Source organism: Panthera onca, chromosome C1, assembly GCF_046562875.1.
Source record: "Panthera onca isolate mPanOnc1 chromosome C1, mPanOnc1 haplotype 2, whole genome shotgun sequence".
Taxonomy (NCBI): Eukaryota; Metazoa; Chordata; class Mammalia; order Carnivora; family Felidae; genus Panthera; species Panthera onca.
This window is the reverse complement of record NC_138346.1, coordinates 29,551,986-29,613,442: the sequence shown is the minus strand read 5'-3', so window position 1 is coordinate 29,613,442 and position 61,457 is coordinate 29,551,986. Positions and strand designations below refer to the sequence as shown.

The 61,457-nt window shown below is 41.6% G+C and overlaps 2 protein-coding genes across 3 annotated transcripts; one reads left to right on the top strand and one right to left on the bottom strand.

Moving 5' to 3' along the window:
• Positions 1-3,650: 3,650 nt before the first annotated feature.
• On the bottom strand, positions 3,651-28,809 carry MDH1B (malate dehydrogenase 1B). 2 transcript variants are annotated; one of them, XR_013557198.2, is made up of 12 exons: positions 28,655-28,809; positions 24,716-24,828; positions 21,322-21,456; positions 20,984-21,126; positions 18,914-19,410; positions 15,727-15,868; positions 14,244-14,407; positions 11,680-11,819; positions 11,100-11,151; positions 8,520-8,598; positions 4,497-4,686; positions 3,651-4,324 (listed from the first exon to the last, which is right to left on the bottom strand). XR_013557198.2 is itself a non-coding variant. In XM_060623196.3 (11 exons), coding segments are annotated over exons 1-11 (1,488 nt in total). In that variant the 5' UTR covers positions 28,677-28,809; the 3' UTR covers positions 4,370-4,685. The 2 variants fall into 2 exon arrangements, 1 of the variants encoding a protein (XP_060479179.1); XM_060623196.3 differs by lacking the exon at positions 3,651-4,324 and having other exon boundaries at positions 4,370-4,686.
• A 70-nt stretch (positions 28,810-28,879) lies between these two features.
• On the top strand, positions 28,880-46,500 carry FASTKD2 (FAST kinase domains 2). Its single transcript, XM_060623194.3, has 12 exons — positions 28,880-29,026; positions 29,837-30,657; positions 34,059-34,162; positions 34,854-34,962; positions 35,253-35,376; positions 35,648-35,787; positions 36,921-37,093; positions 41,033-41,196; positions 42,453-42,662; positions 43,062-43,146; positions 44,826-44,940; positions 46,305-46,500. Exons 2-12 carry the CDS (start codon positions 29,935-29,937, stop codon positions 46,422-46,424), a joined length of 2,067 nt encoding a protein of 688 aa, XP_060479177.3. The 5' UTR covers positions 28,880-29,026; positions 29,837-29,934; the 3' UTR covers positions 46,425-46,500.
• The last annotated feature ends 14,957 nt before the right edge of the window (positions 46,501-61,457 follow it).

Here is a 61,457-nt window from a genome sequence, read left to right as displayed (position 1 = left end):
TAACGAAGGTGTGATGCATGGGGACGCGGTCGCGGGTCCAACACGGGCACCAGGAACTTCAACTGTGACCGAGTTGGCTGGGCTCGGGTAAACGTGGAGGCGGACTGCCCCGACACTTGTGCCTGCAGAGGACGGGCCGGTCTTTGGGTTGGACCTCCGCCGGGGACACGTTCGGTGGCTTCCCCTTCCCTTTCTTGGACGGGGCCCACGCCACAGTGGAGAAAGGGCTCTGGAAGAGCGCAGAGCCCGGGGCCCCGCCCCAACATATTTGGGACTTGACAGTTTTTTGCCGATTAGCCGTTTGACTGGAAATATTAAGCAGCATAGATGAACCTGAGGTTTGGAAGCAATGACACCCTGCTGATACAGTCTTGGGAATTACTTACATATAGATGGCTTGTAAAGTCATGGGACTGGTTAGGATCACTAATAGATGAGTGTAGGTAGAGAAGACAACCGAGGGCAGGTCCTCAGAGTCTCTCCAACCTTGTGAAGGGATAAGAGGAAGAGTCAGCAAAGGATACTGAGGAAAAATGAGGCGCTTCATGGAGATTACATAGGAAGAAAGCCAAGAGAGAGTCATGCCCTGAAGGCAAGTGAAAGGTACCAGAGAGAGGTAAATTATCAACTATGTCAGATACCGCTGATAGGTCAGCATGGGGACTGAGAGCTCACAATGGGTAGTTGTTGGGCACCAAGGATGAAAACTTGCCTGGTAGCATTACTTGAGTGTGACCGTTGCATGTTGTTCTTGAGCAAGACACATTCCAGTTTTTGTGGCCACTGTCCCGGGGATAGGTAGCCCACCTGTGAGAAGGGAGGAGACTGCGTGCATTCTGCAAAAACCTTGCTTATGGACCCTTTGTATAGAAATCACTCTTCTTTGTACCAGTGAAGGGAGAAAGTGGTGGTCAGATATGTCCATGGGCTCATAGTTTCTGCCCGGAGGAAATTAATGTGAAGGATGCAGCAAGCACTTACTCTTGGGAGGGTTACTGGTTTAGCTTCCAGTAGCTCAGCCATAAGCCTGAATAACGTTTCTGTGTCCTCTGCAGAATGAGTGAACGTTCGGCTCTGGGCCAAGGCAATTTTAGAGTTAAAATTTTTGTGTTAAGGCCAGCAAAGGAGCAAATGACAGTTATGTGGGATGTTATCCCCCGCTTGTACCTGGTAGGGAGTACAGAGGGAGGAAAAAGGCTGTTTAACCTCTTTCTAGGCGTTGAAGTCCCACAATTTTTTTCTCTCTGAGATAAAAAGAAAGAAAGAAGGATTTGGTCAAGAGAGGGAAGGCCACCCACTGTGTGAGACCCAAAGAGGCTTCAATGAGGTCAGGTTTGGGGACACTCCAGGCAGGGCAAATGGTATAAGTAAAAGCAGGCAGGGCACAAACCTAAGGCTCACAGGATCGTGGCGGACCAGTTTGGATAGCATCAAGGAGACCTAAAACAATTTACTGGTGAGTATGGAGAGGAATCCTGTGGTCAGAAAATGAAATTCAGACTCAACTGTCTGGGGTGTGAGTGGAGGGAACTGGGGATATGGCTGACTTAGGATGTGACTGCCTGTAGGCTAGGCAGTGTCCGTCCAAGTGTGCTTCCCCAGATCAGCAGCCTCACCTGAGAATTTGCTAAAAATGCAAATTCTTAGGCTCTACCTGAGACCTACTGAATCAGAGACTCTGGAGGTAAAGCCCAGCAATCTGTTTAAAAAGATGATTATGATACATGCTAATGTTGGAAAACACAGGTCTAGGACCAAACGAGGCATTTACTAACTGGAATTAGGAAGAATATTACAAATATAGGAGTCAATAAAGGTTTTGAGCTTGGCTGAGTGAAAGAAGTCAGTTGTTGAAATTATATAAATCCATTTCTTATTCGTTCCTCTGAGACAAATAATAAATTGAAAGATATTTCTCTATCAGGTTACATAGCTGTTGGCCGTAAGTGTATATGGTCATATATATATATGTATATATTCATTGGCTAACAACTAACAGAGGCCTAAGCCATAAAGTTGTTCATTGTTCATTTGACAGAAATTCTGAAGTTGGCCCAGAGTTGGTTCAGAGGCTCTTTTAATTCATCAAGGTCTCAGTCCCAGGTGCCAGGCTTTTTCTCTTTCCACACAACCACCTTCCTGGTGGCACCATACTGGTGATGTGTCTCCTCATGGCCACAAAATGGCTGCCCAAGCTGCAAGCATTCTATCCTGGTAGAAGAGCAAATTTTTAAGCAGGAAGGAAGTAGGTGGAAGCCCAAGTGCTTTCTTTCCATATGCCATTTATTCATCTCAAACCCTGTCTGCCTCCCACACACCTCCAGAAGACTTCTTATGTGTCAATGCACAAAACTGGATCCCATGCCTGCCCGCGGACCAATCACCAGGACGTGAGAGTAGATGACATCTAGCAAGATGCATCCCTAGGGTTGGGCCTTTGTACATCCCAATTAAATTGGAGTTCTGTCAGTCAAGGTAATGGGGACAGGGCTGTACGGGGAGCAAGTAACAGTGCTTGCTGTAGTTATAAGAACATATACACTTAACCTATATTTCTGGGACCAATAATTACTTTATTCACATGATGCCTCTGTTCGAGTAATATTCTAAATTTTCTACTGAATATTTCTCCCGCATGACTTTATCATGACAGTTGTAATAACATAGAGAAATCATTTTTATAACCTCCTATTCAAGTTACTTCTAATGGGAAAACCAGACTTGAGATTTCCCAAGTTGGTCGACCATACCTATCAGGCTACTGTGACAGCTAGTGCCTTAGCTGAAACAAAACAAAACTCTCTGAGAGATGTTTTCGGAATGGTCCCGGCATTATTGTCAAACAAATAGCAAACGCTAATATTTTCCTTCCGGTGTAATTCCGTATCTTCTATCAATCTGGGACAAATGTGTGATACTATGTGTAATGATTAATATCACTTTGGTCTGTGCTCCAATGGGAGCCTATCCTAGAATATCCTGGTCATCCTATAGTGTTTCAAACATATAATAGCTTATGTTCATGCTAGAAAGAATAGCCTGCTGGGGATGGGACTGGATGTGTCCTACAGCATCTCTAAAAAGGGGAAACTCTGCCCTGCCTCTCTATAGCCCCTTGTAGATGTCCACCAATCTGAATGATGTTCACAATGATGTTCACCATATCTGAATGGTCAGGGCTTCACCCACTGGAAAGCCTATCACTAAGGGGCAGGACCACTGCCTTGAAAGGTGATGGATCTTCATGGTTATATTCTCTATTCCAGGTTTTCTGGCTGGTTCCTGTTGATAAGTGACTAGCATACCTGATTCAAGGAGAATGGAATAGGAAGCCTTACTTAGGTTTCTTGGTCTGAGCCACATTTTCCAATCTAGTGTGGTTTTCCCATAAAGAAGCCCTGTATATTGAGGAATAGCTGCCACATACTGGCCTCGTGATGCGTAGAGCACCACGTGACTTCCCATGCAGTTATTGTTCTTTGTGGTCACACTGCTTCGGTTGAGAATAGCACAAGGAGAAGCAGGGGAAATGGTAGGATCAGGGAACGACACCTCACCCAACGTCAACATTGACAGACATTAAGTTTTCTTTACAATAACATCAAATGAGGTGCTGACTTTGGAAACAAGCTGACGTTGGTCACAGCCTTGAATCATAAGGGTGTAGAAGCAATGAAGAAGTATCCAAAATTTCCCTGAATTTTCAGAAAGCAATTTGTACTGTAAGATCTATTGAAACTACACGGAAAGCACAGATATCAGCAGTTTCTAACATGACTCCTGGGCTTTCAAAAGCTCCTAATTGGCATTTGTAAAGGGTTCTATTAGCTTGAAAATATATGAGCATATTGGTTTGACTACTACTGCTTTAATAAAGACTGTAATTTTTACTTAAACCATGCAATTATATGGTAAAAATATTAGGCTTTCCTTTCAACATTCTATTTATTTTCAGTGTCAAGAAACAGAAACCCATTCAATCTAAGCTAAAGTAAAAGTGCGATTTATTGTAAATATAATTATCCCAAGCAAACCCAAGGAGAAAGGATACACAGCCAGACCTTATGAAGGTGGTGAACCTAACTAGCTCTGAAGACCTCACAGCAGAAATGTGTGGCCTTCTCTAGTTTCTTGTCATTACCATCATCCAGACACCAAGTTACTTATCCATTTTTCTCAGTGCAAATTTTTGGACACAGAGAGAAAAAATCTAGTTGGTTCTCTCTGAGTAAAGTATGTTTATTCTGGTACAATCAGATGAAGCCAAAGGTGGTGAGACCAGCTGAGCAAACATGGCTGCTTATGTCCATGCCGTAGGTATGGCCTGTGGGAGGAAGCAGATTCTCCTAGAAGGATATATGGGCAAGGATGCAATGACTGACAACTGTATTTTAATGTGGTTTACAAAATAGCAATTGACACCGAACTGTATGAGAAAATGGGACAGTAAGGAAACCTATGGGTGGATTCGGGTAACACAAAATGACCGGGCTCACTTTTTCGTGGGTGTGTGCTGTCACTATCGTTGTCTAGCATAACATCGTCTAAGATGAAAGCCAATCTTTTCAAATTATTCTTCCCTAAATACAGACATTCATGGGTCTTTCCGTGTTTATTACATTACTAAAGAACTTTATAGTTGGTCTAGTATGCTCTATTGCTCTTCCATAGTTTTGCCTTCAGAATCTGTAAAAGGAAGAGGATAAAAGGTATAACTATTTAAAAATCTATTAATAACCTATATTTGTATTAGCTTTTGTTGCTCTCCTCTTTCTTCTGTTCCCTGGATTCCTGTATCCCATCTGATTCAATTGAGGGAGCATGTGTGTGTGTGAGAGGGATTCTATCTATGAGGGACATTGAACCACGAGACCATTGCTAGGTATTTTTATACAGCAAAACTAAATTCTGGCCTCCCTCCTCACCTTAATCTATTTCTATGTGCAGTGTCCCTTGGCTCCTTTGCTTTCCATTCTCGAATTTGTTTGCAGCTGTGTTGTCAGTTCCATTTATTCTCTTGGCCCTGCTTCTCATCTATGCACCAATTCCAATTCCCTGTGGTGAGCCCCACTTCAAAGCCCATCATACTGTACATTTTCAGAATGGAAGGTACAATTGATTTGTTCATTTTGTTGGACATTTAAATAAAAGTGTGGAGGCGTGGGTGAATATCCTGACTGGTCAACCACAAAGAAGTCTGCATCAGCCTTGTTTTCATACAATACCGTGACAACTAGGTTATAGACTTTGAAAATCTGGACTCACAGATCTATCTGTGTCCATTTCCTTACATATTCATTCTAAGGGAATGATTCAGTTGTCATTGACACAGCCCTGGTTATAAATGTAGGAAGGTAGGTTCCAGAAGCATCAGTGAGCAAAGTTGAGGACCTGGGGATGTGGGATGGGGAAAGGGTCTGAAAAGAACTGTATCTGGGGGAAATTTGATCTCTTCTACCCAGTTCTACTTATAGAATAACAAACGGACTAGTTAATGTTTTGTTTCCCACCTACCACTTATGGGTGCTTGACTGTATGGGTTTTCAGAGATGGTTAGAGGAGTCACATCTGAAAAACCCACCATAGTAAATAGAGAATGAAAAGAACAGAGATTTTAGTATCTAAAACACATTGATTTTTGCAGATCTTCTCATTTTCTCCTATGTTGTTTCTTCCATTCCAAGTTTCTCTGAAAGCCTTGCTCTTTAGGAGCTGCCAGATGCCAGATCACTTTCATATGGCATCTCAAGAGCTGGACTATGTTCTTCTGACTGCAACGTCATTGTCTAAGACTGGACAATGTGAGTCATGACCATTAGCACTACAGAGATTGTTTCTTACTCGACTGACCTACTGTCTGGCATAACTAGATCTTTTTCCTCATCTTGGATTAGATCAGAATACATTCTATCTTTGTATTCTGAGACCAAAATTAAATAAAACATATTGGCTGTAGACTATAACAACCTCTGAAATGTTCTAGGTCAGTGTTTTTCCATCTTTGTTGACCAGGACTTACAGTTAAAAATGTATTTTACATTATAGTCCAGTACGTGCACTTGTGTGCATATAATAAAACAAAAAAGTTACAGGAAGCAGTACTTACCCTTTTCTAATCTTTACTACTCATCTTTGTTTTTCTATTCTATTCAAGTGCACCGGGAAGAAAATTCTGGTCTTCTCACTGTTCTTTCTTATCAATTTTATTCCAGTTCAGGGAAAAAATGCCAGTGGTTATACTGATTTTGTCACCCACAAAATTTTTTGACAACTCACCGAACTCACACTGGAAAGCTCTATCGAGTGATATTTGATTCTTGATGCTCATTCAACAGCTAGCCCCGAAACAACCTGAGATCAACCCCATTTTCTTTATGTTATCACCACTAACATTCTTCAGTCTACGTAAGATTATGATTTAGTAGAGGGTCTAAGAATCTACCATTAAGACATTTTTTTAGTTTGTTTATTTTTTGAGAGAGAGAGAGAGAGAGAGAGAGAGAGAGCAAGCGCAGGGGAGGGGCAGCAAGAGGAGAGAAAGAATCCCAAGCAGGCTCCTCACTGCCAGTGCAGACCCCAATTCAGGGCTCAAACTCATGAACTTGAGATCATGACCCGAGCTGAAATCAAGAGTTGGATGCTTGATTAACTGACTGAACCCCCCAGGTGCCCCCTAAGAATCTACCATTTTAATTAACCACTTAGATTGTTCTGATGTCGAAACTCAGGAGTAGATCCTCTACAATTTGGCTTTTCTCCGTCTGTTCTGGAAAGCTGCCAGTCACCTTCATCATGACAGGTCTTCCAGTTTTTCTCATTTCCCTCACAAGGGCCTTGGAGCCCTCACTCCTTTCCTGAGTACTGCTTAGCACCAGCAGGCTCATTGGAACAATAGTGCTGACACTCTGATCCCTGCAGATACTGTCTCCCTGGGCCTCTTAAAGTACCTATTCTGTCTGGGACTGAGCTCAGCACAGTCCTGCAGACACTGACTTGGGCTGCGTGATCATCCTCTAGGGGCCGATGATAAAGCCACATTAGTTCTCTAAGCCTGACCCACCCATTCCGTGATTTGTCTGGCCATCCACCGGCTGTTTTGCTGAGCTCTCAGCCAACCATTCAGCCAAACTGGAGATGTCCTCCATCCACCTTTTCCAGTTCCATTCATCCTCTTGGGACCCTCTGCTCTAGCCCAGCTACTCTATTTAATGTCTTCTGAATACAGTTCCACACTGCCTCAGGTTCACACTTCTGGTCATGCCTTGGTCACCTGACATGTCTCCTTGGCTCATGTGTCTCCTGGTGGTGCACCTCCCACAGCCTCTTCTACTCTTCCTCTTAGTATGCTTCTTTTTCACTACATGACGTGAGTAATTCCTACTCATCCTTCCAGACTCCACTCCCATTTTGTTTCTTCTTGAAAGCCTTTGCTAACACTCCCGTCTATGTCAGGAGACCCCCAATGTGGTTCCATTATGCCTGGGCCTCTCTCTGCATACCACTGCCTTCTCAGTTGGGTAGTTTTTTTTTTTAATTTTTAAAAAATTTTTATTTATTTTTGAGAGAGAGAGAGAGCGAGCAGGGGAGGGGCAGAGAGAGAGGGAGACACAGAATCCCAAGCAGGCTCCAGGCTCTGAGCTGTCAGCACAGAGCCCGACGTGGGGCTCGAACTCACGAGCTATATAGATCATGACCTGAGCAGAAGGTGGACGCTTAACCAACTGAGCCACCCAGGTGCCCCTCAATTGGGTAGTTTTAAGTCAGCTTTGCTGTTTCCCACGCTAGATGGTGAGCACTTTGAGAGCAAGAACAACATTTGATTTATGTTCATGTCTCTAGAACCTAGTATTTCTTTCTTTCTTTTTTTTTATTATGCTAAAAACATGTAACGTGAAATCTACCTTTTTAACATGTTTTTCAGTGTACACGAGCATATCAACCAGGTACACATTGTTGTACAATAATCTCTAGAATATTTTCATCATGTGTGACAGAACTAGCACAGTTTCTAACTAAATATATGACCATTTGGTTATTTTTAGCTACTGTAAGTCCCAACTAAATTTGAAGATATGACTAAACTTCCTCCATATATTACAAGGACCTTTCGTTTCCTTGTGAGTTTCCAGATTAGTTATTATGTACTCTCTTTACTTTTGACCTGTCTTGCTTTGCTTTATTGAGCTTTTTAATTCATTGTGCATCTTTGCATTTACTTTTTAATATTCTTATGGCTCCTTTCCCAAGACGTGTTTGCGTGGCCATAACTCTGTTATTGTGTCCCCCAGTGTCTCTCACAGTGGCCAGCATACAGAAGGTGCTCAATGAATCGCTGGTAATTTCCTTCACAGGTTTTAATAGATTTTAAATATGATCTGATTTTTGAATATAGGATAAGGGTGATGAAAGGCTTACCTCCCCTTCATGGTTAATTGATGATCAAATTCCTTTCTTCAAAATTTAGTGTTAAACCTTGGATAAAAAGGACATTTTTTTTTTTTTTCAATTGATATACCTACCATCTGAGACTTTGATTTTCCTGGTTGGTGTATGTGGTGGGTAAGGTGGTCTTTTCATCTCTTTCGTCTAAGTCAGTTTCTAAAAGTCAAGAAATTATGTATTAAATTAATGGAAAAGAATAAACAAACCTCATACACGAATCATCTCATTGATATGTTAATAAGCAGAGATCTTCAAACAGCAAAATTCTGATTATTTTTAATGCTCTGATCTTGGAATCTCTGGAACAGTGTTTTGGTCAAGGTCACCTTCAGGTGACAGAGTCAAGATCAGTCATATATATATATATATATATATATATATATATGTATGTATGCACACACACATATATGCTTTGACCTTTGTTAATGAAAATAGCATAAAATCAGGTTGTTCTTTTTTCATAAAACCCTCTATAATGCAAATATTATGGAAAATTTAGGACTAACTACCAGTCAAAGGAGTCAAATTTAGAATGATTGCTTTATACCCCATTCTCAGAAAAGGAATTTGTAGCTCTACCCTGCAAAAGCAGGAAACCTCACAGAGGGCCTCAAAAATCTGGGAATAAAAGAGTTCCAGTGAAAATCGACTGCTCTTTGGACTTCTGAGTCCATACCCTTGGATTCCATGCTGTCTTTGGGCTTCATTGACTTTGGCCCATTCCTGGTAACTTGACTACCAGGCAGAACCAGGTCTGAATTCCCAAAACCCACCTTTCTGCCCAGAATCTCTTTTCCTTGAGGTCTAGTCTCTCTGCCCTTCCCCTATGGCAATGCTTTGACCTCACTAAAACTTCTCTAGTCTGGACCAAGGAAGGCCTCTGTCCACTGCCCAGTTCTTTTTACCAGTTAATTCATTCTAAGAGGCAGATTGGGTGAAATCTGTGCCACACTGATTGTTAAATATTTTCAATATTTAGAGATTAAAGAAAGATGATAACATTTCCTTGTCAGTTTAGGATTCAAGAAACTGCCCAGGAGAAAAATAAGCTTACTAAAAAAAAAAAATTTTTAAGTGATCTAAAAGTGAATGGGATGTTGTGGGTTGGATTGTGTTCCCAAAAAGACATGCTGAAGTCCCAATCTCTGATACTTGTGAATGTGACCTTATTTGGAAATAAGGTTTAGCAGATCTAATCAAGTTCACAGGGGGTCATACTGGATTGCAATGACTGGTGTCCTTTTGAGAAGAAACACAGACACACGCACAGAGAAGACTGACATGTGAAGACAGAGCCAGAGTGATATGGCTATAGCCCAGACCGCCAAACACTGCCACCAGAAGCTCGAAGAGGCAGGAAAGGGTGCTTCCCTAGAGCCTTCAAAGGGGCCATGACCCTGTCAACACTTTGCTGTAGGTCTTCTAGTCTCATTTATTCACTAAGGAGTAAGTTTCCCTTGTATAAGCCCCCCAGTTTGTGGTAATTTGTTATGGCAGCCCTGGGAAATGAATACTTATGATATACGCATTTATAAGGTCATAGTGCTTTTTTTTTAAGCTTTTTAAAAATGTTTATTTTTGAGAGAGAGCCTGAGTGGAGGCAGGGAAGAGAGAGAGGGAGACAGAGAATCTGAAGCAGGCTCTGCGCTGTCAGCGCAAAGTCCCAATGTGGGGCTCAAACCCATGAACTGTGAGATCATGACCTGAGCTGATGTCAGATGCTCAACCAACTGAGCCACCCAGGTGCCCCAAGGTCATAGTGTTTTTAAGAGGTAATTTCTTTAGCATTCTTATGAGATATTTTATTTCAAAGGACACACTGAACTTGGTAGTTTATTTTGTCAATAATTTCATTTAAATGTGATAAAATGTAGATTATAGTTACCAATCTCAAATAGTGATTCAGTTTCAACAAATATTTTATTTTATTTTTTTCATGGATGATTATGGTGATCTTATTTTTTTTTTAATTTAAATTTTAGTTAGTTAACATACAGTGCAATATTGGTTTCAGAAGTAGAATTCAGTGATTCACCACTTACATACAACATCCAGTGCTCATCACAAGTGCCCTTCTTAATACTCATCGCCCATCTAGCCCGTGTCCCACCCACCTCCCTCCATCAACCCATAGTTTGTTGTCTGTCATTAAGAGTGTCTTGTGGAGCACCTGGGTGGCTCAGTCAGTTGAGCATCTGACTCTTGGTTTTGGCTCAGGTCATGATCTCATGGTTCATGGCTTCAAGACCCATGTCAGGCTCTGTGCTGACAGCAAGAAACCTGCTTGGGATGCTTTCTCTTTCTCTCTCTAAGCCCCTCCCCTGCTCGCATGTGCATGCTCTCTCTCTCTTAAGTAAATACACTTAAAATAAACAAAAAGATTCTCTGTGGTTTGTTTCTCTCTCTTCTCTTTTCTTTTTTTCCCCATCTTCCCATATGTTCATCTGTTTTGGTTCTTAAATTCCACATGAGTGAAATCATGTGGTATTTGTATTTCTCTGGTTGACTTGTTTAGCATAATACATTCTAGCTCCATCCACATCATTGCAAATGGTAAGATTCTATTCTTTTTGATGGCTGAGTAATATTTCATTTCTACAACTATTTTAGTAGTCTTTTAATAACAGCTCAATAAAATGTCACATCTAAAAGATTACCTGATTGATAGGACTGGAAGCTGATCAAATCTCCAAGTGCAACAAGTTTCTCCTGTTGAAAAATTTTATAATCAGAGAATTAAATGACCACAATTGCTAACTTAATCATTCCTCAATAGAAAAGCACTTTGAGTCTTGATTTTTAGGTAACCAACAAACATTTAAAAAAAATTTTTTTTTAACGTTTATTTTTGAGACAGAGAGAGACAGAGCATGAACAGGGGAGGGTCAGAAAGAGAGGGAGACACAGAATCTGAAACAGGCTCCAGGCTCTGAGCTGTCAGCACAGAGCCTGACGTGGGGCTTGAACTCACGGACTGCGAGATCATGACCTGAGCCGAAGTCGGCCGCTTAACCGACTGAGCCACCCAGGTGCCCCGGTAACCAACAAATATTTTTAACATGCCAGAAATTATATAACCTAATGAGTAGTGTTCTTCTGTTGATTTCTTCAAACTCTTATTGCCTTCTTATTGTTTTTAGGGATAAGATGCACAGAAGATCAGCATTTGCCTTGGCCCAGAGAAAATCAGTTTATAGTCAGTATCAGTCAGCGCTCCTGTATTTATTTGGACATTACCTGAATTAGATCACTTGTCATTCTGGTCATCATTTGATTACTGATTTCAATATCTTTGAGATCCGTAAGAACAACCCAAGTTCCATTCTCAAATTTTACAGGCATAGAAAAGACGATACCTTCAGGAATACCAAACTGGCCTGCAGTGAGCAAACACAAAGCAAAGCAAAACAAAGTGCTCAGAACAATAAACCCTTCACATTAAGCACCATAGAAAAGGACAGACATCGTATATGGTTTTTAATGATAATGGCGGAACTGTATTTCTGGCAATTCCTCTCCTGGGAAGATTGAAACATTTACTCCAGAAGTATTGCCTGAGCACCTCTCCAAGTTCTGACAACTCTCTCCTCTGTGTTTCTCTCCGAAAGAAGAACTACTGTTCCTCTTGTTGTGCCTTCTGTTGCCTCTGGCTTGGTTCAAACCCCCTGCCTCTGCTTCAGGGGCCAATGCAGTCTTTCTCCTCCATTTTTTCTGGATTCCTTTTGTCTGCTCCTTGTGGCCTTTCCTTGACACCTCAGTAGCCCAAGACTCCAAGGCATCTGTCCACCTGGCCTTTCTCTGCTAGCCTGAATGTGGCTGGTCCGTAGCTCTGGTGTGAGGGCCGGGGGGGGGGGGGGGGGGGAGGGGGGGCGGGGGGGGGATGGACGGGAAAGTGGATGACTTCCCCGCAGTTCCCAGGGCTCAGTTTGGATGTGTTCCAAATAAAAAGATCAACAATACTTACCACTAACTGAACAACATACAGATAAAACTTCCCCCTTTTTTTGTGAGTCAATCAAATGAGAAAGTTATTCTTGCCATCTGGTCATCAAAAATGTCAGTAGAACAAAAATGGGAGGATAGTCAAGAAACTGGGATCTAAAAGGCCTTTCCTTAGAGAGCATCCCAGGTTCTCTGTTCAGTCTCTTTTTTATCTGTAAAAAGCCAGCCTTACAGGTGGACAACATATGAGAGTTTACCTATATATTTCAGGGAGATAATGATTATGTGCTCCTCACCTCCAATATTGATCCCATTGCTTACTGGTGAATTCCTACACAGCTTAATCAAACTGTTTACAAATAAAGACAAGGTTTTAAATGCCTGTTACACTAAAAAGGTCACATGCTAGGGGCACCTGGGTGGCTCAGTTGGGCATCAGACTTCGGCTCAGATCATGATCTCGTGGTTTGTGAGTTTGAGCCCCACGTCGGACTCTGCGCTGACGGCTCGGAGCCTTGGAGCCTGCTTAGGATTCTGTGTCTCCCCCTCTCTCTGCCCCTCCCATGCTCATGCTCTGTCTCTCTCTGTGTCTCAAAAATAAACATTGAAAAAAAAAAGAACTATAAAAAAAAAAAGGTCACATGCTGATTTGAATTCACCTCATTCAGTAAAAGGGTGCTTCTCACCTTAACTGCAACCGAAACAAGATCCACTGAGTGTCTAACCGTGAAGCAGCAAGGAGGAGACCCAGCCACAGCCCTGCCCTCAGGGTATATGCCCCCTAATGGTGGGGACGTATGTAATCAACCATGCCACCAGTGAGGGCAGGCTGGAATATGCTGTCTGACAGAGGAACAACATGCTATGTGTGTACAGAGGACAGACAGATTGATTCTGACTTGGGGGGCTTGGGGGGATTACCTTGAGCTGCACTACAGCCACTGGAATAACAGGGAAGATGGTGGTTCTCCTGATAACATAAGGAATAGAAGAGGTAGATCACATGGGAGAGGAAGACAGTTCAGTTTGGTGTAGTTTGGTTTGAAGTGACATCTAGGTGGCAATGTTTTCATAGGCTGCAGCTCAGCAGAGAGTGAAGCCTGAAGCTTTAGGCGTGAATGAGTTTGCACAGGGAGAAAATAAAACACAAAGGAAAGAGGTGCTTTCGATAGAAGAACCCACAGAACACAGAACGCCAACTGTTCGCTCTTTCTACTTTGCAAAAATGGTAGCAGTCCTCTGAAATGGTTTTTAGCAGATGAAAGCAGTGAGGCTGTAAAAATGCATGTCTGGTATTTGTGGCTGGAGAGCAGGCTTTCCACATTTCCACTGGCACCTGAGATCTGTGTCCTGCTGTGCTCTCTGGATCCTGCCCCTGTGCCTTTGCTCCTGTGGCATCTGCAAGATGTTCTTCCCACACTTGTCTGCCACAGCAACACTACTCAAGCTTGAAGGCTTCCTGGAGTGTCACCTCCTTATTGAAGTCTGTCCTGATTCTTCCTGCCATCTGCCTAAAATCAACCTTTCTTTCCCTTCCTCAGCGGGGATGCAGTGAGAAAAACTTAATGGAATGGTTTAGTTGCTGTTAGCTGGCTCTTCTTACTCTGCTCGAGATCTCCTGAAGGCAGAGGCCAGGTCTGATCCCTGTGTGCTCCCTGTGCATTCGCACAAACACTCCTGGATCTCTGAATGGATAACTGAATGAATGCATGGTGAATAAATGGCAATAGAACTCTGGACGTCCGGACAGTTTATAGATCACGTCAGGCAGGAGGTGGGGAAACGGAAGTAGGAGCACAGAGCATACCTGGAAGTTTGAAAATAATACAAGGTTTAAAAACAAAACAAAACAGATTTACCTTCACTTAGTACTCCTAAAGATACGATCTCCCCAGGAGGTGAGCCCTGGTACCAGTATTTCAACGTAGTGGCTATACTGTGTGCAGCTAAGATGCTTCCAAATTGTTTTCCTGTCTCAGTCAGCTTTTTGAGAGTTGCCACAAACTGTCCGTTTACCCACTCCCTATAAGGAGACAAAGAAACAATTTTACAATGGAGGGAGGAATGCAAGTGAAAAAGAATGTTCCTTGGGTCAAGGATCTAAGTATTCAAGCTTCTTCAATCTCATAAAAAGTCAGTGGAAAAGTAACGAACCGTAGCAGAAAGGAATCCCAAAGCGTCAAATGAAAAACATGATAACAAATATGAAACACACAAACATGGTCAAAGGCTGCAAGAACGATTACTTCCATTACAAAGAATTTCTTCTATATGTAGATGTTATCTTTGGAACCAGTGGTCTCTTTCATCCTAAATAAAATGATATCATAAGACTTTGAGCTATTCACATTGAGACCGGGGAAATAACTAAGTCGTTAGAATCTATAACGTTTCAATTCAGGGAGTAGTTCAGCTACACTAGAACAAAGCCTTGAATGGCTGTCCCCGCGAAGCCAGCTGGAGATAGCTCCATGAGACACTGCTCCTACCCAGAGGAAGCATGCTGCAGGAGAGTGGGCTCAGGGCACATAATTTCTGGGCACAGGCGAAGTGCCTCTGATCTGAGGAAGGGGCAATGGGAAGGAAATGCTGCAACTGGAAAAGGGCTGCAAAGCTTAGAAAAAAAAAACACTTCAGAGTCACTCCTCCTCCTCTCCCCTTCCCCGCCCCATCGTATTGGGGGTGCTGACTGGGGCAGGCTTGGGTCTAAGTGCTTTGCCTGTGCTGATCCCTTTCATCTTCCCAACAGCCCTAAAGGCTCATATTATGTGACCATTTCCACTTTGTAGACGAAAAGACTGAGGCCTAGAGTGGTTAAGGAACTTCTCTGAAGTCACACAGCTAATAGGTGGCTGCTTGAGAATTCCAATCCAAGTGGCTTGGTTCTTGAGACCATGCTCTTCACCACTTCTGGGTTCTGCCTCTCCTGGGACAGAGCACCCAGCACGGGCCTGGGCCCGCTCACCACCTTAATTCCTTATTCTTGAAAATGTTCCCACTGATTTCAATTTGATACATGTCTCTGTCTCTGTGTTAAATGAAGACTCACTTTCTGTATGCTTGCTTTAGAGACAAATTTAAAGGAGTATGTGGGCTACTTGAAGGATAGTCTAACACAAAAATTCATAATTGCAAAATCAGATAAGTTGGGCATGGGAATTGACTGATTGATATTCTGTGGAATTTTCTATGTTTCTTCAATAGAGCACATAAACAAAGGTGGGTGTGAATAATGTCAAGTTATTTTTGTACAATGATTTCTAAGATGATTTAAAGGATTATAACAACGATTATACATTTACCCAACACTGTTAGTATACTTGACTTAAAAATATACCATACCTATCAAAAATCAAGCTCAAAACAGGACGTGAATAGTTAGGAGGTCCCCAAATAGCACTCTCATATCTGTAAACTCTGGCTTTTCTCAGATCAATGTAGTTATTTCCACTAATATTGCCCCAAACTATCACATTTTTGATGCCTGTGAAGAAAAAAAAAATGTTTAACATAATAATGAGCATTAATATAAAAAAGTTGCCTGCAGTCTATTTTTTGACTGTGCGTTTGTCTTAGGATTGATCGATCTTTTTGCTAGAAGATGATCTTAGTTTATGGTCCCCCAAAATGTGGAAATGGCGTGGATAAGTTCCTTAATCATCGGGGTTTGGCAATGCCTAATCGTGCTCTGTGTAGGGCACGGGCATATCATTGAATTCAAGAAATACTGAAATGCTCCCTCAAAGAACTACTACTGAAAATCGTAGCACCGGTGTGATCCTTTTACCACTCTGCTTGCCATTAAGAGAACTTTTTCTCTGCTTTGGTTCTGACAGAGTCCTTGATTCTACACTGGAATAGACATTTTGGCAAATCACTTAACCCCTGAGTTGGTTTCATTTCCAGCAGAATGAGGGTGTTATAATCAGAGGACCCCAGGAAACGTCATAATCAACAAATAATTGAATTGGCTTCTCTGTGTGAGGTGCTTTTAGGTGGTACGTTTGGAAGAAAACAAATGAGCCCAAATCCTTGCAACATTCTGGGGGTGGAGGGGAGCGGGTGACAAAACTACTATACAAAGTGATGTGTACTATGAAGGAAAATAAGAGGATAGGGGTCAGAGATAAAGAGTGATTAAGATTTAATATGATTCTAAAACTGGGGATCTTTTAAGGATATTGTATCCAAAGTGAAAAATAAGTAATTTGATTGGTTGATTGATTCACTTATTTATCTGCTTAAAGACTTCATTCTAAGTTCACACTACTTCCTACTGTGGAGATTACATTCTTTACTGTTCTGCACGAGGGAAGATTGCCGTTTGGTTTCACGTCACAGAATATCCTTGTGACTTGGCTTAACTAGAAGGAATTCGCTTTTCTTCTACAATAACAGGCTGAGGTAGGCAGTGACACGGGGGTTCGCTCCGCGGCTCAGAAGATGCTACTCTCTTGGCCTGCCCCACGTGGTCCTAAAACAGCTGCATCAGCTCCAAGTATCACACTCTCACGCAGTTGTGTGCAAAGGCGGGCGGTAGGAAGAAGAATTCTGCTTATCAGATTTAAGGCTCTTTATAGCTCTGTGAGAGAAGATCATAGTGGACATCTGCTGTTTTTTCTCCTAACATTTCTTCCTAATGTTTTTCTTTAACAGCATCCTGGTTTTCCTATAAATAACTACCCTTTCTCAATTTCAGTCCATATGGTTTGGGTGGGGCTGTCCTCACCCCTCAGGTCTATCAATAGGCACGAGACCCAGATTCCAGATTTCTGGCCACAACAATTGTTTTGGAGATGGGTAAATGGTCCAAGCCTGGCCAATGAGATATTATCCTGCAACTTATGCACATTTGAGAAAGCAAACCCTCTTTATACTGGGGTGGCTAAGCTATGAATGTATGAGTCTGGAGACACCCGTGGCCACTTTGCCACTTTTTACAACGAGCCTGCCTGAGAATCAAACCAACGCTGAGGAAAGCAGGGCTGAAGGATAGGTCAAGAGAGAGAACCAGCTAGACCTGACATGACCATTTAAGCCCCAGCATCCATCTATGCCTGAAAAAAAAACCCCACAAAAAATGATCTGACTTCAGTTGCTTTGAGTGGACTTTCTATCACCTGCAACAGAAAGAGTTCCAACTAAGCCAATGCACATGGTCTGAGAAACAGGGTTATGTGTGAACTGAACTCAAGGGATATCCTGAAAAGGTCTGCTACCCCCGTGGCATCTGGAATCTTCCCCCAAATGATTCTCCTTGATGGTTTTCAGATTTCAGGTCCCTCTGCTTCAATGTCTTTGTTGGTGCTGAGTTTCTTGTTGCTACTCCGCTGACAATTCCAATCGACTGCCGTCCCTCTCATGTCTCTCTTTCCTTTACCCAATAGCTGAAATTTGTCAAATATAATAAACATTTTTAAATACAGCACCCCGCTTTTAAATACACCAATCCGGGGCACCTAGGTGGCTCAGTCAGTTAAGCGGCTGACTTCAGCTCAGGTCATGATCTCATAGTTTGTGAGTTTGAGACCCGCGTCGGGCTCTGTGCTGACAGCTCGGATTGGATTCTGTCTCCCTCTCTCTTTGCCCCTCCCCCCACTCGCGCTCTGTCTCTCTCTGCCTTCAAAAATGAATAAATGTTAAAAAAAAAATAAAAAAAATACAACAATCCATTTTCTGAACTGGTCTCATCCTCGCAGGATTCTGATGCCTGCCATTCCAAAGACCAACAGAATCACAAACAGCTCAGATATAATCCTGTGGATAAGTGAAATACCCTCGCAAATGTCTACCACATGCTGGCCACTCTTCCAAGCACTTTGGAAACATTATTTTTTGAATCCTCACATCAGTTCCAGGAGGTAAGTGCTATTAACATCCTCATGTTACAGATGAGGAAACTGAGGCAAGGTTAAGTGATTGCCCAAGGTCACACAGGTGGGAAGTGAGGTAGAGCCACTTAAATACACCCCTGATTATTTTTTTAAAAAAACACTGATTACCTTAGTTGACTATTATAATGGAAAATTGGAACATTAGGTTTCAAATTATAGCTTGAAAAATATGTCTTATATGAAACGTTTGTTTACTAATTTTTATTTTAAAAAACTTAGTCTTTATATATTTTTGAGAGATAAAAAGACAGAGCATGAGCAGGTGAGCAGGGGAGGGTAAGAGAGAGAATGAGACACAGAATCCGAAGCAGGCTCCAGGCTCTGAGCTGTCAGCACAGAGCCAGACGTGGGGCTCGAACTCACGAACTGTGAGATCATGACCTGAGCCGAAGTTGGACGCTTAACCGATGAGCCACCCAAGTGCCCCTGTTTACTAATTTTTACAATGATGGACAAAGTCAGCCAGTCATTAAAAACAGTAAAAAACCAAAAACCAAAAACCAAAAACCAGTTTGCACAATAGTCAGATCACACAATAAGTTTACCCAGAAAAATCCTAACGGGTATGGTGTTCTTCCTAGCTGCTTTGAGATCACCCTGTTTAAAACCAGAAACAGAAACGGAAGCTCACTCACTGGAGGGGGCTGTTTTCAGTTTTCTGGCCAGCACGGCTTTGGCTTGGCCTTCCACCCCCAGCGCCACAGCGACGATATTATGTGCCACGTTTGGGGCGTATCTCATAAGCAAAACTGTTTTCAGATTCACGAAGGTTTTTCCTCCCACAATAACTCTGACGGAATCGTGAGCATTTTTCTCAATCAGCTGTCCAAACAGCCTACACAGAGGAAGCCTGCTTCGGATGCAGCCTTCTAGAGTGTACACCTCCTGGTCGGCGCTGTCGTCCAGGATGATGACCACGTGGGCCTGGCGGAAGGCCTCCTCCACTCTGGTGCAGACGGAGACGCTCCGGAGCAAGGGTGCCACCAGGTTCCAAGTCTCAGTCATGAGAAGGTGGAGATCTTCTTCTGCCTGCTCTTTGTCAAATAGATTTATGCTCATCTCCGTATGCATTCCGAACACCTCGCCACTTACCAAAATGGGAATTAGGCTGTAGCAGGCAGGGACAGATGCACTAATAAAAATGCAAAGCCAGATTATGAATAGTTAAATCTTTTGCCCCTGTTAAGCCTTTATTCTTAATAGATATTTCAGCATGTGCAGTAATCAGGTGATCTAATAGCTTAAATCAGCGTCCATAGCTGCATAGACTTTTTAAGACTAGAAAGCAAAAGTTGAACAAAAAAATGCTCACTACTAATCCCTTACTCTGGCCCTCTGAAAACAATCCCCAAATAAGAAATGTACCTGTTTCAAAAGTTTCAAATAAAATAGATTATGCAGAAAGCAGAATTTAAAAGAATGGTGTCATATCACTCTGATTACATGTTTACATTTTGTCTTAAAAAGGTAAAGAAATAACAAGTTTTATTTAGCCATAGCTCTTTTCTACTTTATATTCTTATCTACAAAGTAATGACATTTTGGAGGAAAGGGCTATCTTTTCTAAATCCTTGCAAAGAAGGCTAGGATCAGCATAGGCTAGGCATCATGGGTCGGTGTCCACAATTCAGCAAGTATCTGGGTAGCTGACCATCTGGGCCACTAGTTTTTTCTCTTTCCAAGCTTTAAATTTCCACTCTTAGGTTTTAAATTCGGCAATCCAGAGTGAGTCCACAAAACCCTAGGCCCCCCACTCTCAGCCTCAAGAAAAGCAGAGCCCCAGGCCCACGCATGCTTACATGTTCTCTCTCTCTCTTTCTGTAACAGTGACATCACCATGTGGCTCAAGGTGTGCCATGTAAGTTCCAGGAGGTATAAGGAACAAACCCCTTTGTCCAAAGTTTCCTGACGGTTATTGCTGAGGGTGTCTTGCAGTCACGGTAAGAACCACAGGCTGGTCCAGCCACAACACTGGTTAGTGAGGCAGGCACACAATGGGAGGTGACAGAGGAAGAGCCAAGGAAGAGTCAACGTCAGCTCTAGCAAGTGGGGAAGAGGGGAAGGCAGCGGGCAATGAGATGGGAGTGGGGGAGGAGACAGAAAGTGAGGGAAAGGGCAGGAAGGACAGCAAGGCAAAGAGCAAGAATGAGAGCAGCAGAGGGCCTGAGAGACACAGACTGAGGGGACAAGAGCTGGAGATGGGGTTATCAAAGTACTTATCTTTGCTATACCCTTGCTCTTCGATTGCATGTGTGTGTGTGCATACACACACCTATATTGTAAAGCTTAAATATGGAGGCACGTGGGTGGCTCCGTTGGTTGAGCATCCAACTCTTGATCTCAACTCAGGTCACAATCTTGCTGTTGGTGGGATCGAGCCCCATATCAGGCTCCACACTGTCAGTGCAGAGCCTCCTTGGGATTCTCTCTCTCCCTCTCTCTGCCCCCCCACCCCCTCCCCCGGCCCATGCACATGTACCCTCTCTCCCTCTCAAAATAAATAAATCAAAAATCTTAAAAAATAAAACAAATATGAAGCTATATTGAGGGATATATATGCATCTATCTATCTATCTATCTATCTATCCATACAAATCTCAAACTTGACATTCAGATGTTCTTCCATCATGGACTTAATCCCACACTATTGTTCTTTCTAAATATAAACACCCAATCTCACGAATCCTGGAGTTTGACTGTGCTACCTGGTGATCCAGACCTGCAAGGGATTGACAAGATCTTTCCTGACTTCTTCCTGCAGTTCTTTTTCTATATGTGCTTCCAGGTTCTCTTGAGCAATTATCTTCATCAGCTCAGTAGTCATGCTAGAGGTGACACCGTAGTAAAGCTAAATATTAGGAAAGAAAAAGTCAACACCGAGAATACATAATTAGCTGACAGTAATTATAATGGGAAGTTCTTATTTAAAGCCAGAAGAGCGTAAAAAGAGAGCCGAGGGAATACTTTGGAAAGCAAGACATTTGAAGAACAGCGTGAGAGAAGGATAATGTTTTGAGCAAATAAACCAACTTAATTCGCATACCTGGGCGTACTCCAGGAACTCGTTATAGCCTCCTAAAAGCAACCCCTTTCCTCCACGATCCAACAGCTCTCTCCAGATGATGGGGGAGTTTCTGTGACTCCACTTATTCTTTTCACACAAATCTTCTAGCCACTCCTATTGAATGATATTCCAAGACACGTCATCCATTGAATCGGTGTCAGAATTTAGTTCAATACTTCAGAATTCAAACACAAACTAGCTTGTTTTTTTACTACCACTGAGTATACATAATAAAATTTAGACATCTTCACACTGTAAAAGGTATATGCAGAAAATAGTAGTGAGTTAAGTAACAAATTGATCAAATCAGAAAGATGATTCTTCAAATTTGCTGACCTAATGAGAGTTGCTCTCTTTGCTGAGGAGACCGTGAATGAAAGTGGAGAGCTTAAAAGAAAAGCCAAGTGTCCCAACTCCTCTGATATCCAAAAAATTCAACTGGTTCTTCCCTTGCTTTTCTCTATGAGATATTTCCAGTCTTAAGGCCACGTAAACTTGACCCTGATTTCCAAATATGTGGGTATAGTTTATGTCATTCAGACTGCATTAATGAGCTAAAAATCATCTATGGATGTTAATAATATTCATTAGGAGAAGTTTAAATCGTAATTATCTGGTTTGTGTAGACCAGGCTTTCCAATGACAAGAGCTGAGTAGAGCTAGAGAGCAATTTTCTTGTGAGTAAAGTACATGATAGCATTCTTGCCATTGGAGGCATGCGTAATGAGACTACCTTACACATGAAATCTTAGAAACTAATTTATCTTGATTATGCTGAAGATCTCTGTGCCTTTATCACCCCTTAAAGCAAATAATGCTGCTGTGAGGATTCTACCATGGTTCCCCTAGTCATTATACAGCCTGACCAGTGAATGTATAGGTCTGGACCCTGAGGGTGCAGAATCAAGAATGGAACATACAGTCGGATAGGGGAGAATTTATCAATATGAATCACTCTTCTACAACTCAGTGGTATATATCCTGGCAAGAACCTCAGAAGACAGTGGTAACACGTTTCTAGAATGGCTCTCTGAAGCTTAGAGAAAGTGATGGTTCACAAGAAATGAAATGGAAATGCCAGAACGTCCATGGAAGATAATAGCAGAAGGAATCAAAAAGCTCAGAAAAGTGGGCATGCTGGTATGGATATGCTACTATGGAAGCATGGAACCTACTAGTCAGTTACGTTCTCCGGAAGGGCCTGGGGGACACTACTTCCATCAAAATGATAAGAACTGTGCTGGTGATATGTTTTCAGCATCACTGAGAAGCCTGGTATGGATATCCATTACTGGCCAGGGCTATTAAAGGACATGCTGTTCTAGAGCTGGACTCCCTGGGGATTGGGATGATAGAATCCTGAAATAAAAGAGGCTGGGGACAGTGCCCACCAGAGAACATCTATATTGTGATAAAAGCATGAGACAACCAGCAGATAAGGTGACTTAGCTGAAGGCACAGTGGGCTCACAAAAGAGACAGAGGTTACGCCACGGCCCTAGAGAATGAGCCACCACTCACTAAAGCTGATCTAGCCATTGTTGCTGCTGAATGTCCACTGTGATGGTAATACAGACCAACACTGACCCAGTGATAATGACACTATCCCTCAAAGACATTAACCAGCTTCTTGGTGGCAAGGTGATTACATTTCACCCCTTTCAGCCTAGAAAGGGCAGTGATTCATCCTGACTAGAATCAACAATCTGGTTTGTGTAGACCAGGCTTTGCAATGACAATCACAATCAATATTCTGGGTAAAGAACTGCTTTTCCTGCTTGTGGGGCTTTGGCCAGCACCCTGCCCAAGAGCTTACAAAATATTCAACCTAGCAACACGGGATCCTGTGTAACATCACTCTGAACCACTTTGGATTAAAGCATGTGTAGAACTGGGCATGTAACCATGGGATGCACTGGCCCTATCATAAATCACATCACATGGCAGCCTGATAGAGGGATAGGACAGCCCACTGGAGGTGCTTAGAGGTTGCTACCTTGTAGGGATAAAGCACTGTCTTTCAGGATGCAATATATACCATGAATCAATATAGTGCTTTTTCCCCAATAGGTGACATATATGGATCCAGGAACCAAGAGATGGAATTAAGAGTGATCCTGCTTACCATCACTCCCAGTGACCCACCTGGAGAATTCGTGCTTCCCCTAACCTACTTACTCTAGATTCTATGGGTCTGGAGGCTCTAAGTTCCAGAGGTGCATGGGTGGTTCTGTCAGGAAGAGTTCCATTAAACTTTAAATTATGGCTTCTGCTTGGTCACTTGGAGCTCCTGTGCCAAGGGACAGCAGTCAAGGGAAGGCGTTACCATCCTGGAAGGAGTAAATGCCACGGCTGATCTGGGGCATGTGGGCAGAAAAGAATATTTGGTATCTAGGTGATCCATTGGGGAATCCTTGGTACTGCTTTGCTCAGTTTTGACAGCAAATGTGCATGTGCTAGAAACTAGGACTCAGACCCCTAAGGATACAGGTCTAGTTCACTATGCCTCATAAGTCACCTAGACCAGCAGAGCGGGAGGGGGATCGACACTGGGCCGTAGACAGAAAGGTGACGAGCATCAGTTACAGCCCTAAAATGATATGCAGTGGAGACTATGGTTCTTTTGACTAACCATCTTCTTGTAAAGTTTCCTCAGGGAAAGATGCCAACCAGAACCTCAGAAAAGCTGTTCCCAGATGGTATGAAATTATTATTTGGAGAATGTGGATCCACAAGGCACAGCTGGTGAACTGTAGCAGATCCTGTCATATGTCTTTCAGATTTCCTCTTCATGACCAAGACACGCACTGCCTGGGCCACCAGGTGCACTGGCTGCTGATGGCTCAGTGCTGAGTCTCTCTACAGGAACCGACCTCAGAGAGGTTCCCTTGCTTAGAGTTAAGTCCCTTCCCCAAGGGCAGCCTGCATCCAAGGACTGTTAGTTGTGCCAGTAAAAAAGCCCAGCCCCCTCGCCTGTATTTAGAGTATCTCTGAAGGGCCACCCAGCTTCAGAGTTCAGGGCTGGCTGAGCCCTCTGACGCAGCAGTATGGTAGTGTCTCGTGTCATTAGAAATCAGATGAAGGACAATGAAAAGTTAAAAAGGATAATATAAGTTACCTGGATTCTAGGAGAAAAAATAGCGAAATTTATTCTACTGATTGGTTAGGGCCTCATTTGTTCTACTAGCTACTGGGGAAAAAAATACATAATGTTTTGAGACTGGTAAGTAGAAATTTATTTTATTAGTGTTAAAATATCAGTAGTACATGAACGTTTATTATTGGAAGCCTATCTGATACACTGGCTAATATTTCATTAAATTAGAACACATTTTGTGAGTGTGTGAGTTTAACACACTAGAAAGGCTTCTTACCTCCCAAACATGAGGATGTTGTGTAATTTTATGTATCCGAAAATTAGGAAGATTCTTTTGTAAATAATCTGCCAGAAGTTCTGCTTTAGCATAATATGGGCAATCTGCTCTACCTAAAAGAGTTCAAAATAGCAACATTTTCTTACATCACACAGAAATTATCATGTAGTTATAAGTATTTGCCATATAATTACAGAAATAATGATATAGTTATGATATATTCTATTACACAGAATTATTGTATAACTGCCACCATGTAAACTTTTGATTTTTATAACAGCAGTAAACATAAAATTATTTCATAGAAGGTCAGGATCTTAAGTAATAAAATGTGGAAAGAAAATAAAGACTGTTGGATATTTACTCTCTTCCAGCATTAGCTAGATCTCACTCTCTCCAAAGGGCTGCTGTGCTACTAACTAAGCATGAATTACTAGTAATGAACTACTCATTAGTATCCGCTAAAAGGCCAAGTATGAAGTGAGGAGTGGTGGTGAAATCACATGGTGCTAAAGGGAGGAGAAGCCGAAGGGAGAGAGACGAGTCTGGGATAACTTCTATTTTCTGGCCTGGGCAGATGATCCTGCACTTACTAGAGAGAAACCACAGGTAAGAAGTTTAATTATAGACAAGTCATTGGAGGTATGTGCAGTATATCTAATTGAATATGACCAGCAGGTAGCTGCACATGTTAAGTCTCAAGTACAGGACCCACGTGAGGGATTAAGATACAGATTTTGTAGCCATCAACACACAGGAAGTTAAAGCCACCAGAGTAGATGGGATTAGGTGTCTGAGGGAGTAGGAGAGGGGCAGGAGCCAAGGGCAGAACCCCCTCTGCAACAATCTTCCCCAGTTACTCCCAATCATGAGTTCTTCAACTTCAGGGTGACTTCTCAATCATCAAACTTCCCACCCACTCCTTTTCTGTTAGCCTCCCTGTTTAGTTCAAATCCATGGTTCATGAATTCAACCACTCTCTGGCTCATGTTGTAAATTATCTTGCCCTACTATGCTTCTGGCAAATCAGCCCGGTAAAAGCGTACCTGCCTTTCCTGTTTCTGGGTTCCATTTGCTAGGCACCCCTGGAGAAACATGGTAGAACCAAACAGAGAGGCGCCATTATAAATTCATGGTCACTAGCCTCAACTGGCCTTCAACTCTGCCTGGAACTCCTTCTGTTTTCTTTATCATCACTTTTTTCTGTTCTTCACAATTATCCTTCTAAACTTGGCCCACTTCTTGCAAACCTCTTGTCTCCATTTTCCCACTACTATTGGAAGGTGACAGAAAACCTTGCTTTCTACTTTACAAAAACAAACCCAAATCATACAAAAAGGCATCAGCTGGTAAGTCCTCCAACCTCCTACCATCATTCCTATAAGCCTGTCTGCATTTGGACTCATCCTTTCCTTCTTCCTCCTATTCAATGGAAGGTGGCTCCTACCTCCTTTCCAGGTCTAATCTCACCACTTAAGCTCTGAATACCACCCTCTTCTGCTTTCAGAATTGCCTCTCTTTCGGCATTTTATCTCTGTTCTTAATGTTCCTTTTCCATCGTATTTAAATATAGTACAGTTATATTTAAGTTTTTCCTGTCCTAAAAAAACCAAAAAGCCTATGTCCCTCTTTAGCTAACGCATTCTACCTGCCCTTTTCTATGAAAATTTCTTGAAAGAGTCCTCTACATTTGCCATCTCCAGTTTTTCACTTCCATTTATTTCTTATCCCATTTCAATCTGGCTTTAACCATGACTCTCTGGAGGGACATCAGGGAACCTCCATGTCATTACATCCAATGGATACTTTTTGATCCTTCTCTCATTGACATTTTCTTGTTGGCATTTGCCCTCTTCTATCCTTCTGAAACAACCACTACGGTCAGGTCACTCTTCAGGTTTTCATCCTACTTCTCTGGCCATTCTCTCCATACTTTGTAGGTTCTTATTCCTTTATCAATCCCCTAAAAGGAGCATTCTTCACTGCCTCTTATCTTCATACTCTATGCATTCTTTCTGGCTAATCTTCTCCACTCTCTTGGTTTCAGGTAGAAATCTGTACATCCAGTTCAGAACTGTCCAAGATGTTTATACCTTCCTGTAGTTTTCCATCTCCCTCTGAATGTCTCATAGGCACTCAGCATGTCTAGGGCAGATTTTTCTCAAACTCCCCCACTGAATCTGCTCCTTCTCTTATGTTCTTTATGTTGACTACGTAGTTATTTAAGAGAATTAAGAGTATCCAGGGTATTAAGCCTACTTTTCCAATTTTTGTTTTCAGTGACTCCTTATCTACCCATTTTTCCAAACCATTGGTTGGAAATAATTTTAACTATTTCTTCTCCCTTACTTCTCTTCCTCGACCTAATTAGACATCTAGTGCTGTGAATTATGTCTCTGTAATATCCCTCCAGTCCATTCACTTCCTTCCATTTCCATTGCCCACCATCCCAGACCAGGCCGGCCACTATCTCCTTCTTGGACTATTGCACCTAACTGGGGTCTTGGCATCTAATCTTTCTCTTCCAATGGAGAATAACATTCAGGTAAAATGAAAACTTGATTATGTTCTCTCCTTCCAAAGTCTTCCATGTACTTTGGATAATGTTTAAAATACTAAACATGGCTCACAAGAATCTATATTAACTAATTCTGGCCTCAGCCTACGATACTCTCTCCTTTGTACCCTTTACTCCAATCCTACTAAATCTATTTCCATCTTCTGCTTATTGTACACTCTCAATCATCACTAAACTAGCTTTCCTCATTCCAACCCCACTCCTATGCTTAATCCCTCTCTTCTTCCCTACCTCCTTTCTGCTAGGTAACTGCCCATCTTTCAGATCTCTGCTTAAAAAAACCACTTCCTCTGGGAGGTCTTTGACTCCACTAAATGAGGTCTCCTGCCACACTGCTCCTACAGAACCTGCTCCGTCACTGACACACAAGCACAGTTCTCTGTAAGTTTCTGTATCACTGCCTTCTCAGCAAATAGTCAGTCAGTGATCAAAAATGTTCTTCTGAATGAATAAAGAAGCAAGCAAAATCGGTTTCCAGGCAGATGGGAGATGCCAATTGTGTTAATGCATCAGAAACTTCAAATAAGGACTGGACAGCTTCTGTAAAAGTCATTGGTGACTTTGGTGAGGGCCATATCTGAAAGGAGGTAGAAGCAGAAGCCAGATTGAATGGAAGGACCTGAAGACAAGAAAGCAGTCTGCTCTTTCAAGAAACTTGCCGAGAAAAGGGAAGGAGGCAGGTACAATAGCCTGCTGCTTTTCCTGAGACCCTTTAGTGGTTTTTCTGGACGCCAGTGGACGTTTTCAATCCTCCCCCTCCATTGCTACACAGCAATGGGCTTCCTAAAATGCAAACACATACTCTCCTGCTTAAAAAAAAAAAAAAATTAAGACTCCTCATTGCTTTCAAGATACAGTTCAAACACCTTTGTTTGGTGTACTTTATGTGCAAGGATCTGACTGCTGCTCCCATTCTAGCCCCAGGTCCAGACTGTTCCTCCATTAGGCCATGAGACTTCTAGCCTCTTCTAGCTTTTATCTGGAATGGCCTCCCTATCGCAAATATTCACAAATCAGCTCCTGGAACGCCTCCCAGAGTCCTGTGCACATCTCCCTTATTTCATTAATTCCAGTGGATCTAAATTTCTTGTTTACATGCTACTGTACTCCGTGAGACCGAAAGCTCTTGGAAGGCCCGGGTGTTATGTTTTCCCCCACTGTATCTCCAGTGGGCGGGAGTGCTTTGCACAGGGCGCTGCCCAATAAACATCTTTGAATGAATGCATAAGAAGCTCGAGGTGGTCCATATAGATGCTGGAGTCGCTAGAACAAAAGTTAAGAATATCACTGCTAATTGACCAAAGGAGGTGAGAGTTTGGGTGTTTTGAGAGACCTACAGGGGGCACTTGGGGATCACTCACCCGCAAGCACGAATTTGGCCATGTTAAAGCCGCGACCTAGGACCAGGAACTGCGGCTCAGCGGTTCCCTAGCAACCACGGCGTGGCGCAGGCGCACTTTGAAGCTGAGGCCCTGTCGCAGACGTGAGGTGTTGGGGTACACGATCACACATTGTATTTAAAAGCCTTATGCTCTCCCCTGTCCCTATCCCTAAGCCCAAGAAAACTAGTCATTCTCTTTGGTAGGCTTTCTTCTCAGGAAGTTAACCTCGCCAACTACCGCGAACGGGAGCTTTTTGACCTATGAGGGATCCGTAAAACCTCGCGATACGCGCAGCTCGCGGGGAAGCTGTCATGGCTGCGCCTGTATAGAACCACGGGGCTCTGACCTCAGGTGAGTGGGCGACGAGCATAGGCGGGTGGGCGACGAGCATAGGCGGGAACAGTTGGCAGCCCTGTACCATAGACTTCTTGCTTTTTGGAGAAAAGTCTCAGGAGTTGCTCGGGCATTAAGTTTAGGGAGGTGGGTTAATATTGGGTGGCTCAGCACTGGCTCCTAACATTTTCTGAGATCTGGTGATACTGGCTCATGTATCTATCTCCTAAGCGCAGGCCGCATGCAAGCGTCACTTTGGTTTATTGCTTCCTTTCCTCAGCGGTTCTACTTGTCCCAGTCCCTATTCTTACAAGTCCGGGTTTGGCAGTTGCTAAATCTTCATGTTGAAAAGTATCCGTCATGGGGGGTAGGAGGGAGGGGAAAGTGGGTGATGGGCATTGAGGAGGGCACCTGTTGGGATGAGCACTGGGTGTTGTATGGAAACCAATTTGACAATAAATTTCATTAAAAAAAAAAAAATATCCGCCAACGTTAAAACTTTCTCATTGAAGATCTCTCCAGGCAATGGTAACATAAAATTCCTTTCTTAAAAGGAAACTTTGTGGGAACACTTTCCACCAGAAACCCCACTCTACTTATTTTTAAAACTCATTTATACGATGACTACTTCCAAAGTAACCTGGCTTCTCTGAGACAGTGTACACATTGGTGGATGTGGAGGAAGCCCATGTTGGTAAAGCACTTTTACCGTTTTAATCTTTAATGTCTCCATAGGTTCTCACTTTAGTCTCTGTTAAATTCATTTCGTTTCTTTAAGTAAAAGTTTTGCTTTGATTTGTATTCCTTTTATAACCCTTTCCCCCACAGGAAAACAACGGTATGTCTTCTCTTTCACTCATAGAAGTGGCATTTGTGTTACATAGACTACTTTAAAGCGAGTTGAAAGTGTTTGAGTGGATAGCAAAATGATGAACAGAGCAAGTTCCTTTTTATGGAACCTCAGACAATTCAGTACTTTCGTTCCAACAAGCAGAACTATGAGGCTGTATCCTTTGGGATTTTCCAGACCCAGAATTGTTTTTTCATACAATTCAAACCTAAGAAACCTTCTCTTAAGTGACTTTGGCAATAGAGTGCAGTCATCTATTAGGTACCTTTTTCAGGATGCCTTAATTTTTAAATCAAGAGACGACTTTCAAACAAAGGGCGTAAGCACTGAAACAGTCCTTACAGTTAGCAGAGTGCTTTGTCCTAGAAGACTCTCCTTTGATTCAAAACACTCTCTTTTCTCTGACGAGGGACTGAAGATAAACTTTCATCACGAGGCCTCCAATGAAGATGTTCTCACCAAGGAAACAAAACCAACCCCTGTCAACTATAGAAAACTGTCTCGGGAGTGTAGTTCTCTGAGTGATGTGTTAGATACATTTTCAGAAGCATCTACTTTCCCCAGTAGTAACTATATTTCAGCAATGTGGACCATTGCCAAAAGGATGTCTGATGACCAGAAACGCATTGAGAAACAACTGATGTTTAACCACCCTGCATTTAGCCAACTGTGTGAACAAGTGATGAGAGAAGCCAAGATCATGCACTGTGACCACCTGCTGTTCAGTCTTCATGCTGTAGTGAAGCTGGGAATTCCTCAGAACAGTCTGCTGGTACAGACTTTGCTGAGAGTGGTCCAGGTAAAATCAAAAGGCGACCTAAATATCGTTTTTCTCGACATGGCATACTTTGAAAGACTGAGGGGAAATAGAGAAGTATCGTCCTTGGAAGAGATTATCAGTGGAATGGTAGTTTATATTTGTTTTTGCATATATGTGATTTAGAAACCTTAAGTTGACTGGGCCTTTCCTTCCTTTTGCTATGGACATTTATGAAAGCTTGTGCCGTTTTTTCTTCTCCAGAGTTAACCAATAGTGAGGACTAAAATGAGGAGAGATACAAAACATACAAGGAAATGTTGGTTAGTGGAAGGCAGGAAAGAAGGGAAGAGGGGAGAACTAATATTTGTTGAGTACCTGCACTTTTTCCTAGTTTAATTAATCCTCTCAATAGCCCTGCAAGGTCGATGTTTACCTCAGTTTTGCAGATGAAAAAACAGAGTTGATGATGTTAAACAACTTGGCTAAAGTCAGACAGCTAGTGGATTCTTTTATTCATACAATTAACATTTATTTCGTATCAATAGTGTATCAGTTACTGCAGTTGCTACTAGAGAGAAAGATTTAGGAGACCTCATTCCTCTTTTCCCTATGGAAAGGGAAAGGGAAGGGAAGACAAATATTTTGTAGGCAATTATAAAAATAACCAACATTTGTTTAATAACTCGTACATTTACTAAATTATAGGCACTGTGCTGAGTGCAAGGGGATATAATTATGAACAAAATAACGGCCGCATGGAGCTTTAAGTGCAATGAAGGAAAACTATAGTCTTGTAAGAGTGTGTAACAGACTTAACAGCTTAGTCAGGAGATGGCTTTCATGATGGGAAGAAGAGACAGGGGAGGAGGGTACAGGGTTAGTGTTTGAGGCAGAGACACACGTACAAAGTTTGAAAACAGAATTGTCTCATATAATCCTCAGTGTAGCCTTTAAAATATGTACTACTGGGGCGCCTGGGTGAGTCAGTGGGTTAAGCGCCAGACTTCGGCTCGGGTCACGATCTCACGATTCGTGGGTTCAAGCCCCACGTCAGGCTCTGTGCTGACGGCTCAGAGCCTGGCGCCTACTTTGGATTCTGTGTCTCCCTCTCTCTCTGCTCCTCCCCCACTCACGCTTTGTCTCTCAAAAATCAATAAACATTAAAAAAATTTTTTTAAATAGATGCTATCATCTTACTAATGATTAGTAAATTGAGGCTTAGAGAGGTTAAATAACCTGGCCGAAGTTACCTTGCTGTGAATGTCACTCTTTGTAGGTCTTGATTTGCTGAGTAAATTAGCAAATACCTAGTTCATAGTAGAACAAGAATTCAAGCCCAGTAGGAGATGATACCTAAGTTGAATGAGCAGCAGCTTGTGAGAGATTGATAGTGAAAGGGATGGTATTTGAAGCAGAGAAGATTGCCTATTCAGAAGAGAAGTTTGGCAGGTTTGGGGGAGCTGGAAGTAGTTCAGTGGTGCTGAAGTATAGAATATTGGGGTTGTGTGTTTGAGGTAGTACGGAGGAAATTGTGTAATTGTGGTCAAGGAGGAGGGGTTATGCGTATAGAGGCAAGACTGAGACTGGAAAGGGGGGCGGAGCTCAATCATGAAGAGCCTTTTATGTCTGGGTAAGGAGTTTGGAGTTATCCTATAGGCAGTGGGGATCCATGAAGTATTTTAAGCAAAGTGTCAACATGTTCAAATTTATATTCTAGATCACTGTATGAGTGGAAACACCACCAGATGTGATGATGAAATGATAGCCCATTCAACTAATTGTGTACCTTTTAAGGGTGGACATCTCATCTTTTAAACTCAATGATCAGGATTAAATAATTTTTAAATTTCTTTTTTATTTAATTTTTTTAATGTTTATTTATTTTTGAGAGAGAGAGAGAGACAGAGACCGAGACAGAGCATGAGCAGGGGAGGGGCAGAGAGAGAGAGGGAGACACAGAATCCGAAGCAGGCTCCAGGCCCTGAGCTGTCAGCACAGAACCTGATGTGGAGCTCAAACCCACAGACTGTGAGATCATGACCTGAGTGGAAGTCAGACACTTAACCGACTGAGCCACTCAGGTGTCCCAATAATTTTTAAATTTCTTGAGGATGATCTCACGTGTAGTCCTTCCTATTATAGAATTGAAGAATTAAGCTCATAGGCATATAACTGTATTTAACTTTTTATGTTACTCTGATTTCCATCCATCCTTCATTAAGAATGAATTTTGATTTGTGTGTGTGTGTGCTTAAACCACAGAATATGCCTTTATTCTGTTTATTTGGTAGACTGTGTTGTCTGCACAGTTATTTAAAAGTGATTCCAGTTAGTCACCACCTGGTTAGCAATGCTCTTACTGGATTTTGGACAAGTATCCCCATCAGCTTAGCCTCTGCATTGGTGAGGTATGAGCAGTGGATATTTGGAGTCAGTATATCTTTAGGTACAGTTGTGTCTTGCTGACCTGTTGGAATGTTGTAAAGACAGTTTGGCTGGAGATGAAAGCTCAGTATGTCATTGCTGAATTTGTCCTTCAGTCACTTGGTCTTTCCTTTCACAGCGGATAATGATGGAATGTTGCAAATTGATATGGAAACCCTCCCATGGGAATGAGACCTTTCTTTTTCTTTCGGCCTTCTCCATTTCTTCTCATTACCTGGTTCTAACCTAAGACTTTGTGCCTTGTTGGTCATGCCATTTTAGCAGAAGAGCATACCTCTTGCAGCCCAAGTTTTCTCACATGTGTTCACAACTACTTTTGTGAGGTGTATGAACCGGTTGTGATTAAGTTGTAGAGTACTAGATACACTGTGTTGTCACTATTAACTTTCCGAATTATGCCCACCGCCATTCCTAGAATCTAGATTAGTACCCTAATCCAGGAGATCTGAGAGATGGAGCTGGGGGCCTGGAGCCCCCCTTGGGACCCAGTGGTAAAATGTGATAGCAGATGTGGACCAGAAGATTCACAACTGAAGCTACAATATGATAACCGGGAAAGGACAGAGAGAAATTGTAAGAGAACAGCTATCTGAGTTTCTTTGGGGATGGACAGGTTACCGTGTATACCTCAGTAGCTCTTACGTTACTGCATTTGTTGTCTTCATGCTGAACTTGAGTCCTAAGAAGAAGTCAAAATAATGTTTGATAAAAGTTACTTCAGAAGCTTCTGAATATGATCAGTACCAAATGGATTTTCAGTGGTAATGATGAATGTAAAAAGTGTTGGTGCACAAAAGCGTGTGTTGGTTATTTGGGAAATTCACTACATAATACATTTCATTTCCCAAAGATGTTGTTTCTTGTGGGCTGGCTATGAATTATTGGTTTGATACTTAGTCATATAATTGAAAGCATCAGTTCAGCAGTTTTGCTTTGGTGAGATCGTCTGCTCTGGGCTTATCATCTGCAGTGTTCTTGTAATTATATTTCAATAGGAACGTATCAATGAGTGTGATGAGAAATGTCTTTCAGTTTTGTCAACTGTTTTAGAGGCAATGGAGCCATGCAAGAATGTGGATGTTCTTCGAGCAGGAGTGCGGTGAGTCCTGTCTTACGCTTTTTTCATGTGGCATTCTCTATCCCTTTTATATCTCCAGTCAAAAACCAAGAGGAAAGCTGACCTGCCTTTTTTGGGTGGGGGGAGACTTTGTTGTAGTATAGTCTTCAGTACCTTAGTAAACTTCAAATCCTGACTCTGGATCAGGAAAAGCTAGAAATAATACTTCTTTTAGGGTCTACCATTAAAAAAAAGTGTGGGTAATAGTGAATTCTAAATTGATCTTAAAACACAGTACTGATGTGGGCTGGGGGAGAATTGACATGTGTTCCGCTCATCACGGTCATTTGGGCACCATGGGGAGGTTACGTATCGCTGACTTGGCCTGAAAAGGGGCTTGAGTTTTATAATTTATAAAATTGCTGCAACTGATCTGTTGCCATAGGTCTGTGAGGATAGTAGTTAGTTTCCTTTTTCATTGACTGTGCATTGGGATGTCTTATTATAATCTCCTGATGTGATTTGTTTATTCATAATGGTAGCAGAATAATGTGAGAGGACAGTGCTGGGCTGGCCCTGCATCTTTAACTACTTACACTCCCCCGTGGGAAGGCACATTATTTTTATGGGCTTCATCTTCCTTGCCTAGAATTAGGAGCAGGACCAAATGACTTCTAAGATAACTTTGGTTTTCAGATACTAGAATTGTGGTGTTTATTGTGTATAATTACAGGATACTAGCCGATCAGCAAGTCTGGAAAATTGAACGTGTCTTCACATTACAAGCTGTGATGAAATGTGTTGGAAAAGACGCACCAATTGCTCTTAAAAGGAAACTGGAGGTAAACACATTTTGGATTTCCTCTAGTGGCAGGATTTGAAAAAAAAAATTTCTTACGACCTGCTATCAGTTCCTGAAGTCAGTTTTTTAGGAGGACATTGTTGTGCTTTTGGGTTATAACTTTGCTAAAGTGAAATAATAGATGCAGATTTATATTTTTTGTATATACAAATATATGTGTTTAACCTGTGTATCTATTTGAGTCATTCTGCTCAAACTTTATCCTTTTTACTTAAAGATAAATTTACTTTACTTTGCCACAAGTTATAAATTAAAGTTTGTTTTCTTTAGATGAAAGCCTTGAGAGAATTAGACAGGTTTTCCGATTTGAATAGCCAGCACATGTTTGAGGCTTTAGCTGCCATGAATCACCGCTCTATTACACTTCTGAATGAATGCAGTAAGATGGTCCTAGGTAAGAGGAATTTTTCTTTCATGATTCTTAGCATCTGACCTACTGTTGAGGACTGTATTTGTTTTGTTTGTCTTAAGATCTTTGCTGTTATACAGACACTATCTGATGATATGATTAGATCTGAATTTTATTTTTGCCTTTGTTTTTTACAAAGTACAGTGCTATTTTTTTTTTTTCTAAAGAAACAAAAGTATCGAGTGTAGAGTATCTTGGATGTTACGTTCAAAGCCATGTGGTAATTTTTGTTTGTTTATTTAACTCATTCTTAAAGGTAATATCCATGGGAGTCCTTTTAAAGTATTGATCAACATACTGCAGTCTTGCAGAGACCTCCGATACCGTAATTTAGATCTTTTTAAGGGAATAGCAGATTATGTGGCTACAACTATTGACATCTGGAAGTTAAAACAAGTAAGTTTGTTAGCAGTTTAGAATAAGCCTCAGAAACTTGGGAGAAGCGTATCAATTCATTTCCCATTCTGAGTATTTCTCTATCAGCTTTATAGCAGTTAATAGAGCAAAATATTCCAATGTTGGATTTACTTTTGAAAAATCAGCTCCTTATCATTTATGTCTAGGAGTTACCTGTTAATATACTATTCAATCTTTTGACTATCTTTCTGAAATAAAAATTATATTGTCCAAAGTTTGCTCTTCTATTTGTTTTTCAAAAAAAACCAGTTGTGTGGTACCCTGGATAATTAGGATTATTTCTGTTTCTGCTTTTACTTTTTTAGATTTAGAATAATAAAAATGGGTAATGTGACAGGCTTATGCATTTGGAAGAATAAAATGCCATTACTTAATGATCATGCCTATTTTCTATTTATGAAAAGTTGTCTTGTTTCCTCCAGAGTAAGAACCTTTAAATTTGGGGGCTGTGTTAGCAATATAAATATCTAGAAGCAGCTGGTAAAAATTTCTTTTTGTGACGAAGCAGTGGTAATTGCGTTAGATCACTAGATTCACTTTACCTTGGAGGGTAAAGTATATATTGAGATTGCCATGGAAATTTTCTTTGGAAAGAGAAGCACTAATTGTGAGAAGTTCCAAGAGGGAAATGAGAAGTGGACTGGAAATTTTAATTTAATCATAGTATTTCATCTCTGTTCTCATTTGTACAGCTCAATGTGGAATAGAGAAATTTTTGAGTTCCCTCTTACATGTTCTCTCTTCCTTTTGGATGTAGGAAGTGTCTGGGTTTGGAAGAGGGAATAGTTCAAAATGATTCAGTCATTTTGAAAAACCTCAGAAAAGGTGTATTTAAAGTAGTTTTCATATCTGTTGTATGAAAAACCTATAGGAAATGATTTAGAAATATGGAAACCATTGTATGCTCTGGTTCTCAGCTTATAAAAAGATAGTATTAATATCTGATTCAAGAATTACTGGAACAGATTTCGTGAGGAAGAGAGAACTGTTTCTTTGTGGAGAATATTCTCTTCAGACAGTTCTATTGCTGTTTAAATTTTTTGAGATCTAAAACAATTACTGGTAGCATACTATAATTATTAAAAGTTTTTCCTCAATTCACTCTTTTAAAGGTTCTCTTTCTCCTCATTTTACTTGAAGACCTTGGCTTCCGACATACTGATTTGATGGACTTGTTCATGAAAAAAGTGATAGATGATCCTGCTTCTCTAAACATGAAAAGCATTATCTCTATTCTTCACGTGTATTCTTCTCTCAATCACTTCTACAAATGCCAGACCCAAGAGTATGTACTTGTTTTTTTTTTTTTAATTTGTTTATTGCTGCATAACATACTTCAAGAGAAGATTACATATTATCATAATCTTAATGGATTGTTACAAGTGAACAGATCCATGGTCATTATCTATATCAACAAATAAAACATTAGTATACTTTATTTGAGAAGTTAAACAGAACTTTATTTTATTTTATTTTTGCTGTTCTTTTTTCTTTTTTGCCTTGCTTGTTTCTTTGTTCATTATGACATATTTGTTAATTCAGCATAGGAGTCTTCATTTCAAACTCTCCCAGCTTATTGCCTCAGCTCCTGAGTTCATAGTTCAATTTTCACTCTGACTATTCAATTGGTCCCAGACTACTGCTTTCTATAATTTTCATTTTTAACCACAACCATGCACTTCTGTTAAATACAGCAGCTCCTCAGATGTGCTGGGCTCTTTCATACCTCTGCTTTCCACCCAGAACATCTTTTCTCCCTTTCTAGATCAGATTGGATTCACTGAAACCCAAAATGCATATAAAATGTCACTTGCTAGAAGAGTGATTAAAAGCCCAGACTCCGGAGTCTGCTTAGGTTTGAATCTCAGCTCTGCCATTTGTTAGCTACTTAACTGTCAGCAAGTTACTTGTCTGTGCCTCAGTTTCATCATCTATTAAAATGGGGATCAGAAGTAAGAATTATTTCTAATCACATTGGGTTGTTATGAGGATTAAATGAGTTAACCTGTGTTAGGTTCTTAAAGCAGTGCCCGGCACATAGTAATTGTTAGATTACAAAAAAAACTTACAGCGTAGGTCACAGGCTGGCAGGAATAAACTAGGGCAGTTCTGAGGGTCTCAGTGGCAAGAGTCACAGGCCATCACTTTGCCATCAGGTAACTTACTTGACTGCAGCTGCTTTCTGTCCCTGTGGTTTTCCCTCAGGATTCAAATTTCTAAAACAGCAAGTCTGGTTGACTGGGTTTGGGTCACATGCCCGTCGCTTTGGAGCACGTAACCCAAGAATCCTTGGCCCACTGAAAAGCAGCTGCCCACTATACCCTCCATCGTACTGAAAAACTCAGTCTGTGCTGCATTTCCCATGCCTTCCCTACTTGTCCCCATCAGAGCCCTTGTGCTTGTCATATCTATGAATCTCCGGTGGAGCCCTGACACAGAGTTGTAATCACTTATCAATAAGCCTGTCTCTGCTTCTCAGTTGGAAAGCTCTCTAGGGTGAGGCCCAGGTTCTTGTTATTCTGAACTGAGCACAAGACCTGGCACTGAATAGGCATCTAATAAAGGTTTAAAAGTACCCCCAAATTTGGTCTTTCTCTACTCCCACGCTTGTCTTTGAGGCTGGCTCCCATGTACCTCCTGCACTTTCTTGACAAACACCGTCAAGCAGTGATAATTAAAACTCCAGAAACAGCTGCACAGATTCCATGGTATTAGGAGAAAAAGCACTGGGTGGTTAGGGAGTTTTTCAGCCTATTGTAAGCATTGCAAGAGACAACTTGGTCGACATTGTTACATTGTGTTCCCTGTTCTTCTACCCCGCTTAAGGAGACAGGGCTGGATATCCAGAGGAAGGCAGTAAATGGTAGGTACCAAATGAACACTCTCCGGAAGAGAGAGAAAGGATGCTGGGGTCTTAGGCTGTAGTGGCAAGATTTTAAAAGCAGGCCAGCTCAGAGCATTTGGGAAATAAGTTGACTGGAAGACAGCGGTAGAAGATTTGGCTGAGCGTATTGTATATCCACATGTTGTACGTTAATCATTTTGTTTATGTGATGGCCTCTGGGAGACAGGGTGTGTTAAATCCAGAATATGTTCCTGGGTTTGAAACCCAAGGAAGAAAACATTGTAACGGTTAAGCTGTCCTTTCAGTCCTTTGGTTTCTTCTTGATCTGTACTTACCACCCTGTAAATAATCCCAGATTTGCATCTCTGGTCCTTAGTGTGCCTCTGGACTCCAGGACTTCTGTGGTTTGCATGTGGTCACCATGTATCTTCTTCCTCTTCTTTCTCTTTCTTTTCTTCCTCCTCTTCTCCCCCCTTCCTCTTCCTCCTCCAGCAGTTATTTACTGTTTACTAAATACTATGTGAAGTGATGTTTTAAACCACTTTATTGAGGTCTGATTAACACGTAAAAAACTACATGTTTAATGCACCCAACAGGGTGAGTTTTTAACTCATTATTCTTGATTCTTTTCTGCTAATCTTCTCTTCCTCATGTCTTCCTCATCTAAATTTGTTTATTTAGTCAGAAAACGTATACTGAGCACGTGGCTACTTAGGACAAAGATGAATGAGACACATCCTTTTTTTTTTTTTAAGATTTTATTTTTAAGTAATCTCTATATGCAACGTGGGACTTGAACTCATAACCATAAGATCAAGGGTCCCGTGCCCTTCCCACCGAGCCAGCCAGGCGCCCCAAGACACAATCCTTTTTTGCCAGGATTCTATGTAATGGGTAAGGTAGATTTTGGCAATTGAATACAGCATAGAAATTGGAGTGAGAGAATTTTATGCAGGATAAATGGCAATAGAGGAAGACTGTGCCAGGACACTAGCCAGCCTGGTGACCTGGAAGTTCAGGATGAATGCCAAGCAGTGCTGCCTGGAGAGGTGGTTCCTAAGCAGATCTTAGAAGATGGAGCAGTAGGAGGTAACCATAGGAAGATAAGCAGGAAGGAAGATTCTGAGCAGAAAGGACTCCATATTCAGTCTGGGAGGAAAGAAACAGCAGAGCATGTGCAGGCAAGGACGCGTAGTTGGGTGCTGCTAAAACACGAGGAACGGCAGGAATGGGATGAGAAGATTCGAGAGGTGATCAGCACCCAGGCTCCAGAAGCGGTCTTCTGCAGCCCGTCCTTTCTCGCCTCACTGCCTTCTCTGGGATCTTTCCCCTTCTTCCCATCCCATTGTAACTCCCACAGTCCTGCTCAGCCTGCCCTGGCCTCCACTGTCTCCCTCACCCCCTCCTGCTGCCCCTGGGACCTACCAGCTGATCTGAGACTTTTTCCTCTGCAGGCTCACTGTGCAAAGGGCTCGTTCACGGGTGCGCTTGCCTTCACTCTGCACCGTGGCCCCACCAGCTCCTTACAATAGCACAGATAGCACGCACTTTCAGGGCTCCATTTCTTTGCTCAGTTTAAAATGATCTGTCTTTTCCACTTGTTGAAATTCTCTTTATCCCCAAAGCTCTATCTACTTACTTTGCTGTGTGCTATCTCAGTACTTTGCATGTCCCATAATGATAGATAGCTGCTGTCTAAGATTCTGACTGACCTGGGTTCAGAACCTGCCTGTGCTGTTTATCACCAGTGTCACCCTGGGCAAGTGACCTCACCTACCGTGCTCTTTCCTCTCTTCATGCATGTTTAACTGCTTTGTTACACTGTATAACACTGGTTCTGGGTGGTAGGATTAGGCTTGCAGTTCTTTTACTTTTAACTCAGAATATTGATAGCTGGAGAATCTACAGTGGTGTTTCAGGCCTTACAGACATACTCATTGTACAAATCCAGTATCATGGTTAAAAGGCTCTGGAGCCTGACAACTTGGGTTCCAACACTGTCTCTGCTACTTCCTGGCTGTTTTTTCTTGGACAAGTTCTTCAACCTCAATGAACCTTTTACTTGTCTTTTTTTAAGAGGATAATAAGAATACCTACCCCATAAAGCTTTAGTAGTGGTTAAATGAGTTAAAGCCTATGAAGTATTTGCTCTGTATAAGACATATGACAGTAGTTCACTAGCATTTATTGAGAATCTATATTTATTATGAGGTAGCCACCTGACCTGAGGGACATGTGAATACTTCCTGCCAGTCTGATTTTCTTACTTCCTTTCTTTGGACTCCTTAAAGCCATCGGTTCTCTGGCACCTAACTCGCCTCACCATGACCTTGTGTTCTGTTCATGTTTGAAAGCTGACTTTTCTTTGTTCCCCTGAAGGTTCCAGGAAGCTATGGCTCGTTCTCTGACTGGTTACCTTCACCACATCTCTTCTGAAAACCTCTTGAAAGCTGTGTCTTCATTTTGCTTGATGAACCATTTCCCCCTGGCTCTTATTAATCAGCTTCTCCAAAAGGACATCATCAATGAGCTGCTGACATCAGGTATGGCGTCGGTGTACAATGGTGACTAAAATAAGGCAATACCCTGGCTGCCTTGTGATTCCGAACGGGGTCATAGGTGGAGCAGATGCTACTGAGGACAGCACCACAAATGATGAAGTTGAAGGCCGATGCTTTAAACCAGCAAACCAGCCTCCTTTAATGACAGATCCCAGATACAGAAGGCAAGGATAAGAAACACGTCATCATTGTTCCTTTTTTTTAAAATTTTTTTCTTAATGTTTTTTAAAATTTTTTAATTTATTTTTGAGACAGAGAGAGACAGAGCATGAGCAGGGAAGGGGCAGAGAGACAGGGAGACACAGAATCGGAAGCAGGCTCCAGGCTCTGAGCCATCAGCCCAGAGCCCGATGCGGGGCTCGAACTCACGGACCGCGAGATCGTGACCTGAGCTGAAGTCGGACGCTTAACCGACTGAGCCACCCAGGCGCCCCCGTTGTTCCTTTTATTTACACTGTCTGCACCTGTACAAAGGCAGAGTGTTCAAGGTGTTCTCTATGCCTTGATCAGAGATGTTTGTAATTCCTAATCCTTACGTGTCACCTTTGAAGCCAAGTTCAGTCAGCTTCTGCAGCTCTAAACACTTTGTCATTCGTGGCCTACAATGAGGATACACCCCCTAGGTCAAGCAATCAAATAGTTCCCAAAGTAGTGAATTTATTTACTCTTGAAACGAAATTAATTGTTGACTTTTGGTCTTTTATATTAAGCAAAGAAAAGCAATATCTGGCCGGATGTACAAAATTTGATCATGTGTCTGAACAGAGAAGTTTAAATTCTTTGAAAAAACAATGTTAGGAAATTCTGAAGTTGAATTGTGAGGGAGGAATGCCACGTGCTGATTTTTTTTAAGCGGTTACTGTGGGGGAAGCAGCCTTGAACCCAGGAAACCTGGATTCTAGTCCCGACTTTGCCTTTGGGTAATCATGAGGCACTTGAACATTCCTGGGCATTCCCTCATCACTCAGTGAAGAGTTTAGACTAAATCACCTTGAGAGAGATTTTAAACTGTAAGAGGTCATCAAATACTGATCTAGACACTGGGAACTGATCTAGACTGAACTGATATGGGCACTGATCTAGACTCTGGGAACTAGGGAGACACGAAGACTCCTCTCGATAGGAAACAAATAATCAGAAACATACGTACGTGAATAGAATATCTTAACTGTGGCACTAGTGTTTTTTGGTAACTAAATATTTTTCCTTAACTCTAGATTTTCTTTCTCTTTTTTTAGGTGACATAGAGAGGAACATTCACAAGCTTCGTATTTTGGCCACTTGCCTAAAACTTGACGCTTCTTGTCCCAAGGCCGTAGACTTAGCGCTGCCGCCGCTGCCTTCCACACCGCTATCTCCAAACGCGAAGGTGGCAGACGCACTAAGTAGCCTCCTGGGAGAAGGATACTTCTTAAGAAATGTACAGTTGCCACATAATTACCATATCGGTATGGGGCTTTATGACATTTTCCTCTATCGTATTTTATTTATTTTCCTTTATTTTGGACAAAGATGGGTTTTCCACAGCAGGTTAGTGCGGCGTTGGCCCCAGACTGGGCTGCCTGATTTGGGCTCTTGCTCTGTGCGTACTCGTGCTGCGTTTTCGGGCCCTCCCCAGCCCCCGGCCCCTTGTCCGTGAAGCGGCAGTAAATGTGGTGCCCACCTCCTAGGGTTCCTGTGGTGAATAAATGAGATTATACGTGTGAAATCCAGACTAGAGTCTGGCACGTGGTAAGCTTGACATAGTTTTTGTCTGATGCCGTTATCGTTATTAGTAGTGGTAGCATACATTTTGAAACAGAAAATCACTTTGAGCAATGTTTGAAAAATTAATTCTTTTCTTTCAGATTTTGAAGTCAGAATGGATATTAACAGGAGTCAAGTGCTTCCATTTTCCCATATGGATGCGGTAACTTCTGCAGATATTCAAAGGTTGCTTGCATATGTTCATTTAAATCTTAATTCTCAAAGACTTCATAATAAGTAGCAGTAACAATACTAAGACCTTATATTTGTGTAGAACTTATAATGTACCAAGAGACTTCTCATCCATTAATCTCCTTAGGTGTAAATGTGGACATTGATTAAAGACAGTGGACTGGAGTTGAGCTGTTAAATAGGCAGTGTGTGTGTGTTTTTTTTTAATAGGAAGTTTTTAAAAATCAGGTTTTAAAGCTGAATACTACAATAAAACAATGTCAACATAATTGAAACTATCAGTACAATATAAACTTTTGACAAGATAGTGTAATAGTCATCATAAAAAATGAAGGCATCTATGAAAATTAAATACCCAGTAAATATTTTGTTCTACCACCAGGATCTTTCCAAAGGTAGAGAAACTTTAGCTTTTTAATGAAGTTGTATTGTGTATGGGTCAGACTGTATTGAAGTTAATCATAAGCCGTTTCCTTGACTCGCATACTACAAACCGTGTGTCTCTGGAGAATTGTGATACTGTGCCCCAGAGGATGTCCTGCCGAGCCAGTGAAGCAGGTGCTTCCGGTCATGTTGCGACACCCCGTGTTCGGTCAGCCTTCGTACAAAGGCTCTGCTAGGCCCTGCGGGGTGCACGAAGTAGAGGCAGACGTGGATCCCGACCCCAAGGAACCTGTCTCTAGATTGCTTTATAGGACATACACGTAGGGAGAGTTATAGAAACAGATCTGTAGGCGTTCAAACTCTTAACCTGCTCATCCCTCTCCATTCTCATACGACTCTTTAACTTTACCCTTTTCTGCATCCATCTAGCTTGTTCCTTGTCCATCTGTTTCACTGTGATCTTCCCTGTACTGTCACCCATCTCCCCTGAAGGAATAGCTTTCTCTGTGACCTCTGTGAAAGCTAATTGTTCTTTTTCAGGTACTCCATTTTTCTGGCCTAATAAATGTACAAGCTTTCAGCCTAAAGTCCTGAGGAGAAGTAAGGAATGTGAGCATTCCTTTAAAAGATAAAATTTCTCTTATGTTATCTTAGATAACAGCCAAAGTATAACAGAAGAGAGAAAGGATACAAATGTCTTATTTTCCCCCCAGCCAACTTAATCTTTCCAAAAGGCCAAGAACAATGAAAAAACAAATTATGCCTTCCATATTTTGTTACACATACAGATTTTATCTTTTTAACAGTTTGGCCTTTCTCTTAGCATTTCCTGTTTTGTATTTGGTCTCTCTGGTTTTCAGATGCTGCTCTCTCTGGACCATGTGTATACAAGGAGATCATTTGCCATTTCGTTTTTCTACATCAGTACTTCTAGTAGCATAAATAATTATATTCGGGTCAGAGATTGAACACTGCACAGGAAAGCCTTGAAATGCTTTCCTATCTGGATATTTTCCTCATCAAGAATGTAGCCATCCTTGAAGGTGGTTGAGGGATAGCTGCGTAAAGCATTATTGCAAGCTTTTAGTTTCTAAAGCAGCCTTCATGTACTGGAGTGTTTGTAAAGGCCGAGTAACAAGGAGGTGGAGGGCGGGAGGGGCAGTGGGGAATGGTGAGGCCTATGGTTGGCAGAGAGCTCAGCCATGAAATCTGCAAAGAACAGGAGCACAGCAGATTGTACGTGCAGTCTCATTAATAACGGGTCTCCTTTTGTGCATTTTTGTTTTCAGAGTAGCTGTGCTGTGTGTTCCTAGATCTACTTACTGTTTGGATTTAACCCACCCCAGAGGATTCCTTGCTATGAAAATGCGGCATTTGAAAGTAATGGGTTTTCATGTAATCTTGGTAAGAAGAAAATGCACACGAGATACTCTTCAGTGACTGATGTCTGTTCTGCTGGGGATGTTGTGGTTGAGGGTGGTCACAAGGACTCTAGGGGATTCGTCAGCAGTATTGCAGTAATTCTTTGGAAAAGAACATTTCTGTACGTGATTTGGTTTTTACTCAGCTGATAGCTGTCATTTACTAGAAGTTTTATAAATGCTACATTTGGTCAACTTTAATCCTTTTTGGTAAGAGGAAAAATTTCTTATTTAAGACCCATGATATCATATTCATTTCCCAGAGTTCCTTAAGGGAAGGAAAGATGAGAATTTAAGCTTTGTTTTCATGGGCCGGTGTGAGGCTACTGTAGGAAGTATGTCTCCAGGAAAAGCTAGCTGCTTGTAAGAGGGGAGCTCACATCTCATCTTGATTCCAACTCCACAGCTTTGCGTGACCAGCCTTTCCAGATGTCTCTGTATGGAGCAAGAACCTTGTGAATGAGTTTATATATATGTTAGCATTGGGATCTGTCTAATTGCCACTCATTTGGTCCTGCATATTATGTGAAATGTAAACATTCACATTTACATTATGATACTTTCCTATCCAAAAATGGATTACATGTATATTACTGAGGTTAAGATGCCACATTTCTCTTAATGGGCTACTGTTTAAGCTTTTTCCCCATAAGGGATATTGTATGTATTCTAAGGAAGATTATCCCAAGAAAGGGATTTTTCCACCCTTTAGAGGACCTTAGTTTTTTAAATGTTTATTTATTTTTGAGAGGGGGGTGCAGAGAGAGAGGGAGACCGACAATCCCAAGCAGGGCCCCCGACATGGGGCTCTCCCCCACAAACCATGAGATCATGACTTGAGCCTAAATCCAGAGTTGGATGCTTAACCATTTGGGCCACCCACGTGCCCCAGAGACCTTTAAACTTTTTAGAATTTTCGCTGATAGAGCTTTCTTCAACCCTACCTAGCACATTCCCTTACTAACCCTTTAAAATATGAGTAATCATAAGATAGCACTTGCTTTAAAATTTTTTCTTGTTAATGTTTTTATTTATTTTTGAGAGAGACAGAGACAGAATGCGAGTGGGTTAGGGGCAGAGAGAGAGGGAGACACAGAATCCGAAGCAGGCTCCAGGCTCTGAGCTGTCAGCACAGTGCCCGACACGGGGCTTGAACTCACGAGCTGTGAGATCATGACCTGAGCCGAAGTTGGACTCTCAATGGACTGAGCCACCCAGGCGCCCCAGCACTTGCTTTTGAAGAGCAGTTGGTTTGATATTACGTTGATATGCTTGGATCTCGAAACTAGCTTTTATTTTGCCTGTTGTCTTCTTGCAAACTGATCATTTTCTCCTTTCTTTGGTAAGGTCCATAACTGGGAGATAGAAAGACTGCAGATGAAGGATGTAGTCACGTTTTTGAAGACTGAACTCTATTCAGCTGAAGCCTTTCCTACTGCTGATGTAAATCTGCAAAGCACGTGTTAAAATGGAAGCTGCCTTTTCATATTGGGAGACGTAAATTTGTAAAATAACTTTAATAAAGACTGCAATTCAGTTGTCAGTGGAGTCTACCTGACTAGTCACTATAACAAAAAGTATCACTTCAGTTCACTGTTAAAATTAATTTGAAGAGTGGGAGAAATGTTGTTATTGGCATTTTAGAAGGTGCTAAGAAAACTCCAGGGGGATCACTTTTCCAACCCAACCTGTTTCCTCCAGTGCACAGATATGTGACAGATTCATGAGGTTTTATTTTGGCTCGTGAGCTTTGATGCATTGAACACTGGCTTCTTAGTTGTGAAGGGCAGCAGCTAAGGTGGCACGGGCAGTCCTTGCGTTCGAGACCTGCATGTTTGCACTCTTACTGCATACGCTGTTCTAGAATTCAGGCACGGACTGCGTTTTTAATCGTTGGCCACGTGGCCATTGGACCCAGTGCTCAAATCACAGAATTTAAGAAATGATGTGACAAATGCCTGCAGGCCAGGCGTCTGCTTTTGTAACAGGCATTCTAGGTGGAAGTGGCTCGTGAGCCACACTAAGAACTGCACGGCGAAGACAGTACAGACATGGCAACGAGTCCAAATTTATTAAAACTGCTAGGCTGTGGGTTGCTGACATGTAACTGTTGTTGCCATTATTGAGGTCGTTCCTTTTCCCTTTCTTCCCCTCTCCCCACCATTTCAGGAAGTCTTTTAAATTAAATATATAGTTGAGCTATGTTGTGAGTCCGAGCTGAGGGCTATTTTTCAGTTATGTTTGTTCCTTTTTTTTTTTTTTCCCCTCAGAGAGTGTGAGCCGGAGAGGGACAGAGAGGAAGAGAGAGAATCCCAAGCAGGCTGCACACCCAGCATGAAGCCCAACGGGCTCAGTCTCACAACTGTGAGAACATGACCTGAGCTGAAATCAAGAGTTGGATGCTTAACCGGCTGAGCCACCTGGAGGTGCACTCCCCCCCGTCTTTTTCTTGTTTATTCCTTCATTGAAACATTTGTTCAAGGGGCGCCTGGGTGGCTCAGTCAGTTAAGTGTCCAACTTTGGCTCGAGTCATGATCTCACAGTTCTAGAATTCAAGCCCCTCATCGGGCTCTGTGCTGACAGCTTAAAGGCCTGCTTCAGATTCTGTGTGTGTCTCTCTCTCTGCCCCACCCCTGCTTGTGCTCTGTCTCTCTTTCTCAAAAATGAATAAATGTTAAAAAAAAACAAAACAAAAAACAAACAACATTTGTTCAAATTTGCAGTATAGCTGTCTACCTAGTGTTTGACTCACTGTGGTTATAGTGAATTTCATTTATGAAACCCGAGTGCCATGTAATTTGATAAGCATTTTATCCCAATGCAAAAGACTGGATGTTTCTGTCATCCCTCCTAATTCTTATGTTGAAACCTAACCCAAGCATGATGGTGTTTGAGGTAGAGCATTGGGAGGTGATTAATCCATGATGGTGGAGCCCTCATGAGTGGTGTTGGTCCTCCTAAAAGAGACCCCAGAGAGCTCCCTTGGTGCTTCTGCCATTTGAGGACACAGAAGATGACCATCTGTGAGCCAGGAAGAGGGCCTCCACCAGACACAGTCTGCCAGAGCCTTGATCTCAAGACTTCTCAGCCTCCAGATCTGTTGAGAATTTTTGTTGTTTATAAACCACGCAACTAATGGCATTCTGTTAATATCAGCCCGGATGGACTAAGACACCCCAAATACACAGACATGCAATTATTGGACATCTTATTCTCTGCCAGACCCGGCCAAGTATTCAGATGTATTCTTTCCCAGTATGGTAACTCTCTTTATGATCCTCCTGGGGCCCCTGTTTCCTTATCTCTAAAACGAAGATAGATTATTTGCCACGGTGATGCAGATCATAGGGCAGGGCTGGAGTGTGAGCCTGAGGTGACATGGGCTTAAGAGTCAAGGAACCCTGGAGTGGCAATAAAGCTCCAGCACAGGACTGCAACTCTTGAGGTTTTACCCGCTTATCCAGCATTTAGAAAAGGTTCGGGGTGAAAGGAAGTTTAGCAATCATTTAACTCACCTCATTTTATGCATGAGGAGGTTAAAGCTCCAGGAACTTGATTTTCCTGGAGTCTAAGCCCCATCATTGATTGCTGCTGCTTCATTTCATCCTCTACTGCCCTTTAGCTTGGGTCTCAGCAGATCTGGATTCTGGCTTCAGATTGGACGGCACTTAGCTTTGTGGCCTCGGCCAAATGATTTTAACCCTTATAAGCTTCAGAATGAAGTTTGAAAATCTTTGACTAAAGAAACTAAAATTCATTCTTTAAATGTTTTGTGTGTATCTGTTGCTTCTAGTGGCTTAATTATGGCTCATAGTCAAAGGATTGGACAATTTTTTTTTTTTTTTGAGAGAGAGGGGGACAGAGGATCCGAAGTGGGCTCTGTGCTGACAGCCGAGAGCCCAATGCGGAGCTCGAGCTCCCAAACCATGAGATCATGACCTGAGCCAAAGCTGGACGCTCAACTGACTTGAGTCACGCAGGTGCCCAGGATGGGACAGTTTTATGAATACTTGTAATTACCTTTTGGGGAAGTCGTTTTCTTGCATCTGTACCAGTTGTCGTGGTACATAAAAAGGCATTTCTCTTTAAATAGGTATTACCAGTGTCGGCACTCTTCATTGGTTTTTGGTCTAAAAACAATCTTGTGAGACTCCAGGTATGGTGAAGGGGAAACGTTTAAGTAATAATATATGTCTTCTCAGGATAGAAACATTTACTTCCCATTCCAGGAGGATATTTACATATTCTCCTTTTCTGGTATTCAGTTGATCAAAACAAAACAAAACAAAACAAGCGAAAAAACCCAAACCACACACCCCCGGTTTGATTTCATGGACTCATTTCTCATACACTGAGAGGTTTCAATAAAAGGTGGGAGTTTATACATTCAAATTCTGACTGCTCTTGATCAAGTCACAAAACATTTTGTATCTTAGTACCACTAACTCCACTCTAGAAAGGATGAACCAACCTATTTTACTGTAACAACCAACCAAAGCATGAATGTGAAAGTTAGAAGTTGACGTGTTTATATAGACGGCTTGCTTCTGATGTAGTCTGTGGTAATCAGTCTTTCACCTCATGAAAGAAATTAGGTGATTAGAAAAGACTTCCATGGGGGCGCCTGGGTGGCGCAGTCGGTTAAGCGTCCGACTTCAGCCAGGTCACGATCTTGCTGTCCGTGAGTTCGAGCCCCGCGTCAGGCTCTGGGCTGATGGCTCGGAGCCTGGAGCCTGTTTCCGATTCTGTGTCTTCCTCTCTCTCTGCCCCTCCCCCGTTCATGCTCTGTCTCTCTCTGTCCCCCAAAAAATAAATAAAAAACGTTGAAAAAAAAAAAAAAAAAAAAAAAAAAAAAGAGAAGACTTCCATGTTCTTTATACCTGATTCCGTGTTCAGACTCTGAGCTTTGTGTGTATTTGGAGCAGTGTCAAGATGATTATTATGATGATTTTATTCTTGGGCTTCTTTAAAATGTCTACTTATATTACATTCCATCAAGTATACACAAAGGTGAACATCAAGCTGAGGGGAAAATATAGATGACATATTTTCGACAGATAGCTAAAGAAAGAGCTCCTGTCAGTTGGTAAGAAACACTAACATAACAAAAGAAAAATGAGCAAAGAGCTGATCAACATGAAAAAATTTCAGTCGACTACTAATCAGAGACATGCACGTTCAAACAAATGAGGTATGTTTGCCTTTCAAATTAGCAGTGGTTTGTTTTTTTTTTTCCTTTTAAGAATTACAATGCTGCCATAGGTGTAATGAGGCACACACTTGTGTATACTGCTGGAGGAATGTAAATACCTTTGTGGAATGCATTTTGTGGCTTCCCTCCTGGATTTAAAAAAAGAAATAGCTTTATTGAAGCATAATTGACGATGAACTGCATATGTTTACAGTGTACAATTTGATCAGTTTTATCAGATTTTACATATAAAATATCACCACAATCAAGATCGTGAACATATCCACCACCCCTAAAAATTTCTTCCTTCTTTGCCCTTCCCTTTGTTCCCTGCAAACCACTGATCTGCTTTCTGTCTCTGTGGAATGTCCTTTGGGTGCATGCATCCAGAGTCTTAGAAATATTGATATGGATTGAAATTGACCAGCATTAGATTTTTAATGATCTTTGTGCCTATATGCATACAGAGTATATACGTGATAAATATTTGCATTACTCCTGCATTGTGTGTAAGGATTCTTATCGCTCCATTGATGTGATATTTCGCCACATATGAGCCAGACATTGAAAATTATGTGTGTTCATCATTACTGGAATATATATACTTTCTAAGCTCTTGCTACTCAGTGTGGTCCATGGACCCATGGTGTTGGCGTCATCTGGAAGGTTGATAGAAATGCAGAATCTTGGGACCCATCTCAAGACCTACTAACCAGAACCCATATTTTGACAATATCCCAGGTTAATGTATGCTCATTAAAATTTGAGAAGCACTGTTCTAAGACATCATTTTAATAGTTGTAAAATATCTGGATGTGCTACAATTTACTTGACGGGGAAAGTTTACAATGATATTAAATGGAAAAGCAAACACCAACTCCATATTGGGATCCTAATACTAATTTTAAAACATGCAGCTTAAGGGTGCCTGGGTGGCTCAGTCAGTTCAGGGTCCAACTCTTGATTTCAGCCCAGATCATAATCTCACAGTTCATGAGTTCGAGCCCTTCATCGGGCTCTTCACTGACAGTCCAGAGCCTGCTTGGGATTCTCTCTCCTTCTCACTCTGCCTCTCTCTCTCTCAAAATAAATAAATAAATAAAAATTTTCTTAGCAGCTTATATAATGCATAGTAGTACAGAAAAAGATAGGAAGGAAAGAGAGAAAGATGGAGAGAGTGATAGTTCTGAATAGAATTGTGATTATGGGGGCACCTAGGTGGCTCAGTAGGTTGATTGTCCTACTTCAGCTGGAGTCATGATCTCACAGTTTGTGGGTTGAAGCCCCACATCAGGCTCTCTGCTGTCAGTGCAGAGCCCATTTCCGATCCTGTCTCCCTCTCCAACGTGACACCCACGTTGTCTCTCTTTCTCTAGAAAATAAACATTTGGGGCACCTGGGTGGCTCAGTCAGTTGAGTGTCTGACTCTTGGCTTTGCCTCGGGTCATGATCTCATAGTTTTGTGGGTTCAAGCCCTGCGTCAGGCTCTGTGTTGACAGCACGGAGCCTGCTTGGGATTCTCTCTCTCCCTCCTTCTCTCTCTGCTCTTCCCCTACTCATGCTGCCTCTCTCTCCAAATAAATAAACTTTAAAAATAAACATTAAAAAAATTTAAAAACAGAATTGTGATTTTTATTTTCTTCATACCTTATTTTTAATATTTGCAAGAATGAATATGTATTACACTTAAAATCAGAAAACAAATCATGAGTTCATCTCCATCCGTTCTTAATGTTTGATTCTCCAAACAGCATTTTAGCAATTCGTGATAACCACCAAGAGCTTGCTTAGTGTATACCTAGAATAATGGGGGGATATAAAGAAGTTAAGACGAGGATCCTCAGGGCGCCTGGGTGGCTCAGTCGGTTGAGCATCCGACTTCGGCTCAGGTCACGATCTCGCAGTCGGTGAGTTCGAGCCCCGCGTCGGGCTCTGTGCTGACCGCTCAGAGCCTGGAGCCTGTTTCAGATTCTGTGTCTCCCTCTCTCTCTGACCCTCCCCCGTTCATGCTCTGTCTCTCTCTGTCTCAAAAATAAATAAACGTTAAAAAAAAAATTAAAAAAAAAAAAAGACAGGGATTCTCTCAAGTTGCTTATGAGATAAGATGCCATTATTGTTTGTCAAGAGATAACCTGATGTGCGAAAAGGCCCAAAGAACAGGGAAGAGGAGGTCAGAGGGAAAGGGTCACCAAGTTGGGTTTTCAGAGCTGGCTGTACAGAGGAGAATGAACAAGGTTGGGTAACATACAAAGAGAGACTATATATAATCTGAAAATTTCTTGCGGGTTTTTTATGAGATGGAACAATAGTGATGGTGGTGGTGCATGTAATACATTCTGCTAACTAAATTTTAAAAGGGAAAGGAGCCAAGAGCATGATCCTCTGCTTAGAATGTCAATGTGGCAAGTAAATAATTTTCTTAAATTTACTGTGAAATCTTGTAGAATGTGGCTCATTCTCCTCCATTCCAAGTCCTCCCTTTTTTACATCGTGGTGCACATAGAAAATGATAGTGTTGGGTGCCTGGGTGGCTCTGTCTGTTAAGCGTCCTACTTTGGCTGAGGTCATGATTTCACAATTTGTGAGTTCGAGCCCTGTGTTGGGGTCTGTGCTGACAGCTCAGATCCCGGAACTTGCTTCGGATTCTGTGTGTGTCTCTCTCTCTGCCCTCCCCTACTCACACTCTGTCTCTCTCTCTCTCTCAAAAATAAATAAACATTAAAATATATTTAAAAAAGAATGAGATTTGGTAAACAAGAAACTTTAAAAAAAAAGAAATTGATAGTGTTTTCATAGCACAAAGCTAAAGATTATTTTGAGATTTTTATTTGGAGTTTAGTAGAACAAAATATTGTATTTTCTCCATACGCTATAAGAACTAAAATCAGTAAAATCCAAAGTATTTGAGAGGAATATTGATTTTGTGCAAAATTCCCAAATACATTTTTTAAAACGCCTTAATGAGAAACTTGATCTTGCTTTCCAGACTGTTAAATATCAAGTTGTATGCTTGAAATGGCTATATCCAATTCTTGATCAAGATATTTTAATGACGAGCTCTTCGAATTCTTGGCAATCACCATTGACGAGAAACTTGGTTTATGTAAGTAGCTGCTGAAACAATTTGAAACCATTTTTTAAAATCCATTCAAAAATTGAAAATTCTATTTAAAGCCTAATAGCTCTTCTCGTTCTGTCATTGACAAATGAGAAGTGGGTTTTTGTGTGTGTGTGTGCTAATACAAATGGGTTTGAATTGCAATTGAATTTTTTTCACACCAGGTATTTCCAAGTAATGATGAAGTTCTGAGCGCGTGTGTGTGATACACTTTTAACCCACTTGCGGCACATGGATGCGCTATGGCTCGCAGAGGGGCCCAGGGAACTGAAGTCTGTACATTTCCCAAGCACCCCCTTACGGCTTGAATTCCAGATGTGACCTGGTTTCCTCCAAGCAGATGTTCCTGTTTGAGATTAGGAAGCCCAGATGAGATGGAAACCATTATGTCTGCTCTCTCTGGCCACGACTGTGGAGCATTTGATTTTTCTGGATAGCAAATAGGGCATGCTCCAGTGGGATGTGGGGCAGCGTTCTGCCGGTAGGTTCTGTGGCCTTAGAACTAACAAGCAGGCGGCGGCACCGTGATTTTCCGATGTCCGTGCTGTCGGCAGGGCTAGGAGCTCTTCTGGACAGCCAGTTCCGGGCTGGTGGTGCAAGAGTCACACCCGGAAGTCAGACTAAAGGCTGCTCTGTTAGCTCTCCCAATCATCTTGTAAGAAAGAGGAAGCAAGCTCTGTGGATGGCCAAAAGTTAACATCCAATCACATGGTGTTTAAGCTTAGATGGAGCTAGATGGAGTGCTTTCTGTTATCAGCTACCGAGTGTTGATGGATAAAGGTACTATAACGTATCTATCTATCTATCTATCTATCTATCTATCTAATCTATCATCTATCTACCTATCTATCTTTATCTATCTATCTAATCTATCATCTATCTACCTATCTTATCTATCTATCTATCTATCTATCCATCTTATCTATCTATCTATCTATCTAATCTATCTATCATCTATCTACCTATCTATCTTATCTATCTATCTATCTATCTATCTAATCTATCTATCATCTATCTACCTATCTATCTTATCTATCTATCTATCTATCCATCCATCCATCCATCTTATCTATCTATCTTATCTATCTATCTATCTATCTATCTAATGTATCTTATCTATCTACCTATCTATCTTATCTATCTTATCTATCTATCTATCTATCTATCTATCTATCTATCTATCTATCCATCTTATCTATCTATCTATCTATCTATCTATCTATCTATCTATCTAATCTATCTATCATCTATCTACCTATCTTATCTATCTATCTATCTATCTATCTATCTATCTATCTATCTAATCTATCTACCATCTATCTACCTATCTATCTTATCTATCTATCTATCTATCTATCCATCCATCCATCTTATCTATCTATCTATCTATCTATCTATCTATCCATCTTTATCTATCTATCTATCTATCTATCTATCTATCTATCTATCTAATGTATCTTATCTATCTTATCTATCTACCTATCCATCTTATCTATCTATCTATCTATCTATCTATCTATCTATCTCTATCTATCTTATCTAATCTATCTATCTCATCTATCTATCTAATCTATCTATCCCAGAGCCAAAAATGGGATACCTTTTAAAAACACTTCTTGAATTTTGCTCTGAAGAATCTCACTCAAGGCTAGAGACATCCATTACGTTACTAAGAGCCACCAGGGCCATCCATGGATGCTGCCAGCTGGTTTTACACAGCCCTCACCCTCAGGGGGTTCTTTTAGACAGCAATAAATTTTCCCTGGCAGTTGAAAGGTGAAACCAGCCCTCCTGCCTTTATGTTCTACTCGTGCACCCAGCTGTCACCATACTTCTCCGGTTTTCAACTCCGGAAGTCCACCAGTTCCATCTCAGGTGACCTCTGTACGTCAGGACCCACGTCACCCTGAAGAGGGAAAGAATGGCATCTAACTTTTGCCCACTTGTTTCAGGAAATCCATTCGTCTTTTTGTGGAAAGTGCCACAAATGGGGAAAGACGTGGAATTTGATAAATATGTACTTTCATCTTAAAAGTCATGACTTTTAAGTTAAATTAGACAAAAAGCCAACACCGTCATAGTTTGGGGACCTTTGAAGAGCTTCGATGTCACGTAGACTCATCAGAAAAGACCCCATCTATCTTATTAAAGGCTGGTCTCAAGGAAAATCACAGTTAACTGAAACGAGGCAATGCCCTCTTCACCAGCTTGCGGTGCAAATCAAGTTGCATCCGCTCTGCCGCTGCGGGCTGCAGTCGAGAGGGGCTCACACAGTCCAGTCCTGGATGGGCTGTGCCTTTGATGCGCCTCCTCTTCACCCAGCTGCCCCTGGGCAGGACTCTGCGCACGCTGCAGTGTTGTAAGAGAGCGCACTCCCTCAATGTTCTCCGGGAGAGCCATGCTCCTCAGCCATTTCTCTCGAAGCCCCGCCTCAAGCCCAGGCAGTGAACTCAGAACAGGTTTTCCAGGCTCAGCCTCCCACCTTGCCCAGTAATATTTCTTGGGTGATCGTGGGTAACCATGTAGCTTTAAAGAAAAACAGAGGCGAGCAAGGCGGTGCTGGTCACAGTTTGGAGAATGTGGACGTAAAAGTACTTGTGAATTTACTTGCTCATTTAAAAAAAATAAATGCGCTCTATGCATTTCTAAGCCAGAGTGTCTCACGCGGCACTCTTGAAAGAAACACAAACCCAGCAAGACAATCTAGAAGCCACATTTCATTTTGATTTTGACACCCATGTGGTTTTTTTAAAATTTAAAAATATTCTTAATTGTGGTAGAATACACATATTTTGGAACCAATTTTTTTTAAGTTTATTTATTTTGAGAGAGAGAGAGAGGGAGAGTTAGCCAGAGACAGGGAGAGAGAGAGAGAGAGATTCCCAAACAGGCTCTGCACCATCAGCACAGAGCCTGATGCAGGGCTCAAACTCATGAACCGTGAGATCATGAGCTGAGCTGAAGTTGGATGCTTAATGAACTGAGCCACCCAGGTGCCCCTGGAACTGTTTTTTTTTTTTAATTTATTTTTTTATAATTTAAAAAATTTTTTTAAATTTACATTCAAATTAGTTAGCATATAGTGCGACAATGATTTCAGGAGTAGATTCCTTAATGCCCCTTACCCATTTAGCCCATCTTCCCTCTCACAACCCCTCCAGTAACCTTCTGTTTGTTCTCCATATTTAAGAGTCTCTTATGTTTTGTCCCCCTCCCTGTTTTTATATTATTTTTGCTTCCCTTCCCTTATGTTCATCTGTTTTGTCTCTTAAAGTCCTCATATGAGTGAAGGAGATGATAATTTGTCATTCTCTGACTAATTTTGCTTAGCGTAATACCCTCTACTTCCATCCACATAGTTGCAAATGGCAAGATTTCATTCTTTTTGATTGCTGAGTAATACTCCATTGTATATATACCACATCTTCTTTATCCATTCATCCATCGATGGACATTTGGGCTCTTTCCATACTTTGGCTATTGTTAATAGTGCTGCTATAAATATGGGGGTGCATGTGTCCCTTTGAAACAGCACACCCGTATCCCATGGATAAATGCCTAGTAGTGCAATTGCTGGGTTGTAGGGTAGTTCTATTTTTAGTTTTTTGAGGAACCTCCATACTGTTTTCCAGAGTGGCTGCACCAGCGTGCATTCCCACCAACAGTGCAAAAGAGATCCTCTTTCTCCGCATCCTCGCCAACATCTGTTGTTGCCTGAGTTGTTAGCCATTCTGACAAGTGTGAGGTGGTATCTCATTGTGGTTTTGATTTGTATTTCCCTGATGGTGAGTGAGGTTGGGCATTTTTTCATGTGTCGGTTGGCTATCTGGATGTCTTCTTTGGGAAGTGTCTATTCATGTCTTTTGCCCATTTCTTCACTGGATTATTTGTTTTTTGGGTGTTGAGTTTGATATGTGCTTTCTAGATTTTGGATACTAACCCTTTATCTGATATGTCATTTGTAAATATCTTCTCCCATTCTGTCGGTTGCCTTTTAGTTTTTCTGATTGTTTCCTTCGCTGTGCAGAAGCTTTTTATTTTGATGAGGTCCCAACAGTTGATTTTTGCTTTTGTTTCCCTTGCCTCCAGAGACGTGTTGAGTAAGAAGTTGCTGCGGGCAAGGCTGAAGAGGTTTTCACCTGCTTTCTCCTTGAGGATTTTGATGGCTTCCTGTCTTACATTGAGGTCTTTCATCCATTTTGAGTTTATTTTTGTGTCTGGTGTAAGAAAGTGGTCCAGGTTCATTTTGCATGTCGCTGTCCAGTTTTCCAGCATGACTTGCTGAAGAGACCGTCTTGATTCCATTGGATATTCTTTTCCTGCTTTGCCAAAGATTAGTTGGCCATATGTTTGTGGGTCCATTTCTGGGTTCTCTATTCTGTTCCATTGATCTGAGTGTCTGTTTTTGTGCCAACCCCTGGAACCATTTTTTAAATGCACCCACATGAGTGGAATCATACAGTATTTGTCCTTTTGTGTGATGGCTTATTTCATTCAGCATAGCATCCTTCACATTTATCTAGGCTGTAGCATAAGTCAGAATTTCCTTCCTGCTTAAGACTGAATGGTATCCTATTGTATGTATGTACCACATTTTACTTACTCATTCATCCATCCGTGGACACTTGGGTTGCTTCCATCTCTTGTATAATGTGTGTGGGTTTTTTCTTTTTTTCCCAGAAACGTGTTATTCTCTTGAATGTCAAACTGTTTTAAATGTCGGTTTCTCATTTCCTAAGCATTTGCATACCCTAAAGATTACATATTTCTGTCCCTATCGATCTATTATCGTTCATCTTCTCTCCTATGAGTCTTTAGTTGTTAATTTTAGAATTAAGCACATGTTACTGTAGTATATTTTATGCGTCCTGATATCCCTTCACCATGGATTTAATATTTGGAAATATTTGTCACATAGAACAAATTTGATGACCGAAAGGATGCTTACGTTGTAATAGCAATGACCATTTACAAAGTGCCTCCTATAAGCCGTATGAGCACTTCACATCCGTAATCTCATTCATTCCATACCACAACTCTGTTTGGTGGCTATTAATAAATATTAATATTATTTTATAGATGAGGAACTTGATACTTCAGGACTTTAATGACTTTCTTAGGGGTACACAACTAGAAAAAAGACTGACCTAGATCCACAACCCAAGTCCGTGTCACCCCAAAGTTCGTGCAGGTATCATTGCACTTGTATTTCTAAGACTTTCCTGAAGATGACATTTACTTCAATTCCTCATGAAAATACCAACTCCTGGACTATTTCCCACATGTACTGAATCAAAATCGTCAGAGGATGGGCCTGAAAAATGTACACTACTTGACATCAGGGAATCTCTGCCAGGTTTTCATTAAACATGTGACATCATATAACAGGAGATTGTGTTGTGCAACTCACAGCTCTGCAGGCAGTTTCCACAACAGACACTCAGTAGTGTTATGAGTGTTAGTCGTTAGAATGACAGTACAGGCTTCAAGGTGACTCCTTTGAAAGACAATAGTTATTTGAATGTTCTGCCTTATAATCATTAAAATGAGCAGCCTCACTGCCGTGTAGGCGCAACTCACGTTAAGATAAAGGGATAGCATTTTGTAGTGGAAAGAGTAAGACAACCCTCTTACTCTCGGATCCTGGGGAAGTTTCTCAAAACTTCTCCAAGCCTTGATTTCTTCCTATGTAAAATGGGGATGCTAATGGCCAATTTGAAGGACTACTGTGTATATGAGAAATAAATAAATATATATATATATACCTTGTCATGTGGTAGGTGCTTGCTAATTGGTAGTTTATGTAATAATAAAGCCAATTTTCCTCGGTGATTATAAATGTGAACCACAACCCGTGGCAGTGATCATCGTGTAATAAATTAGTCCACCAGGGTTTCCACCTGACGTAAGTCTGGAGCTGAATCTAGAAAACTGTGTTCAGAGAAGCTCCTGTGCGTTTCTCATGCAGATAAGGAGGACTGTAACATTTTAAAAGGAATTTTATAGTGCAAATAGCAAGAAATGAATGGAAATGTCCCCTAGGTGGTGCTGCATCATCGTGAAAAGGAAAGCGGGAAACTTGGTATTTTTAGAGGTGACTTCCTTCTGGTTTGAATTTCAAATAAGAGCAGGACAGCTCCCTAGGAGGTCTGGGGAAAAATGACCAGGAAGAAAGAGTCTTTTTAGTAGGACTGAGTGTACAATACTCTTGCCCATCAGGTCTTGGGTTCTGTAGTTAGAAACAGGAAGAGTGGTCAGGCCAACTTTTATTCATTCCCTGTTGGAGCCGTGACTGATTTTGACAGATCGAAAACCATTTATAACACTGCTGTGGGAGATAGTTTAGCCTGGGATGTTAGCGCTGGTCCCTGCAGGGACTGAGTATGGGATTCGAGGGACGTGAAGACCCCTGGAATATTCAAATATATACGCTAATGAATTTTCAATGAGAGTAGCCCTTTATCGTTCTGCGCATATATATCACTGTGCATTTCTCAGCCGCACTTGTCCTTTCCAACCTCGATTTCTGGGCAACCTATTTTTTATTCGGCATCAGAAGCGATAGCATCTGGGAAGTGAATCTGATGAATTCTGTCTGGCAACCAACATCCTTCAGACTGCCAGATCCTGGGGGAGAAAACTGAGAGGCTGAGGAGTTGGTTCAGGGCCAGATATACCTGTCCTTGAGGTCCCGGTGATGGGGGAAGGAGGCTGGCCAAATGCGGAACTTCTGAAACTCCGCTTCCTGAGTTCATTTCCATTTTGGCAAAATGTGACTTCGGTTTCCGAGAGAAAGGGTTCACATGTATTAACATGTCTCAGTTGCTGAAGTTGCTTTGTGTCCTCCACGAAAGCCTTCTGCCATCAATCCCTATCTCCCAACACATTTTCAAATGTGGTGTCTTTGGAAGGTAACCATAGCAACGGAGCTTATTCAGAAATGACTGAATCTAGGCAATAAAGGGAGAGGCAACCCCATGGTATTTTCACCGGAGATTCACAGGACACTGTCGATTCTAATAGTTGCATAGGCTGAGTACTGTTGTCTATGTTCTAGGCACTGTGCTGCTTTAAGACGTGTGACTCCCACAGCCGCTCTCCGACGTAGTCATCATTATCCTTTTAAACAGCTGAGAGAACAGTAGCACAGAGATTTGGATGACTGGTCCATGGCTGTACAGCTAGTTAGATCTACTGGGGCCTGAAATCAAAGGGCCTCCCATAGGCCTCACGTGCGCTGCCTCGTAAGGAAAGCTGGAGAGAAGTCTTTCCGTGTCTATTTTGCAGGTAGTCAAAGCGAGTCACAGAAACATGGAAATTGTTCAAGGCAACAGCTGTAGAACTTCTGCATCCATCTCACTAATACCTTTCTGTCACGTGAACCTTTCCAGCTCCCAAGGTTATCTTATCTGAGGCTCATAGTAAGTCTTTGTGATGATTACAGCATTTGTATCTATTTACAGACAAGGACATTGAGATGTGAAGAGGTTAAATGGCATTTCCCAAGGTCACAACTATTATTGAAGAATAAGAAACCAAATTCATCTCTAATTCCGTGTTGATCTCCTAGGTTTGGTGCTTTAGAAATATTTCATCGATCCATCTATCCATCCATCCACCTATTCATCCATTTCATAGGAATTTACGAAAGAATTAAGCGTCTTATGTATGTTTGGCAAGGTTTTCTGGATTCACTTTAATTGATCAGGGATGATTTTTACTATCAATATGAGACCATTCTTGACCTGAGTCTTGTGGAAATACTATTTGTGAGTATGAACTTTTATATGTCAGAGTTGTATACTCTAATTAATCTAAAAATCCATACTTCATGTGTTAGAGCTTTGAAATCATATTTGCTCTCTATACATTGCCTAAAATGATAATAGAGAAGGATATTATGCTTAAAACGTTTGGTTAAGTCAAAAGCTGATACGTCCTCCGGAGAAACATGATCTGTAATCCTAGCTAGAGCCACCTGCCACACAGGGAGCTGAGTGTACGGAGAGGAAGGGGGAGGGGATGGCTCTCGTCCTGGAGGGCATGTCTGGTGCCTGGACTCATTGTTCACTCGGTGAGGTACAGCCATGACTCATGGAGTGACACTCCCGAAATCTTGACCCAGGATTCTTTGGAGAGCTTGATGTGAGTCTTTTGAACATTGAGGAGACCGGAGATAGGATCCTGACTC

Coding starts and splice junctions, on each gene's coding strand:
- FASTKD2 (XM_060623194.3), top strand. CDS start 29,935: ATGATGAACAGAGCAAGTTCCTTTTTATGGAACCTCAGACAATTCAGT. Junction 30,658..34,058: donor CTTTGCTGAGAGTGGTCCAG/GTAAAATCAAAA, acceptor ATATTTCAATAG/GAACGTATCAATGAGTGTGA. Junction 35,377..35,647: donor ATGCAGTAAGATGGTCCTAG/GTAAGAGGAATT, acceptor TCATTCTTAAAG/GTAATATCCATGGGAGTCCT.
- MDH1B (XM_060623196.3), bottom strand. CDS start 28,676: ATGGCCAAATTCGTGCTTGCGG. Junction 19,411..20,983: donor TTGCAGGTCTGGATCACCAG/GTAGCACAGTCA, acceptor CATTTTTATTAG/TGCATCTGTCCCTGCCTGCT. Junction 15,869..18,913: donor ACTGAAAACAGCCCCCTCCA/GTGAGTGAGCTT, acceptor TTTTCTTCACAG/GCATCAAAAATGTGATAGTT.